Raw genomic sequence first — 72,089 nt, 5'->3', positions numbered from 1 at the left:
AATTGAGAATCTGTGGTATGATTTAAAGATTGCTGTACACCAGCAGAACCCATCCAACTTGAAGGAGCTGGAGCAGTTTACCTTGAAAAATGGGGCAAAAATCCCAGTGGCAAGATGTGCCAAGCTTATAGAGACATGACCCAAGAAACTTGCAGCTGTAATTGCTGCAAAAGGTGGCTCTACAAAGTATTGACTTTGGGGTGGTGAATAGTTATACACGCTCAAGTTTAGTATTTTTTGTCTTATTTCTTGTTTGTTTCACAATAATAATAAAAAAATGCATCTTCAAAGTGGTAGGCATGTTGTGTAAATCAAATGATACAAATTTTAATTCCAAGTTGTAAGGCAACAAAATAGGAAAAATGCCAAGGGAGGTGAATACTTTCGCAAGCCACTGTACATAATATGCCATTTGTAATGTTCTTTTGGTACTTCTGTGAGGGTAATGTTTACTGTTCATTTTTATTGTTTATTTCACTTTTGTAAATGATCCACTTCACTTGCTTTGGCAATGTTAACATATGTTTCCTATGCCAATAAAGCCACTAGAATTGAATTGAAGAGAGAGAGAGAGAGAGAGAGAGAGAGAGAGAGAGAGAGAGAGAGATGGGACTTTGAAAGAGCAGGACAGGGATATGTCTGTGAGAAGGGCAAACGTGTGCCCTGTTTGCACCCGAAACATGATCTACCAGACCAGAGGGACAGTGTGTGTGTGTGTGTGTGTGTGTGTGTGTGTGTGTGTTAGTACACTACCTTTGGTTGTTTCTAATCAGGACAGGATATATAGGTAAATTGACTAAGCGAGCAGAAAGAGCGAGAGCGAGAGAGAGAGAGAGAGAGAGAGAGAAAGCCATAGACTGAGACCACTACAGATATCCCGAGTGACTGAAAAGCAGAAGACGACAGATGTGTTAAACCTTCTGTCCTTACTCTCAGAACACAACAACATAAGGTACATGTGGGGTTGCAATAGCACACACATCACACACAAAGCACACTCCATCCACACATGCACTCCCGTACTCACTCACACATGGGGAGCAAGCATGGGGGGGGACTAAGACTCTGAGCAGCTCTTCTCTTTCTAAATTTATCGGAGGAGAGCAGAGAGGAGAGCACTCTGTGTGTGTGTGTGTGTGTGTGTGTGTGTGTGTGTGTGCTCTGCTTGCCACAGTAGCAGAACAGTTTATGCTCAAAGATAAAGACAGTGAGATCTTACAGGAGTTCGTATGCACTGTTAAGAAAAAGACAGACAGACACATAGAGCAATCCAAACAAACCAGTCCTTTCAGCTGACTGCAGTCAATGTAGGCATCAAATCAAATCAAGCTTTATTTATACAGCACATTTCAGACATGGAATGCGCCAATGTGCTTCACAGGAGAAAGAAAACGAACAAAAACAATGTGTTTTTATGAAATGTTTACTACACAACAAACACAAGAGGATTAAAAACAAAAGAAAAACAATAAAAGCTGAATGACTAAAAAGCACCCAAAGGTACAGCAAAGCTATAAATATGTATTTTAAGATCTCTTTTTAAACTGACCACAGTTCCAGCCCTGCTTGTAATAAAAGCATGGATGAGTCTCTCTGTATCAGACTAAGAGAGAAACGGCCACACCGTGGCAATGTTCCTCAGGTGGTAAAAAGCTATTTTGGTCACATTCCTAATGTGTGATTCGAAATTCAGTTCAGAATCTAAAATAAAACCTATTTTTTTTACCTGGTGTTTTATCTTTATTGCCCGTGAATTACAATGTGCGGCCAGATTCTCTCTCTGTGCTTTGGCACGAACAATAAGCACAATATATACAAAAGTATGTGGACACCCCTTTAAATTAGAGGCCACAACCATTGCTGACAGGTATATAAAATCGAGCACACAGCCATGAAATCTCCATAGACAAACATTGGCAGTAGAATGGCCTTACTGTAGAGCTCAGTGACTTTCAACGTGGCAGTTCGTCAAATTTCTGCCCTGGTAAAGCTGCCCCGGTCAACTGTAAGTAGGGATGCACGATATATCGGTGAACAGATCGGAAACAGTCGATATTAGCTAAAAATGCCAACATCGGCATCGGCCCGAAGTCTAGTTTAACGCCGATGTGCAAAACCGATGTCAAAGCTGACGTGCATACCTATATAACGTAGGTACATGACGTAATGACGCCACTTGCAACACAGCATTCCTAACTTAGCCCACAATGTCTGCTGCTTGGATCGAGCAGTCAACAAGTCAAGCAGTCATTTGAAAGAGTAAGACAATTTCAGCGAGACAACTTAAAGGTGAAATCCATTAAAGCCAAGATAATGGAATTCATTGCCCTTGACAATCAACCGTTGTCTGTCGTAGGTGATGTTGGCTTCCACCGACTGGTCAAGCAGCGGTACACACTACACACTATTTTTCAGATGTTGCCCTCCCGGAGTTACACAGTAATAGCGTCACTGCTATTAGCTTTACGACTGACATTTGGACCAGCGATGTCAGCCCCGTGAGCATGCTGAGTCTGACAGCACAGTGGGTCGACGAGGATTTCGTACTGAGGAAAGCTGTGTTGTCATACTGATGCTGCCATTTCAATGGCATTTGAGAACATGTTTGAAACTTGGAAACATGAACACACTCCTAGCTCCATTGAAACAACTGACTCGAGAAATAAGCTCATCAACTGCGCTTGTAGCAGACGTGATACCCTCGGTCACGGCACTGAAAAGCCTGCTCAACAAAACTGCCGACACAGGCTGTGAACAAGCGATTCGGTAACATTCTCTCTTTACTGTGTCACCACCATGTTTGATGCTAGGTACAAGGACAGCTACTTTGATGCAGACGAGAAACAGTGTTTACATGAAATGTTCCATACACAGCTGGATAAGATGGAAATGGACACAGTGACAGGGCGCACAGAGGAAGAGAGGCCACGGACAAACAGAGCTGAAACTTAACTGCTTGACATGTATGATGAAATCCTGGTTGAGAATGAAACGATTGAAAAAATGAACAATGAAACAGCACAGCAATTAAGTGAAAGAAATAGGTTTAGATTATGTTTTACTGGTAACGGGGACATACGTAAATTCCAACAAAATACCTTTTCGGTCAGTGTGGTGTGGTGTGTGTATTTTAGGTCGACCGATTAATCGGAATGGCCGATTAATTAGGGCCGATTTCAAGTTTTCATAACAATCGGTAATCTGTATATTTTTTTTTACACCTTTATTTAACTAGGCAAGTCAGTTAAGAACACATTCTTTTTTTCAATGACGGCCTAGGAACAGTGGGTTAACTGCCTTGTTCAGGGGCAGAATGACAGATTTTTACCTTGTCAGCTCGGAGATTCGTTTTTGCAACCTTCCGGTTACTAGTCCAACGCTCTAACCACCTGCCTTACATTGCACTCCACGAGGAGCCTGCGTGGCAGGCTGACTACCTGTTACGCGAGGGCAGCAAGAAGCCAAGGTAAGTTGCTAGCTAGCATTAAACTTATCTTTAAAAAAACTATCAATCTTAACATAATCACAGGTTAACTACACATGGTTGATGATACTACTAGTTTATCTAGCGTGTCCTGCGTTGCATATAATCGATGCGGTGCCTGTTAATTTCTCATTGAATCACAGCCTACTTCGACAAACGGGTGATATAACAAGCGCATTTGCGAAAAAAGCACCAATGTACCTAACCATTAACATCAATGCCTTTCTTTAAAATCAATACACAAGTATATATTTAGTTAATATGCTAACATGACTTTCTTATAACTAGGGCAATTGTGTCATTTCTCTTGCGTTCCGAGCAAGCAGTCAGGGTATATGCAGCAGTTTGGGCCGCATGGCTCATTGCGAAATGTGTGAAGTCCATTTATTCCTAACAGAGGCCGAAATTAATTTACCAGAATTGTACATAATTATGACATAACATTGAAGGTTGTACAATGAAACAGCAATATTTAGACATAGGGATGCCATCTGTTAGATAAAATACGGAACGGTTCCGTATTTCACTGAAAGAATAAACGTTTTGTTTTCGAAATGGTAGTTTCCGGATTCGACCATTTTAATGACCAAAGGCTCGTATTTTTGTGTGTTATTATGTTATAATTAAGTCTATGATTAAATAGAGCAGTCTGACTGAGCGATGGTAGGCACCAGCAGGCTCGTAAGCATTCATTCAAACAGCACTTTCATGTGTGTGCCAGCAGCTCTTCGCAATGCTTGAAGCATTGCGCTGTTTATAACTTCAAGCCTATCAACTCCCGAGATTAGGTAGTGTAACCAATGTGAAATGGCTAAATAGTTAGCGGGGTGCGCGCTAATAGCGTTTCAATCGGTGACATCACTTGCTCTGAGACTTGGGAGGAGTTGTTCCCCTTGCCCTTGCATGGGTAACGCTGCTTCGAGGATGGCTGTTGTCCTGGTTCGAGCACAGGTAGGAGCGAGGAGAGGGAAGGAAGCTATACTGTTACACTGGCAATACTAAAGTGCCTATAAGAACATCCAATAGTCAAAGGTATATGAAATACAAAAGGTATAGAGAGAAATAGTCCTATAATTCCTATAATAACTACAACCTAAAACTTCTTACCTGGAATATTGAAGACTCGTGTTAAAAGGAACCACCAGCTTTCATATGTTCTCATGTTCTGAGCAAGGAACATAAACGTTAGCTTTCTTACATGGCACATATTGCACTTTTACTTTCTTCTCCAACACTTTATTTTTGCAATCTTTAATCCAAATTGAACATGTTTGATTATTTATTTGAGGCTAAATTGATTTTATTGATGTATTATATTAAGTTAAACAAAATATTAATTCAGTATTATTGTAATTGTCATTATTACAAATACATTTTTTAAAATTGGCCGATTAATCAGTATCGTTTTTTTTTGGTCCTCCAATAATCGGTATCGGTATCAGCGTTGAAAAATCATAATCGATCCACCTCTAGTGTGTATGTGTGTGTAACCTTTAATTAACTAGGCAAGTCAGTTAAGAACAAATTCTTATTTACAATGACGGCCTACCCCGGGACAAACCCGGCCAATTGTGTGCCGCTCCTATGGGACTCCCAATCACAGCCGGAAGTGATACAGCCTGGATTTGAACCAGGGACTGTAGTGACGCCTCTTCACTGAGATGCAGTGCCTTAGACCGTTGCGTGTGTGTGTGTGTGAACTATTTAACTGTTCTAGAATGCTTGAAAGGCCACAAAAAAAAGTAATATCGGTTATCTGTATCGTTTTTTTGGGCAATGAAAATATTGGATATCGGTATGCAATATCAGTGCATCACTAACTGTAAATGTTGCTATTGTGAAGTGGAAACCGTCTAGGAGCAACAATGGCTCAGCCTACGAAGTGGTAGGCCACACAAGCTCACAGAACAGGACCGCCGAGTGCTGAAGCGAGTAGCACATAAAAATCATCTGTCCTCGGTTGCAACACTCACTACTGAGTTCCAAACTGCCTCTGGAAGCAACGTCAGCAGAAGAACTGTTCGTCGCGAGCTTCATGAAAATGGGTTTCCACAAGCCTAAGATCACTATGGGCAATGCCAAGTGTTGACTTCAGTGGTGTAAAGCTTGCCGCCATTGGGGGAAAGGGGGATACCTAGTCAGTTGTACAACTGAATGTATCCAACTGAAATGTGTCTTCCACATTAAACCCAACCCCCCTGAATCATAGAGGTGCAGGGGGCTGCCTTAATCAACATCCACATCTTCAGCACCCAGGGAACAGTGGGTTAACTGCCTTGCTCTGGGGCAGAATGACAGATTTTTACCATGTCCGCTCAGGGATTTGATCTATCAACGTTTCAGTTAATGCTCTAACCACTAGGCTACCTGCTGACTCTGGAACAGAGGAAACAAATTCTCTGGAGTGATGAATCACGCTTCACCATCTGTCAGTCCGACAGACAAATCTGGGTTTTGGCGGATGCCAGGAGTACACTACCTGCCCAAATGCATAGCGCTAACCGTAAAGTTTGGTAGAGGAGGAATATTGGTCTGGGGTTGTTTTCATGGTTAGGGCTAGGCCCCTTAGTTCCAGTGAAGGGAAATCTTAATGCTACAGCATACAATTACATTATAGATGATTCTGTGCTTCAAACTTCATAGCAACAGTTTAGGGAAGGCCTTCCTGTCACAGAATGACAATGCCCCTGTGGACAAAGCGAGGTCCATAAAGAAATGGTTTGTCGAGATCGGTGTGGAAGAACTTGACTGGCCTGCACAGAGCCCTGACCCTGAACCCCATCGAACACCTTTGAGATGAATTGGATCGCTGACTGTAAGCCAGGCCTAATTGCCCAACATCAGTGCCCCGACCTCACTGATGTTCTTGTGGCTGAATGGAAGCAATGTTCCAACATCTAGTGGAAAGCCTTCCCAGAAGAGTGGAGGCTGTTATAGCAGTAAAGGGGGGACCAACGCTATATTAATGCCCATAATTTTGGAATGAGATGTTCGACAAGCAGGTGTCCACATACTTTTGGTCATGTAGTGTACCTCAGTCTTGTTTTGATTTAGCTGAAGGAAGTTGTGAGCCATCGAAGTATTTAAATCACTAACATAGTCTAATCATTTATTTGTGCAGCTAAAATCCTCTGGTGACACAGAAATGTAAAGTCGTGTATTGTCCGCGGAAACAGTCAAAATAAATGCTGTGCTTTCTGATAACGCTGCCAAGGGGGAGCATATATAAACTGAACAGTACTGAACCCAAAATCAAACCTTGTGGAATGCCACATGTGATATGTATTTTCTATTAGTTATGTTCACCAAGGGTGACAAAAAACTCTTGACCGGTTAAATAGGTCCCAATTTAGAACTGGACTGGAGAAGCCAACCCACCTCTCCAGTCTATCCAGAAGGACGTCATGGTCAACAGTGTTGAATGCGGAACTTAAATCCAAGAGTACAAGGACAGAGAGCTGTTTGGCATCTGTGTTGGCTCTAAGATACCACTTTAACTAAGGCCGTCTCTGTGCTGTGGTGGGCACGAAAACCAGATTGGATTTTTTAATTTTTTTTATATAGTTGGCAGTTAGAAAATCATTTTGCTTTTAGAACACCAATTTCTCCAGAATTTTGCTTAATAATGGAAGGTTAGAGATTGGCTGAAAATGGCTAAAAGCTGAAGAATCTAGATTACTTTTCTTCAGAAGGCATTTCACCACAGCAGTTTTTAGTGCGGTGGGGAAAGTGCCTGTGGACAGGGAGTGATTAACAATAGCTTGCACTTCTTCAGATATGCAATTAAAACCTGTTTTGAAGAAGGTGGTGGGGATAGGCAGGTAGAAGGCCTAAGTTGTGATATTACTTTCCTGAGCATGTCTGTGTCAACCAGGGAAAATAAATCCATAGTGCCTCTGCATGGTAGTCTTGGGCACGTATATCATCAAACCCCTCATTGTTATCATATCTCTCAAATATGCTGCAAACTCATCACATTTGGAGGAAAGTTCACATAGGTTTGCAGTGGTAGGCTTTATCAGGCCATCAATTGTCAAGAAGAGCTCTCAAATTATTATTAGTTTATAAATGTTTCGAGCTAATTCTTTAGAGCACTACTTCACTGCTCTGGTATCACTGAGGGGGGCGAGGAGTGCATGGAGGGACTGAACCATCCCTTGCCGTTCTGTATGGAAAACGACCTTATTGATTGCAGCAGTGTGTTTGTGTGTGTGTGTGTGTGTGTGTGTGCGTGTGTGTGTGTGCTTGAATATGTGTCAGTTAAATCTATGGGTCCTTCGTGTCCTCCCAATCAGAGGTAGATGATGTTAGATGATGGCGAGTAGCGATATCGCTGTTTCTAAACGTCATTCTCAGTGATGGAGGAGAGGTTTCTGTGTCGTGTGCGTTTGACCTTTGACCTCTTGATTTGTGGGTAAAAAGGAGAGCAGTCCAAAGACAGGTCAAAAGCCATCACCAACAACACGCCTAACCAGAGAATCCTGGAAAGACAAGAGTAGTGCAATCTGATGTAGAGGTTGACCGATTATGATTTTTTTTCACCGCTGATACCGATTATTGGAGGACCAAAAAAAGCCGATACCGATTAATCGGCAATTTAAAATAAAATACAAATTAATATAATACATCAATAAAATAAATGTAGCCTCAAATAAATAATCAAACATGTTCAATTTGGTTTAAATAATGCAAAAACAAAGTGTTGGAGAAGAAAGTAAAGTTCAATATGTGCCATGGAAAAAAGCTAACGTTTAAGTTCCTTGCTGAGAACATATGAAAAAGCTGGTGGTTCCTTTTAACATGAGTCTTCAATATTCCCAGGTTTAGGTTCTAGTTATTATAGGACTATTTCTCTCTATACCATTTGTATTTCATTAACCTTTGACTATTGGATGTTCTTATAGGCACTTTATTATTGCCAGTGTAACAGTAGAGCTTCCATCCCTCTCCTCGCTCCTACCTGGGCTCGAAGCAGCGTTACCCATGCAGATCAAGGGGAACAACCACTCCAAGTCTCAGAGCGAGTGATGTTTGAAACGCTATTAGTGCGCACCCCGCTAACTAGCTAGCCATTTCACATTGGTTACACCAGCCTAATCTCGGGAGTTGATAGGTTTGAAGTCATAAACAGCTGCTGGCAAACACACGAAAGTGCTGTTTGAATGAATGTTTATGAGCCCGCTGGTGCCTACCATCGCTCAGTCAGACTGCTCTATCAAATCATAGACTTAGTTATAACATGATAACACACAGAAATATGAGCCTTATGTCATTAATATGGTTAGAATCCAGAAACTATCATCTCGAAAACAAGATGTTTATTCTTTCAGTGAAATACGGAACCGTTCCATATTTTATCTAACGGGTGGCATCCATAAGTCTAAATATTGCTGTTACATTGCACAACCTTCAATGTTATGTCATAATTAAGTAAAATTCTGGCAAATTAGTTGGCCCATACACTCACTCTGTGTGCAATGAACGCAAGAGAAGTGACACAATTTCACCTGGTTAATATTGCCTGCTAACCTGGATTTCTTTCAGCTAAATATGCAGGTTTAAAGATATATAGTTCTGTGTATTGATGTTTATGGTTAGGTATACATTGGAGCAACGATACGCACCGCATCGATTACCGTAATTGCTGGACCATTAAGCGCACCTGAATATAAACCGCACCCACTGAATTATTAAAAATTATGTATTTTGTACGTAAATACGCCGCACATGTCTATAAGCCGCAGGTGCCTACCGATACATTGAAACAAATGAACTTGGTCACTATCTTCCTCCTCCTGTGCACTGAAACCACTGAAGTTATCTCCTTCAGTGTCAGAGATGAATAGCCTCAGAATTGCTTCATCCGATGTTGGATCGTTTTCATTGTCGCTCTCGTCACTTTCATCCGGAGGCAAATACCCCGCTGAGCTCATGCTGCCCCTTCAACACGCAGTCCAGCCTTTCGAAACCCGTTGATGATAGTGGATTTTTTGACAATGCTCCACGCTGTCAGGACCCACTGGCAGACTTGACCATAAGTTGCTCTTCGCATGCAGCCCATTTTAGTGAAGGATTTCTCCCCACTTGTCATCCAAGACTCCCACTGAACAAGGAGCGCCACCTTAAATGCACGATTTACACTGATGTCGAGTGGCTGCAAATACTTTGGGCCATCTGCTTTTCTTCCCTCTGAAAGCCTTTGTTGTCTTTTTGCACTGAGTCAGTTCCTCACGCTGCTGTTTCGAACGTCTTATCATCGACTCATTAAGGCCAAGCTCCCGTGCAGCAGCTCTCTTTCCATTTCCAACAGCCAGATCGATCGCCTTCAACTTGAAAGCTGCATTATATGCATTTCTCCGTGTCTTTGCCATGATGAGGGTGACAAAATTACTACCGTAATCAGAATGATGGGAAGTTTGAGTGCGCTCGATTTTACGTCACATTATGTGACGGTGCTAAATCTTGTGAAAGCGGGAAAAATCCATAAATTAGCCGCGTCATTGTATAAACCGCGAGGTTCAAAGCGTGGGAATAAAGTAGCGGCTTATAGTCCAGCAATTACGGTATATGCAACGCAGGACACGCTAGATAAACTAGTAATATCACCAACCATGTGTAGTTAACTAGTGATTATGATTGATTAATTGATTGTTTTTTATAAGATAAGTTTAATGCTAGCTAGCAACTTACCTTGGCTTACTGCATTCGCGTAACAGGCAGGCTCCTCGTGGAGTGCAATGAGAGGCAGGTGTTTAGCAGGTGTTTAGAGCGTTGGACTAGTTAACTGTAAGATTGAATCAATGAGCTGACAAGGTAAAAATCTGTCGTTCTGCCCCAGAACAAGGCAGTTAACCCACCGTTCCTAGGCCGTCATTGAAAATAAGAATGCGTTCTTAACTGACTTGCCTAGTTAAATAAAGATTAAATAAAGGTGTAAAAAAATCGGTGTCCAAAAATACTGATTTACGATTGTTATGAAAACTTGAAATCGGCCATTCCGATTAATCGGTCGACCTCTAATCTGAACTACAGTAGATGGATAGATAGGAGTAGATCAATGTGAGTACACATATGTTTTAAAAGGCGAGAGGGAGAGAGGGGTGGGGACTGTGAAGAGAGTCTTGTTCCATCCCAAATGGCTCCCTATTCCCTTTATAGTGCACTACTTTTGACCAGGGTCCATGGGGAATAAAGAGCCAATTTGGGACACAGCCAGGGACAGAAGAGTGGGAGTGTGAGGAGAGAGAGAGGAAGAGAAGAGGTAAAAGTCACCCCCATGCCTCTGCTGTTTCCATAGTGATAAGGTCAACATTTTACGGGTATGGGGGGGCCACTTTTGAGGAATGCCTTCGCTCGCACACACTTATTCTATTTATTTTATTTCACCTTTATTTAACCAGGTAGGCTAGTTGAGAACAAGTTCTCATTTGCAACTGCAACCTGGCCAAGATAAAGCATAGCAATTCGACACATACAACAACAGAGTTACACATGGAATAAACAAAACATAGTCAATAATATAGTAGAACAAAAGAAAACAAAAAGTCTATATACAGTGAGTGCAAATGAGGTAAGATAAGGGAGTTAAGGCTTGAACAGATGAAGAAGGATACACACACCATGTACTACACACACACACACACAGAGAAAGAGACACAGACACACAAACAATTTAAAGACAAAGGCAATCCAATTTTTTTAAATAACTGTATCAGGGTTTATTCTGGGTCAAAAAGGAGCTGAGGTGGTGGTCATGGAGGGGTTGTGGTAACTGGTGCGGTCACCCTCCTGTTGGCCGCAGGCCAAAATGTAGCTGTTTTAAAGCTAATTTCTTGCAATTCTACACCTTTTTACATGTGGCGGAGAGAAAATGTTGCAGTTTTAAAGCTAATTTCGTGTTCTACGCATTTTGCCATGGCTTATGCTATCTGAGAGACTCAAATGTTATAACAAAATGAATGGGGGCACCATGCCATGACAAATACTCCTGAATGTGTCATTTTGGGCATTTTAGATTCCCCTGACTGTCTAACTCTTATTTTGATGATATTTAGGTCCATTTATTTAGGTCCATTTATTTAGGTCCATGATCTTTTCTACATACTTTCTATCTGCTTTTAGTCGTTTAAGTTAACACAGAATTTTTTACTGTTTGGAAATAGGCGGACCAAAAAAAACACACGCAGAATAAACCCTGTGGGATATCTGTCACTACCGTTAATGACCTTACGTAGAAGTCAACACACCCTCACTCATGCACGCGCATACCTTAGAAGAGCCAAAATATGTTTTATCTGCTCATCTCCTATTCACAGTAAGTTGACATGCACAGACAAGTCTCAAGTCCTTGTAATCACTAACAACACTACTGTTGAAATGAAACAGACTATCATCAACGTTGAGCGACGGACTGAACAAAGCCAACAAGGTCAACGGAACGCTAGCCTAGCGACTGGTGCCTCTGTCACTGGCTGTATCCCAAATGGAACCCTATTCCTATACGCTCTGGTCAAAAGTAATGCAAGATAGGGAATATGGTGCAATTTGGGCCACTATCTCTACGAATGCTGCCTCTAATCAGCCTTACAGGGGTGATGTGTTTGCCCAGAGCATCCTGTTAAAGCCAGGGTTAAAGAAGGCTAATATCAGAGCCATGTTTTTCTCCCAGTGCAGTCCCAGCCACGCTGGAGTCTTGTGTCGTAAGGGACGGTCAATTATTGGTCTTGCAGGCAGCAGAGCAGTTTGTGTGTAGTGTAGGTGGACTCTGCTAAGCATGCTCCGTAGGGTAGGTAATGATGTGAGGGGCCTTTTCAGCTCAACCTTCAACCCTCCATTCATCTCTCTCTCTTGCTCTCTCTCTCCGATACAAACACATACACACAAACAAGGACACATGCAGGCACGCTTACTAATGCATGCAGTGCCTTCAGAAATTATTCATACCCCTCGACTTACTTTTGTTGTGTTACATCCTGAATTGAAAATAGATCAAATATGAGTTTTTTTCACCCATCTACACACAATACCCCATAATGACAAAGTGAAAACATGTTTTTAGTTTATTGAAAAAGTTTATTGAAAATGACATATATATTTCATTTAAATACAGTTGAATTTGGAAGTTTACATACACCTAAGCTAAATACATTTAAACTCCGTTTTTCACAATTCCTGACATTTAATCCTAGTAAAAATTCCCTGTCTCAGGTCAATTAGAATCAGCACTTTATTTTAATAATGTGAAATGTCAGTTTACATACATACAATTAGTATTTGTTAGCATTGAATTTAAATTGTTCAACTTGGGTCAAACGTTTCAGGTAGCCTTCCACAAGCTTCCCCCAATTATTTGGGTGAATTTTGTCCCATTCCTCATGGCAGAGCTGGTGTAACGGACTCAGCTTTGTAGGCCTCCTTGATCGCACACACTTTTTACGTTTTGCCCACACATGTTCTATAGGATTGAGGTCAGGGCTTTGTGATGGCCACTCCAACACCTTGACCTTGTTGTCCTGAAGCCATTTTGCTACAACTTTGGAAGTATGCTTGGGGTCATTGTCCATTTGGAAGACACATTTGCAACCAAGCTTTAACTTCCTGACTGATGTCTTGAGATGCTGCTTCAATATATCCACATAATTTTCCTACCTCATGTTGCCATCTATTTTGTGAAGTGCACCAGTCCCTCCTGCAGCAAAGCACCCCCTCAACAAGATGCTGCCACCCCCGTGCTTCACGGTTGGGAAGGTGTTGTTCGGCTTGCAAGCCTCCCCCTTTTTCCTCCAAACATAATGATGGTCATTATGGCCAAACAGTTCTATTTTTGTTTCATCAGACCAGAGGACATTTCTCCAAAAAGTACGATCTTTGTCGCCATGTGCAGTTGCAAACCATAGTCTGGCTTTTTTATGGCGGATTTGGAGCAGTGGCTTCTTCCTTGCTGAGCGGCCTTTCAGGTTATGTCGATATAGGACAAGTTTTACTGTGGATATAGATACCTTTGTACCTGTTCCCTCCAGCATCTTCACAAGGTCCTTTGCTGTTATTCTTCATCTCTAGGAGACAGAACGCGTCTCCTTCCTGAGCGGTATGACGGCTGCGTGGTCCCATACAGGCTTCCTTTTTACTCTGTCATGTAGGTTAGTATTGTGGAGTAACTACAATGTTGTTGATCCATCCTCAGTTTCCTCCTATCACAGCCATTAAACTCTGTAATTGTTTTAAAGTCACCATTGGCCTCATGGTGAAATCCCTGAGCACGTTCCTTCCTCGCCGGCAACTGAATTAGGAAGGACGCCTGTATCTTTGTAGTGACTGGGTGTATAGATACACCATCCAAATTGTAATTAATAACCACCATGCTCAAAGGAATATTCAATGTCTGATTTGTATTTTCTTTGTGAGGAATTGGGAAACCTCCCTGGTGTTTCTGGTTGAATCTGCGTTTCAAATTCACTGCTCGACTGAGGGACCTTACAGATAATTGTACAGTGGTTGCTCCACTAAAAGTTTAGTGATTATGCTGCGGTACTTAGAGGTCATTTGTGGTTTAGTACGGTACCCTGCGTCACCACTTCATTGCTCCAGACCAGCGCAAGGGGAAGTTAGAGCCCTGATGATGCTTTTGGGTTCTATAATGTGTCTCTAATTGACAATGAATGGGCGACATAAACCTAAATAGAAACGGATAATTGTGCACAGCTTCAGTATTACTTACTAAAACTGTTGTTACACTAAGGTTTTTATTGGTTTATTTGGATGATTTTGCACTTACTGTAGTAGTGTAGCCCAGTCTTTAATAATGGTTATCCTGACCTGGACACCATGTACAGTATTATAATAGCCCATTATGGGCTGTTAGCAGGACAATATACCTTGACCAAAACCTCTCTGTATTTTGATACTTTGTGGATGGGGCCTCCCCATTGGCGTCGCTGTCTAGGTCACCGCATCGCAATGCAAAATGAGTTGCTACAGATACATGGGTTGGGCGCCACCGGGAGACCCATGAGGTGGCTTTTGGTTTTAATTTAGAATCCTCCAATCCTCTATATCTAATTATTGGCGGAGAGTCACGTCATATTTTTCTATATACTGCAGGCCTACCGTAGGCGACATGAACTAGTGTTGAGTAATGTGCTGTTAAAAGTGGTGTAGGTTTTATTTATTTAAAGGGCATATTGAAGTTAGAAGCAATAGGATTTGAAGCAATAGCCTACAACTATTTTAGCACCATTTTGCTCTGTTCTGAGAAAAGCATGGGGACTGGTCTTGATAAATCAATGATATATTTATTTTCACTGAATCTTCGTTTGGGTATTGGTTAGATGAAAATGACACAATTAGGGTGTAGAAATGTTGTGCTCTTAGTGTATCCTTTATTTAACTATTCAAGTCAGTCAAGAACAAATTTGTATTTACAAGGACAGCCTACTCCTTCCTCCCCATCTGGGAATTGAACCCTGGTCTCCCACATGCCTGCACAACACAGGGATTCTTTAGCTAAATAGCCAAGCACTGTATCCTACTCCCGCCCATCACGTTGTACAGTGCCATATTTTCCTATCCATTCCAACAGAAACACCATAATATTAATCAAATTAATTCAGCAACATTTCTTAAAATCAGTCCCATATATTATGTTCTTACAAAAAAGTTTTAAATTCTCTAGCACAGCCACTATTGAAGGCTATGAAACGCTTCTCAAAGATGCCCTCTGGTGGTCAAACTAGCACTAACTAGCATTAATGGTACCAGTGGTTGGCAATTAAATAACGTGCCATAGAATTCTGCGGCACCACGCAAGCTGTGTTGCAGTACGCTGCAACTTTTAAACGACGAACCACTCTATGTGTGGTGTACAGAGATGAGGTAGTCATTCAAAAATCATGTTAAACACTATTATTGCACACAGGGTGAGTCCACGCAATATATTATGTGACTTGTTAAGCACATTTTTACTCCTGAACTTATTTAGGATTGCCATAACAAAGGGGTTGAATACTTATTGACTCAAAACATTTCAGCTTTTCATTTTTCATTTGTAAACATTTCTAAAAACGTAATTCCACTTTAACATTATGGGATATTGTGTGTAGATTCTAGCATTTTAAATGCAGTGGCAGCCACGATTTAGCAGTATAGGGGAAACACTGACGTAACACCCTGTCTCTAAGCCAGTGTTGGGACATTAAGCAGCTGTTACCCCAGACTGAGGGTTGTCCCCTTTGCCCCAATTACCCAGCTGGGGGGTATGGGCAGACTGCCCTCTAGATCCTGCCCTTAAGAGTCCAACCCACCACTCTGTGTTTACATTATTTATCACATCATTAGTCTGCTCATAATTGACATAATTGTGTACAGACTGCTGACAGCCTGCCTTTGTTAGAGTTCCATGAAGATGTGAGGTGAACTACAGAGAAAAGGCTCTAGTTATAAGGAGACATTGTAGGAACCTGGGTTCTACAGGGGGCTAGACTAGTCGAGTAGAGATATGGTAGAGAGATATGGAAGACCATCCCTCACCATAACCTCCACATGTGCCGGTCTAGCCACATTTATAACGGAACCCAATCAGCAAAGCTAATTGAGACTAATTCTGTTAGCGACGGCTAATTGTGTGTCCTCAGAGCTCTGAGAGGAATGTCTGTTCCCGTCCCTGTTCATCACCCGACCTCTATGCTAAACAGAACGCATTGGAGAACGTACAATATGAGAACCAGGGTTGGGGTTAATTCCACTAATTAAATTCTAATTAAATTCCCTCTGACTGTAAATTCAATTCAATTTCAATTCCTCAGAATGATTATGTCACTATACTAGAAATATAGAAATACAAGTTTAAATTATTATTTTTAAATCCTGCAGTCAATGTTTTATACTAAGTGCATTAACTCCATTACGTAACATATTGAATTCTAATTCAATTCAATTCCAAAGATAAAATGTTTTTACAATTCCAATACAAAATTTTTAATTCCAATTCAATTCCAATCCCATAACCTGAAGATTGTTGAAATTCATTTTTTTTTAAATTCGACCTTAAATAATTCCACTGCACAACCTCACCTCCACCCCCCAAAAAGTATTTTGTGAACTAACACTTGCACTTTACTTTTCTTCCCACTTTACTAGCTCTAACTTTGCTGATAGCTACTTTATTGTGGAAAAAATGTACTTATTATGACTGTGATATGGTTCTCCCAACCTAGCATTCTTAAGATGAATGCACTAACTAAGTCACTCTGGATAAGAGTGTCTGCTAAATGACTCAAATGTCAATGTTAATGTAAACATAAATTCTCCACTTCATGAGTCAATTCAAGAATTTCTAATTGAATTGGAATTGAGCCCAATTCATGAGAACATATGACAGCACTATGAGAACTTGATGTGAACCTCATGATCCGCGAAATTCCACTTTCCAGGGATATATATATATATATATACTGTATTGTATTCACAAGCTACATATGTTTAATAACACCTGAAACAGTCAGTAGCCCAGTTTACTCAGCAAAGTGGGCCAGTAAAAACCTTTCTGACCTCAGCTTGGTAGAAATTAGATTGTTCTAACAGATATATAACGATTAATCAAATGTGTCTTACCGAGGTAGAGGGAGGCATTCTCCTTCTTGACGTTGTCGTCCAGGTAGGTGGGTCCCAGGGTATAGATGGGCGTCGACCCCATACCCACCAGGATCTGTGCACAGATAAATAGCGCCACGTACAGGTTGTGTTCGTTACCCTCCTGGTCTCGGGGGCACGACGCCACGTCCAAGGCATCCCGCCCGCTGCCGTTCCCGCTCTGGCACAGACCCTCGTGGCCCGTGGACGAGTTGAGCTCCTGGATCTGGTAGGGTGGTGAGATGAAGTGTGGCAAGGAGAACAGAGCCGCCCCTATGGCTATGAACACCCCTCCTACCGCCAGCCAACGCGGCCTCTGACCCCTGCCTCCAAAGTAGGAGATGAAGACGACGACGAAGAGAGAGCCGATGTCAAAGCAGCTGACAAGAAGGCCGGACTCGGAGCTGCGGAGGCTGTAACGCTTCTCGATGGTGGTGATGACGCTACTCAGGTAGCCCGATACCATCAGCGACTGGATGAACGTCAGGTAGCACATGCAGAACAGGAAGCAGCGCGAGTCTGCCAGGATGGCTTGCACATACTTCCTGGCGGGGATACGGAGGAAGCGGGTTAAAGAGAAGCCTAGTTTCTTATCCCTGGCTTCAGTGGCCATGGAGCTTCTCAGCCCCATCAGGCTGGAGGCTGAGGGGGACTGGAGCTTGAAGTCTGTCAGAGAGGAGGGAGACTCTGCCTGGCTAGAGTCAGGGTCAGTGGGGGTTTGACGATGGAGCTGGCTGCTGTGGTGGTCGGTGGCTGCTGTGGCCATGGAGGTTTGGGTGGTATGGACCAGACGTGGTTCCCCCAGCAGAGGCTCATCACAGCCTGACAGACAGGGCCCATTCAGGATGGGGAGACTCTTGGACTTGAAGCAGCTCCCTGTGTCATGGGTCATGTACTGATACTGGTTCTGGAACTGTAGGACCTCACGGACCTCCAGGGAATCTGATAGGTCGGAGCCCGTCTCGTCATTGTCTGATGACATCATTGTGTTTGTTGGGCTACTGAAGATAACTACGGCTTGAGTATCACTGTATCTCAGTTTAGCTTATTTGGATCCCCATTAGCTGTTGCTCGGGCAGCAACTACTCTTTCTGGGGGCCAGTGTCTCAGAGTGGATAGCTAGAGCCACATTAGCACACAGTACTAGTGTGACTAGTACTACTTCTGGGCAGACAGCAGTAGAAAGTACACTGCCCTGACAGTAGATATGGAGACCTGTGTTGGTGCTGGTGGGACTCTCTAGCAATGGACATGATTCAGCTGCATTGCTGTTTGCACTTAGCAGAGCAATGCTGCTTTGCTTATATCACAAACATACTATGTATGCTCCTCATTTGGGCTAAAATAAATAAATACAAATATCTCACAAACAACTAAACAGCGCTATCTGGGTTGGATAGAAAAACATAACGTTTTTCAACTGTGTGATTCCAGCGAGCCAGCCCGACCGTTATTTCTATGAAGTAATTCTGTTGACAGGCAACACGCAAGCAAAACACTAAGGGAACTATGTAAGCTATCTGAGATGTTTGGATTTGGAGAAGATAATAGGTCCTTTGTATAGTTTTGTTTTTTTCAGTCCTGTTTTTCGTTTTTCTGGTCAGTGGTGATTTGATAGCTCTTTGTTTAGTTGTCACTGCATTAAGTCCTCGTGGGGAAGCTTGTTTCTCTCTCAAACAGCTGAGCAGAATCCTACAGAGAAATGACAGTGGAGACAATTTACCACAAAAGCATTCACCTGACAGCACTTTGTGACATAAACTGGTGTAAGAAGGGCTTTATAAATACATTTGATTGATTGACAAATAGGCTATTCTCCATGTGTACAAGGTTGTTACATGTGTTACATCTCCATCGTGGTTCGTCTTTCCTATATCCCACTGGCAACATTGTGTTTTACAATTTTAGAAACAAGTCATACGATATAGGTTACATATTCGATGAATAACGGTCAACAAGAAACAGTAATTTCCTACAAAACAAATCAGCATAATTGAGCCGAAATTAAAACCTGCCATAGCAAATATCCCGTTCTGTCAAGCGATGAATTCAGAGAACAATGAAAAACACCACTGGTTACCCTTTCAGAAAATATAGGCTACATGATTCAAGTAACTATTCAGAGATACAGCTGTAACCGTTCTTGAACCTAACTGTTATGTTGACACCAAACTTCCAGACAATGTAAAGAGAAAAGCGACCGTAAGATGCCATCGTTTACCGTATTGAGGCTCGAATCCTCGCGCAGGACCGAGAGACGGAAGTAGGCTGTTGTCTCCGACGCTGCCACTCAGTGAATGAGATTGCGGATGGTGTGGGGGAATAGGCTAATATAAAGGGGCGAATTATTTTTCACGCAAGCGACCGGGATTTGTAGTCCTTCCATCGCCATGCTCTCCCTTAATTCCCCTTACGTTCTCTCCAAACATGAGAAACAAGTGGTGATTGTCTGCTCTAGCCTACTCTGATTGTCGTGAAAACGACATGCGGAGCGTCAGAAAAGATGATGTATGTTTCGCTATAAATGTAATCGATTATGTGGACAGTGAGACACAAAGTTCCAAAATGATTGGTCAGCCGCTCAGCTCATTCAGAACACAGCATTATAATCGACAGCTGGGACCCTCGTTGACCCCACCGGGGATTGACTGCGGGAATGAATTGGCTATTTGCACAATCGCCTCTATTCTTGGGGAAAAAAACCTTACTGCAGCCACTTATCCAGAAGTTGCATGGCATTTGAATTGAAAGCAAGGAATACTTTCAATTCAAATGCTATGCTTTCAATTCAAATGCTATGCAGCTTGTAAACTCAATGTATGTGAATTAATTTTAAAGCATTGCGTTTGTTGTTTGCTGCTGTAGTTTTCTCCATATATATCAAGGATGTTTTCGAGCATAATGTTCTCTATAAGGTAAAACGTATTTAAGTAGCCTATGTTTTATTCAATACCTTATTAGTATTATTACACACTGGAGCTTTGTGAATAAACTGTAAATAAAGCATTAATATATAACTATTAGCCCCCACCTTCAAATAACCTAGAGCAGGGGTACTCTGTTAAAAACCCTGTAAAGTGGCCATGAATTTGACAGTATCTTAAAGGGAGCTCTGTGGCAAGTACAATTCTGTATGTCTTATTACAGTACACCTACTATAATCAGGGGTGTCATGCACCCCAGACATCTGTGGGGGCACAAAGTACATGAGGATGGCTGGGGGGTGGTCCGGAGACGGGCTTGCATATCCAAGCATCTCCGTTATTATCTATGCATAGTCACTTTAATAATTCTACCTACAGTTGAAGTATTATTTAATAAACTATAGTTTTGGCAAGTCAGTTAGGACATTACTTTGTGCATGACACAAGTCATTTTTCCAACAATTGTTTACAGACAGATTATTTCACATAATTCACTATATCACAATTCAGGTGGGTCAGAAGTTTAATACATTAAGTTGGCAAATTCCAGAAAATGATGTCATGCCTTTTAGAAGCTTCTGATAGGCTAATTGACATAATTGACATAATTTGAGTCAATTGGAGGTGTACCTGTGGATGTATTTCAAGGCCTACCTTCCAACTCGGTGCCTCTTTGCTTGACATCATGGGAAAATCAAAAGAAATCAGCCAAGACCTCCCCCAAAAATGTTTAGACCTCCACAAGTCTGGTTCATTCTTGGGAGCAATTTCCAAACGCCAATCTGTACAAACAATAGTACGCAAGTATAAACACCATGGGACCACGCAGCCGTCACACCGCTCAGGAAGGAGACGCGTTCTGTCTCCTAGAGATGAACGTGCTTTGGTGCGAAAAGTGCAAATCAATCCCAGAACAACAGCAAAGGACCTTGTGAAGATGCTGGAGGAAACAGGCACAAAAGTATCTACAGTATGTCCACAGTAAACCGAGTCCTATATTGACATAACCTGAAAGGCCGCTCAGTAAGGAAGAAGCCACTGCTCCAAAACCGCCATAAAAAAAGCCAAACTGGTCACAAATGGGTCTTCCAAATGGACAATGACCCAAAGCATACTTCCTAAGTTGTGGCAAAATGGTTTATGGACAACAAAGTCATGGTATTGTAGTGGCCATCACCTAAGCCCAGACCTCAAGCCTGAAATAGTGTGTGCGAGCAAGGAGGCCTACAAACCCACTCAGTTAAAACTGCTCTGTCAGGAGGAATGGGCCAAAATTCACCCAACTTACTGCAGGAAGCTTGTGGAAGACTACTCAGAACATTTGACCCAAGTTAAACAATTTGAAGGCAATGCTACCAAATACTAATTAAGTGTATGTAAACTTCTGACCTACTAGGAATGTGATGAAATAAATAAAAGCTGAAATTAATCATTCTCTCTACTATTATTCTGACATTTCACATTCTTAAAATTAAGTGGTGATCCTAACTGACTGGGATTTTACTAGGATTAAATGTCAGGAATTGTGAAAAACTGAGTTTAAATTAATTTGGTGTATAAGGTGTATGTAAACTTCCGACTTCAACTGTGCATGTACAGTGCCTTGCGAAAGTATTCGGCCCCATTGAACTTTGCGACCTTTTGCCACATTTCAGGCTTCAAACATAAAGATATAAAACTGTATTTTTTTGTGAAGAATCAACAACAAGTGGGACACAATCATGAAGTGGAACGACATTTATTGGATATTTCAAACTTTTTTAACAAATCAAAAACAGAAAAATTGGGTGTGTAAAATTATTCAGCCCCTTTACTTTCAGTGCAGCAAACTCTCTCCAGAAGTTCAGTGAGGATCTCTGAATGATCCAATGTTGACCTAAATGACTAATGATGATAAATACAATCCACCTGTGTGTAATCAAGTCTCCGTATAAATGCACCTGCACTGTGATAGTCTCAGAGGTCCGTTAAAAGCGCAGAGAGCATCATGAAGAACAAGGAACACACCAGGCAGGTCCGAGATACTGTTGTGAAGAAGTTTAAAGCCGGATTTGGATACAAAAAGATTTACCAAGCTTTAAACATCCCAAGGAGCACTGTGCAAGCGATAATATTGAAATGGAAGGAGTATCAGACCACTGCAAATCTACCAAGACCTGGCCGTCCATCTAAACTTTCAGCTCATACAAGGAGAAGACTGATCAGAGATGCAGCCAAGAGGCCCATGATCACTCTGGATGAACTGCAGAGATCTACAGCTGAGGTGGGAGACTCTGTCCATAGGACAACAATCAGTCGTATATTGCACAAATCTGGCCTTTATGGAAGAGTGGCAAGAAGAAAGCCATTTCTTAAAGATATCCATAAAAAGTGTTGTTTAAAGTTTGCCACAAGCCACCTGGGAGACACACCAAACATGTGGAAGAAGGTGCTCTGGTCAGATGAAACCAAAATTGAACTTTTTGGCAACAATGCAAAACGTTATGTTTGGCGTAAAAGCAACACAGCTCATCACCCTGAACACGCCATCCCCACTGTCAAACATGGTGGTGGCAGTATCATGGTTTGGGCCTGCTTTTCTTCAGCAGGGACAGGGAAGATGGTTAAAATTGATGGGAAGATGGATGGAGCCAAATACAGGACCATTCTGCAAGAAAACCTGATGGAGTCTGCAAAAGACCTGAGACTGGGACAGAGATTTGTCTTCCAACAAGACAATGATCCAAAACATAAAGCAAAATCTACAATGGAATGGTTCAAAAATAAACATATCCAGGTGTTAGAATGGCCAAGTCAAAGTCCAGACCTGAATCCAATCGAGAATCTGTGGAAAGAACTGAAAACTGCTGTTCACAAATGCTCTCTCGATGTGCAAAACTGATAGAGACATACCCCAATCGACTTACAGCTGTAATCGCAGCAAAAGGTGGCGCTAAAAGTATTAACTTAAGGGGGCTGAATAATTTTGCACGCCCAATTTTTCAGTTTTTGATTTGTTAAAAAAGTTTGAAATATCCAATAAATGTCGTTCCACTTCATGATTGTGTCCCACTTGTTGCTGATTCTTCACAAAAAAATACAGTTTTATATCTTTATGTTTGAAGCCTGAAATGTGGCAAAAAGTTGCTAAGTTCAAGGGGGCCGAATACTTTCGCAAGGCACTGTACATATTATCTCAATTACCTCGACACTGGTGCCCCGGCACATTGACTCTGTACCGGTACCCCCTGTATATAGCCCCGCAGTTGTTATTTACTGCTGCTCTTTAATTATTTGTTATTCTTATCGCTTATCGTTATTCTTTTAAACATATTTTCTTACAACTCCATTGTTGGTTAAGGGCTTGTAAGTAAGCATTTCAATGTAAGGTCTATCTGTTGTATTTGGCGCAAGTTACAAATAAAATTTGATTTGATTTTGACCTCTTGAGCGGTCTTTATCCTCCTGACTGGTGGTTCTTTTTTTAAAGAAACGAAATATGCTTCTCTGTATCTCTGCTAAAATCTAGGTAAAAGATTTAAAGGAATGTGAGTCTTATTCAGTACACTCAGTTATTGCTTGCTTGCTTTGCTAAAGTCTACCAACCTTGCCAGCAGGAATGACAGCTAAGATAACCATTAGTCATGGTTGGCTAATAGCTAACCAGCATAGCCGTCTCCTCCTCCCTCCTCCCTCCTCTCCTCCTTCCTGTGGTCCCTCGCTCCCAGTCACGGTTGGCTAATGGTTAACCATCATAGCCGTCTCCTTGTCCTCTCTCATCTTCTGTATTCGGCACATGTTACAAATAGAATTTTATTTTATTTTGACCTCTTGAGCTGTCTTTATCCTCCTGACTGGTGGTTCTTTTTTTAAAGAAACTAAATATGCTTTTCTGCATCTCTGCTAAAATCTAGGTAAAAGATTTAAAGGAATGTGAGTGTCACGCCCTGACCTTAGATATCTCTGTTTTCTATATATTTTGGTTAGGTCAGGGTGTGACTAGAGTGGGTACTCTAGGGATTTTTGTATGTCCAGGGTTTTTGTATGTCTAGGGTTTTTGTATGTCTAGGGGTTTTTGTATATCTATGTTGGCCTGATATGGTTCCTAATCAGAGACAGCTATTTATCGTTGTCTCTGATTGGGGATCATAGTTAGGCAGGCCTTTTTTCACACTTTCTGGTTTGGGATCATGACTATGTGTAGTTGCCTGTCAGCACTATATTGTATAGCTTCACGGTTCATTTGTTATTTTGTTAGTTTGTTCGGTGTTCATTCTTTTAATAAAGAGAATGTACGCATACCACGCTGCGCCTTGGTCCGATCCTTTCAACAAACGTGACAGAAGATCCCACCAAAAATGGACCAAGCAGCGGGTTCAGGAGGAATGGACCTGGGAGGAGATCCTGGATGGAGCAGGACCCTGGACACAGGCTGGGGAGTATCGCCGTCCGAGAGAGGAAATTGAGGCAGCGAAAGCGGAACGGTGACGTTACGAGGAGTATTACCAATGAGGCAAGAACGAGAGGCAGCCCCAAAATATTTTTTGGGGTGGCACATGGGGAGATTGGCGAAGGGAGGGTTTAGACCTGAGCCAACTCCTCGTGCTTACTGTGGGGAGCGTGTGACTGGTCAGGCACCTTGTTATGCAGTGATGCACACGGTGTCTCCAGTGAGCATTCATAGCCAGGTGCGCTCTATTCCAGCTCCCCACATTTGCTGCGCTAGAGTGGGCATCCAGCCAGGACTGGTTGTGCCGGCTCAGCGCTCCTGGTCTCCAGTACACCTCTTCGGAACAGATTATCCTGCGCCGGCTCTACGTACTGTATCGCCAGTACGCCTTCATAGCCCAGTGCATCCTGTGTCAGCTCCCCACATGTATCGAGCTAAAGTGAGCATCCAGCCAGGACGCATTGTGCCAGCTCTACGTCCCAGGTCTCCAGTGCGCCTCCACAGTCCAGTACGTCCTGTGCCTCCTCTCCTCACTCACCCTGAGGTGCGTGTCATCAGCCCGGTGCCACCTGTACCGGTCCCACGCATCAGGTCTCTAGTGCGCATCCACAGTCCAGTGCGTCCTGTGCCTCTTCCCCGCACTCGCCCTGAGGTGCGTGTCATCAGCCCGGTTCCACCTGTACCAGTCCCACGCATCAGACCTCCAGTGCGCATCCACAGTCCAAGACGTCCTGTGCCTCTTCCCCGCACTCGCCCTGAGGTGCGTGTCATCAGCCCGGTGCCACCTGTACTGGCCCCACGCATCAGACCTCCAGTGCGCCTCCACAGTCCATAGCTTCCGATGACAGTTCCCAGTCCAGAGCTTCCGGCGACAGTTCCCAGTCCGGAACCTCCAGCGACGGTACCCAGTCCGGGGTCTCCGGCGACGGTCCCCAGTCCGGGGCCTCCGGCGATGATCCACGGTCCGGTTCGACAGAAGCAGATGGATCAGCGTAAGGAGAGGGGCGGCATCCAGAACCGGAGCCGCCACAGAGGGTAGATGCCCATCCGGACCCTCCCCTATAGGTTCAGGTTTGCGGCCGGGAGTCCGCACCTTTGGGGGGGGGGGGGGGGGGGGTACTGTCACGCCCTGACCTTAGATATCTCTGTTTTCTATATATTTTGGTTAGGTCAGGGTGTGACTAGGGTGGGTACTCTAGGGTTTTTGTATGTCTAGGGGTTTTTGTATATTTATGTTGGCCTGATCTGGTTCCCAATCAGAGACAGCTGTTTATTGTTGTCTCTGATTGAGGATCATATTTAGGCAGGCCTTTTTTCCCACTTTCTGGTGTGGGATCTTGACTATGTGTAGTTGCCTGTCAGCACTATATTGTATAATTCACGGTTCGTTTGTTATTTTGTTAGTTTATTCGGTGTTTATTCTTTTAATAAAGAGAATGTACGAATACCACGCGGCGCCTTGGTCCGATCCTTTCAACGAACGTGACAGTAAGTCTTATTCAGTACACTTAGATTTTGCTTGCTTTTCTAATGTCTACCAACCTCGCCAGCAGGATTGACAGCTAAGATACAGGTAACTACCAAAATAATGGAAACACAAGTAAATGAGGGATACAAAGTATATTGAAAGCAGGTGCTTCCAAACATGGTTCCTGAGATAATTAAGCAATTAACATCCAATCATGCTTACGGTCATGTATAAAAATGCTGGGCAGGCCATTAATTTTGGCTACCATGGCTATGCCTGAATTTCTAAGGTCTTCGAAAGCCAAGTTAAAAAACAGATCACCGACCAGTTCGAATCCCACCGTGCCTTGTCCGCTATGCAATCTGGTTTCCAAGCTGGTCATGGGTGCAACTCAGCCACGCTCAAGGTCCTAAACGATATCCTAACCGCCATGGACAAGAGACAATACTGTGCAGCTGTATTCATCGACCTGGCCAAGGCTTTCGACTCTGTCAATCACCACATTCTTATCCGGAGATGCAACAGCCTTGGTTTCTCAAATGACTGCCTCGCCTGGTTCACCAACTACTTCTCAGACAGTTCAGTGTGTCAAATCTGAGGGCCTGTTGTCTAGACCTCTGGTAGTCTCTATGGGGGTGCTACAGGGTTCAAACCTCGGGCTGACTCTTTTCTCTGTATACATCAATGATGTAGCTCTTGCTGCTGGTGATTCTCTGATCCATCTCTATGCAGACGAAACCATTCTGTATACTTCTGGCACTTCTTTGGACACCGTGTTAACTAACCTCCAGACGAGATTCAATGCCATACAACTCTCCTTCCGTGGCCTCCAACTGCTCTGAAATGCAAGTAAAACTAAATACATGCCCTTCAACCGATCGCTGCCCACACCTGTGCGCCCGTCCAGCATCACTACTCTGGACGGTTCTGACCTAGAATATGTGGACAGTTACAAATACCTAGGAGTCTGGTTAGACTGGAAACTCTCCTTCCAGACTCACATTAAGCATCTCCAATCAAAAATGAAATGTAGAATTGGCTTCCTATTTCACAACAAAGCATCCTTCACTCATGCTGCCAAACATACCCTTGTAACACTGACTATCCTACCGATCCTTGACTTCGGCAATGCCACTTTCAAAATAGCCTCCAACACTTTACTCAGTAAATTGGATGTCTATCACAATGCCATCCGTTTTGTCACCAAAGCCCCATATACTACCCACCACTGTGACCTGTATGCTCTAGTCAGCTGGCCCTCGCTTCATATTCGTCGCCAAACCCACTGGCTCCAGGTCATGTATAAGTCTTTGCTAGGTAAAGCCCCGCCTTATCTCAGCTTACTGGTCACCATAGCAGCACCCACCCATAGCACGTGCTCCAGCAGGTATAGTTCACTGGTCACCCCCAAAGCCAATTCCTTCTTCGGCCTCCTTTCCTTCCAGTTCTCTGCTGCCAGTGACTGGAATGAACTGCAAAAATCACTGAAGTTGGAGACTCATATCTCCCTCACTAACTTTAAGCACCAGCTGTCAGAGCAGCTCACAGATCACTGCACCTGTGTATAGCCCATCTGTAAATAGCCCATCTGTAAATAGCCCATCCAACTACCGTGTCCCCATACTGTTATTTATTTGATTTATTTTGCATCTTTGCACCCCAGTATCTCTACTTGCACACTCATCATCTGCACATCTATCACTCCAGTGTTTAATTGCTATATTGTAATTATTTCACCACTATGGCCTATTTATTGCCTTACCTCCCTTATCCTACCTTATTTGCACACACTGTATATAGACTTTTTTTCTATTGTATTATTGACTGTATGTTTGTTTATTCCATGTGTAACTCTGTGTTGTTGTTTGTGTCGCACTGCTTTGCTTTATCTTGGCTAGGTCGCAGTTGTAAATGAGAACTAAAAAAATAAAAAAATGACAATGCCCCCGTCCACAGGGCACGAGAGGTCACTGAATGGTGAAAACAATGTAAGTCATATTCCATGGCTTCTTGGTAGTTAGTTATGAGATTGGACGATTGGGAATCTATCTGGGCTAGCTAAATGGGGGGAACAAAGGGTTAAATACACAACAAGTAATAAGGGAATGTAAACCAGGTGTGTGGGAAAACAAGACAAAACAAATAGAAAATGAAAGGTGGATCGGCGATGGCTAGAAGAGAGGTGACGTCGACCGCCGAAAGTCGCCCGAACAAGGAGAGGAACCGACTTCGGCAGAAGTCGTGACACCACCTAGCAATTTTATTAAGTATTGCCTCTCCTTGTTCGGGCAGCGTTCGGCGGTCGACGTCACCGGTCTTCTAGCCATCGCCGATCCGCCTTTCATTTCCTTGTTTTCCCACACACCTGGTATTTAACCCTCTGTTCCCCCCCCCCATGTCTGTGTGTGAAATTGTTTGTTGTAAAGTGTTTATGCACTCTGACTGGTTCGTGAAGGGTTATTTTATACCCATATTTTGTTGTTCTGGGTGCCGTTGGATTTGCATATTAAACTGCTCCGGTTATTACCCAGTTTCTGCTCTCCTGCGCCTGAATTCCCTGCAGCCAGTCACGCATCTCTTACAGGTGGCTAGTAGTATTACAGAGAAACAACAACAACAACAATTGTTTTAATTTTTTAAACAGGAGAAATCTGAAGGGGCACGTGCCCCTGTGGCATGAACATCTATTAACCTGAAGGTTGCGTGTTCGAATCACATCACTGACATCTTTAGCATTTTAGCTAATTAGGAAGTTTGCATCTACTTACTACTACTTTTTTTAGCTACTTTGCAACTACTTAGTATGTTAGCTTACCTTTCCCCTAACCTTAAACCCTAACTCCTAACACCTAACCCTAATCCCTAGGGTAGCTAACGTTAGCCGCCTAGCCATCTAGGTAATGTTAGCCACAACAAATTGGAATTTGTAACATATCGTAAATATTGCAAATTCGTTAAACATATTGTACGAATTGCATTTCTTAACATATCATACTAAATGAATGATGGACTTCCACAGGAGAGGAGGATTTACATTTGCTATGTTACTTCTACCCCTGAGTCCAGGTTGCAGAGCAAGGGAGCTTACTTCTCTCCTCAAACAGGCTTATATTAGATTTAAAAAGTTGTTGAACATTAGTGACCTAGACTACTCAATCAAGAGCTGTAAGAGGAATAGAGAGAGAGGAAAGAGAGACAGGAGGAAAGAGAGCGAGGAGGGAATAGAGAGTGGGGAAGGGAGAGAGGCCAGTGGAGATGCCCGTGGAGTTTAGTGAATTGTGCAATAAGGAAACCGTGAAGAAAGAGATGTTTAAATTAGAAACTAATACATAGGTCTATATTAATACAGTTGTATGCTAGCCTGTATATAAGGCTATATATTATGCTCCTATACAGTGAATCTCGCTGACCACGTGCTATGCTACAGGCAGAGACAAAGAAAGATATCTGCTGGAGATTACCCTTATCAATAAGTGGCTACACAGATTTAGTCACTCATTCCGATCTGATTTTGTTCCATGCTGCTCTGAACTTGCCAGTCATGGCTGTATCGGAGGGATGGATGACTTTCCACAATGTTATTCATTTATTTCCTGGGACAACGTGGTGTAGGTGACGTTTCCTCCTCTTTCCTTCCCCTTTCTTCCCTCTCCTCCCTACTTCCTGTGGTCTCTCGCTCCCAGCCATTGTTGACTAATGGTTAACCAGCAGAGCCACCCTCTCCTCCTTTCTTCTCCCTCCTCCTCCTCTCCTCCATCCTCCTCCCTCCCTCCCAGTTGGCTAATGATTAACCAGTCCAGCCGGTTGGGGGATGGATGATGATATCTGAAATTAGACTATTAATGACTATTAATGACAACATTGCAGAAAGAGATCCTTTTTGTATCTATGCATTAGACAGTAGGCAAGCCCACATTATTGTAGCCATGCAGGTCCCGTTTTGGACGTGCGGAAAAACCCCTCCATAATTGTAAGTAAGTTTGACAAATCCAAATAAAACAAATTGTTTTGTTTAGAATTTGATTCAAATTATTCGTTCAATTTTCAGGCCTTGTCAATCCTTAATTTAATCTCGCTTTTTGACTATGTTTGTGGCATGTCCATGCTCAGCCATAATGCAATTTACAGTAGGCCTAACCCCTATATCAGTGTGAATGCCATTGAAGTCATGCAATTACTTAGAACAATGTAGACTGCAAATGGGTTCAAGCTAACGTATTTAGCAAAGTTAAGTCTAGATTTTGTTATTTTGTTTCTGTAAACCATTTAACTAACTATAACGGACTAACATTGGAATTGGAGTTGTTTCCAAAGCAATATATAAAAGACCATACATACACAACTTGAAGCAACCACATTTTCCGCAATGTATCATGTTCAAAACCCAGCCCTTTAGCGCCAACGCCCGCAGGAAAAAAAGTGTGATAGACCCTGTACCTATAGCGCTACCGCCTGCGCTTGGATTTACCATTGCGTTAGGTTTGTTAAAATAGAGCCCCAGGTCGGTCTGTTAAGAACAGAATGATACCATAATAAACCTACAGTACAACAAAGGACTGAACAGAGCTCAAGAGACAGCCATTAGCTGATTAGCTAATGAATTCAAACCAGACATGCTTGTTTTGCCTCTGTCACATATTTTTTTTACCCAAGGACATGGAACATTCTCTGCTTGTTTTTGCTGCTCTGTTTCAATAACAGGCTTGTTGCTCTCTCTATCATTGCATGATGTTTAGACTCAGTCAATTCCACAGAAACACATATAAGCTGCTCTGTCGCTTCAAGAGTATATTAATTTGGGTGGGATTGAACCACAGGATTGGTATGGTATTGGTTTCGGTAGAAGATAAAAAGGCTACTCTGCTCAAGGGCTAAAGTGTGTGGGACAGTCATCTATATTAATTTGTCTGCTCTAAATTTATTTAAACAGCAGGTGCCACTAGTATACACTGAGTTGATCAAAGCCTTGAGTAATAAACCTATTTTCTACACAACTGGCTGGAAAGCATCAATGCTTAATAAGGAAGCCAGGATGCCAGGAATAGAAGCTTTCTGATGATAATTAAACATGTAAAAATACTACACAATTAAAAGCCATTCTCTGCTGTGAGCACATTTGGGACTCAGACCTTCCTGGGATTTGAACTCCCAACCTCATGCTTGGCAGCAAAATGTCCTTCCTGCCACACCATCAGGTAAATGGATTAACTCCCATTAAGTTGACAGTGTATTTAAAGCACACGCTTCTCTCTCTCTCTCTCTCTCTCTCTCTCTCTCTCTCTCTCTCTCTCTCACGCTCCTTCTGTGAACAGGGAAGACGACATACTCAGTATGGCTACGTCTTCCTTTGCCCTGTCAGACCAACTTCTGCCCCATCTGTACTGAGCTCTATACTGACCCTGTGTCTCTCAGCCGCCAGCACATCTTCTGCAAGAGATGCCTTCAAGAGAACCCCGGACACTGGACTCCTCTAATACTCTCCTGAGTGTAGAGCTCCGGTCACAGACAGAAGCTTCCGGATCAACAGACTGGCTACTGTGCCTGACTAGGAACATGGCGGACCAGTTGAAACTGGAGAAGAGCAGAAAGGAGAATGCCAAAGCACAAAAGACTGCAGACGAGAGAAACGCATTCAAACCTGTGAGAGGCACAGGACGACCCGAAGACAGAAGTGAGTAAGATGAGAAGTGTCTAGATATCTTATATGCACCCAGGGTCAGAATACCAATACAATGACTATAAAGAGCCCAACAGCATGTTAGGTTGTATTAACTGGGAAGGCATCGAGAAAAGCATTGCATATAAACTCTATGAATTACAAACGTCTACGGAAACATTTGAGGAAGAATTTATGGAAGAACTTGTACTCCCTCATTGTGAAATTTCACTGTGGTCGTGGGCCGCACTGGGGCACGGATGTAAAAAAAAAAAATCCTAATCTGCTGTTGGCGCCCATTCAAATTAGCCCATGGTCGCCTTGTTAAATCCCTTTAATTCTCTTAAAGGTCATTCTTAACAGTCATTCTGATTCCCTTGCAAAATATCCCTTTGAGTGACTAAAATGTCACCCATAATATTTGTTTTAGAATGAAATGCTCAACATTTTAGAAAAGGTACATTTTCTCTCATGGCTAACTACCAGGAAGTTTGAAAAGATAGGCTGAGTGGGCGGGGAGCTTATATTCATAATCTTGCCTTGACTGACAGCTCTTTGAAATGCCCGTCAGGAAACCTAGATGCATTAAGCCGTGTTGCAGTGAAATCATCTCAAGTGAATTTGGTCAAACCCAAACCAACTTAAACATTGACATTGCATCAATGATGTCAATTTATTTTGAAATATATGTACATCTCCCGTTTGACATATCTGTTGTGATGTTGGTCACCGCAGCACTGAGGGATTTGTTGACTTGACAACTGCGTCAGAGTTTTGAATGACCCTTCCCCTGTTTTGTTCCATGCTGGCTGAACACCTAGCTTCGCAGTAACTAGCTAACACCAGACACAGATGTAAGGGGAAATATATAAGTCAACTTTTAATTATATTTGCTGACACCCTACAGTCAAATTTTGCCACCAGTAGAGTAGCTATAGAAATCACACCTCTCTGTAAACACGCCTTCTGGTTACAAGGCGGTACTTATTTAAATTAGTTAAGAGAATATCATGTTACCATTGGTATATTAAAATGAGAGGTAGGGTGATGACACCCTGTCCACTTAATAAAGAATCCAAGTGTTTGATATTTTTATTAAAAAATATATATTTGACCTTTATTTAACTAGGCATGTCAATTAGGAACACATTTTTATTTACAATGACGGCCTACCAAAAGGTAAAAAGGCCTCCTTTAAAACATTTTATATATATATATATATAGGACAAAACACACATCACCACAAGAGAGACACCACAACACTATATAAAAAGAGACCTAAGACAACATAATATGGCAGCAACACATGAAAACACAGCATGGTAGCAACACAACATGACAACAACATGGTAGCAACACAACATGGCAGCAGCACGACATGGTAGCAGCACAAAACATGGTACAAACATTATTGGGCACAGACAACAGCACAAAGGCCAAGAAGATAGACACAACAATGCATCACATGAAGCAGCCACAACTGTCAGTAAGCGTGTCCGTGATTGAGTCTTTGAAAGAAGAGATTGAGATAAAACGGTCCAGTTTGATTGTTTTTTGCAGCTCGTTCCAGTCGCTGAAAAAAGAGGAGCGACCCAGGGATGTGGGGGAGGGGACCAGTAACTTTATGATCAAACTTTATCACTGTAGAAGCAACAGTCATTTTTCATACTTTAGTCATCATACTTTGATCTGGTTTCATCTAAATATCATCCAATTTCATGAAAAACATGATTTTGACTGTTCATGACCCTTTAAGAGGGGACAACAGGGGACAATTTTGACCCCAAGCGGTAAAAAATGTAATCTTTTTTTTGTATCCTTCTGAAATTTTAGGACTTTGTCAAGCAACTAGCTACACACAAAATATAAAACAATCTATTATGATTTCTGTGTTAATAAAGAGGAATTAAAAATAATCAATCTTGTAAATACACAGGCAGTTAGAAAAGCCAAGGCTAGCTTTTTCAAGCAGAAATTTGCTTCCTGCAACACTAACTCAAAAAAGTTCTGGGACACTGTAAAGTCCATGGAGAATAAGAACACCTCCTCCCAGCTGCCCACTGCACTGAAGATAGGAAACACTGTCACCACTGATAAATCCACCATAATTGAGAATTTCAATAAGCATTTTTCTACGGCTGGCCATGCTTTCCACCTGGCTACTCCTACCCCGGACAACAGCACTGCACCCCCAACAGCAACTCGCCCAAGCCTTCCCCATTTCTCCTTCTCCCAAATCCATTCAGCTGATGTTCTGAAAGAGCTGCAAAATCTGGACCCCTACAAATCAGCCGGGCTAGACAATCTGGACCCTTTCTTTCTAAAATTATCTGCCGAAATTGTTGCCACCCCTATTACTAGCCTGTTCAACCTCTCTTTCGTGTCATCTGAGATTCCCAAAGATTGGAAAGCAGCTGCAGTCATCCCCCTCTTCAAAGGGGGGGACACTCTTGACCCAAACTGCTACAGACCTATATCTATCCTACCGTGCCTTTCTAAGGTCTTCGAAAGCCAAGTCAACAAACAGATTACCGACCATTTCGAATCTCACCATACCTTCTCTGCTATGCAATCTGGTTTCAGAGCTGGTCATGGGTGCACCTCAGCCACGCTCAAGGTCCTAAATGATATCTTAACCGCCATCGATAAGAAACATTACTGTGCAGCCGTATTCATTGATCTGGCCAAGGCTTTCGACTCTGTCAATCACCATATCCTCATCGGCAGACTAGACACTCTTGGTTTCTCAAATGATTGCCTCGCCTGGTTCACCAACTACTTCTCTGATAGAGTTCAGTGTGTCAAATCGGAGGGTCTGCTGTCCGGACCTCTGGCAGTCTCTATGGGGGTGCCACAGGGTTCAATTCTTGGACCGACTCTCTTCTCTGTATACATCAATGAGGTCGCTCTTGCTGCTGGTGAGTCCCTGATCCACCTCTACGCAGACGACACCATTCTGTATACTTCCGGCCCTTCTTTGGACACTGTGTTAACAACCCTCCAGGCAAGCTTCAATGCCATACAACTCTCCTTCCGTGGCCTCCAATTGCTCTTAAATACAAGTAAAACTAAATGCATGCTCTTCAACCGATCGCTACCTGCACCTACCCGCCTGTCCAACATCACTACTCTGGACGGCTCTGACTTAGAATACGTGGACAACTACAAATACTTAGGTGTCTGGTTAGACTGTAAACTCTCCTTCCAGACCCATATCAAACATCTCCAATCCAAAGTTAAATCTAGAATTGGCTTCCTATTTCGCAACAAAGCATCCTTCACTCATGCTGCCAAACATACCCTTGTAAAACTGACCATCCTACCAATCCTCGACTTTGGCGATGTCATTTACAAAATAGCCTCCAATACCCTACTCAACAAATTGGATGCAGTCTATCACAGTGCAATCCGTTTTATCACCAAAGCCCCATATACTACCCACCATTGCGACCTCTACGCTCTCGTTGGCTGGCCCTCGCTTCATACTCGTCGCCAAACCCACTGGCTCCATGTCATCTACAAGACCCTGCTAGGTAAAGTCCCCCCTTATCTCAGCTCGCTGGTCACCATAGCATCTCCCACCTGTAGCACACGCTCCAGCAGGTATATCTCTCTAGTCACCCCCAAAACCAATTCTTTCTTTGGCCGCCTCTCCTTCCAGTTCTCTGCTGCCAATGACTGGAACGAACTACAAAAATCTCTGAAACTGGAAACACTTATCTCCCTCACTAGCTTTAAGCACCAACTGTCAGAGCAGCTCACAGATTACTGCACCTGTACATAGCCCACCTATAATTTAGCCCAAACAACTACCTCTTTCCCAACTGTATTTAATTTTAATTTATTTATTTATTTTGCTCCTTTGCACCCCATTATTTTTATTTCTACTTTGCACATTCTTCCATTGCAAAACTACCATTCCAGTATTTTACTTGCTATATTGTATTTACTTTGCCATCATGGCCTTTTTTGCCTTTACCTCCCTTCTCACCTCATTTGCTCACATTGTATATAGACTTGTTTATACTGCATTATTGACTGTATGTTTGTTTTTACTCCATGTGTAACTCTGTGTCGTTTTATCTGTCGAACTGCTTTGCTTTATCTTGGCCAGGTCGCAATTGTAAATGAGAACTTGTTCTCAACTTGCCTACCTGGTTAAATAAAGGTGAAATAAATAAATAAATAAATAAAAATACTAGTGGTGTTCCTAGCTCCAGCAGTGCAGTAATATCTAACAATTCACAACAATAAACACAGATCTAAGGAGCTGACTAGTGACTGTGACCTTAATATATATCATTTAAGACATTTTGACGGGAGCTATAATCTGGTTATAATGCAAACAAAATGTTTTAATTTGTGTGTCTTTAATGCTTGAATTCATGCTTCTTTGAACTGCTTTCAATGGGGAAAGATTGGTGCGTTCCTGTGATGTTCGTCAAACTCTGCTTCCGGTATGGACCTATGTAGCATGAGCCATCTTCAATTGACCCTTCGCTAAACCACAGCCCAGAATTTAGGGCAATTTATCGCAGCGCCACGTTGGATAGCAACTGTCATCGCTATTTGCTAAAGTTACTTTTACAGACGTTTTGAATGGTCTTCAATAGTCAAAAATGTAGTGCAATGGTCTTCGGAAAAAACAAGATAAAAATCATCTGGCAGAAGTAAATTCATCCACAAGCACGAATATACGTAACTGTATATATATATATCTCTTGAATTACTGCGTTTTAAGAGATTTGATTATATTCTCGTCAAGCCAATTCAAAAGATTAGGAGACAGTATCCGGAAATATGATGTAAGACAACGTCAATTGCATAGCATATAGCAATCGGATAAGCCCTAGTTCGAAGGTCAGTCAATGCGGACCATTTCATGAACTTTGAAAGGTTCTTCTTCAAAACCATCCAGCGCTATGATGAAACGGAAGAGCCAGATTTACCTCTGCTGCAAAGGATAAGTTCATTAGAGTTAACTGCACCTCAGATTTCAAATAAATGCTTCACAGAGTTCAAGTAACAGACACATCTCAACATCAACTGTTCAGAGGAGACTACGTGAATCAGGCCTTCATTGTCGAATTGCTGCAAAGAAACGACTACTAAAGGACACCAATAAGAAGAAGAGACTTGCTTGGGCCAAGAAACACGAGCAATGGACATTAGACTGGTGGAAATCTGTCCTTTGGTCTGATGAGTCCAATTTTGAGATTTTCGGTTCCAACCGTCGTGTCTTTGTGAACACGGTGTGGGTGAACGGATGATCTCCGCATGTGTATTTCCCACTGTAAAGCATGGAGGACTATAATTGTTTAGTGGGACCATAATTTTTTTCCAGCAGGACAATGACCCAAAACACACCGCCAGGCTGTGTAAGGGCTATTTGACCAAAGAGAATGATGGAGTGCTGCGTCAGATGACCTGGCGTCCACAATCACCCGACCTCAATCCAATTGAGATGGTTTGGGATGAGTTGGACCGCAGAGTGAAGCAAAAGCAGCCAACAAGTGCTCCACATATGTGGGAAGTCCTTCAAGACTGTTGGGAAAGCATTCCAGATGAAGCTGGTTGAGAGAATGCCAAGAACGTGCAAAGCTGTCATCAAGGCAAAGGGTGGCTACTTTGAAAAATCTCTCAAATATAAATTATATTTTGATTTGTTTATAACCAAAGCCTGACTCCTCTACTGTTAGTGTTAACAGGGCTCTGCTGGCCCCTAAAGATGGCCACCAGGGGCTTTGGTTATAATCACTAGACATTGCCAATCACAGCCCAGGAATTTGGCATCTTTGTGATCTCTGGCATTGCCATTGGTTAAGCACGCTGTATAGCAGCTGCTGTCCCACGCCAGCAGAGACCAAAGTTGTGGCTGACCTACACAAACACATGCACACACACACACAGGCATGCACACACACACGCAAACAAACAGGCACACACGCACACACACACACACAAACAAACACACACACATGTCATATACGTACACACGCAGGGTTTACAACACAAATATGGTCAGAAGTCAAACCAAACACTGGTATAAAACATGAACAGTTGCAGTTTTATTAGACTGTGGCGTTATTGATTAAACAACATTCCCCACAGATTCTGTCTAGTCCAGTGGAGGCTGCCGATGGGAGAATGGCTCACAATAATCGCTGGAACGGTGCAAATGGAATGGCATCAAATCATGTGTTTGATGAATTTGATACCATTCCACAGATTCCGCTCCAGCCATTACCACGAGCCCGTCCTCCCCAATTAAGGTGCGACCAACCTCCTGTGGTCTAGTCCTGCTGATTCACCAAAAATTTATATAATCTACATGATCTATAATGCGTCCCAAATGGCACCTTATGGCCCCTGGTCAAAGTACTGAATTCATAGAGAATAGGGTGCTATTTGGAATGCACACTATATTATGATGTGCTAATGAGAGAACATGAAGGTGTCTCTGCTACCCACAGACACTGATCTAGGATCAGTTTAGCCTCCCCAAATCTTTACCTAAACAATGAGGGGAGAAAATACCAAAATGACCTAGGGGCATGTTCACCCTACTCCTTGGCTCTCCCAATTCATCCTTCCTCAATTTCTTTCATCCTCTCTCCTCGCCTTCTTCTCAAAACGTATTGGAAGGTCAGAGGGTAGGGACTTTGGACCTTCTCCTCCAATATGGTTGAGAAGGAGGGGAGGAGCTAGGACATGAGGAATCAAAGAAATACAATTGAGATTTACTCTAGGGGTAAATTCCCCCTCCTCCTTATGGGTTGCTTAATTGATGAATGTGGTGGTTTTCAGTATAAAGGAGGATACCACCCCCTAGTGGTATGAACTAAAAGGCACATCTAATACTTTTAAATTGCACTTCTCTTGAATACCAGTCAGTACATGGCACTGTAACCTATTGATTAGTACAGGCCAGGTAGGCAAAAAGTAGTCTACCTGAGGATGAGGCTTGTATTTGTGTGCAGTTCTTTTTCTTACCCAGAGGATGGACCCAAGCCAAGACCCCACACTGTCGCTTATTTAAGAGAGGTTGTGTTTTCAGTTGCAGTTCTAGTAGGCTATTAGGACATGCCTAAGGTATTATTGTCGTTATGTGGTTTATATGTGTGGAATGTAGATGATAAAACTTCTGTAATTGCAGACTGCTTTGAGTGGCCTGTTTGAGTAGGAGTGTAACCCACTTAGACTTTAGTAGACTGTGTTTGAGTGTCAACCGAAGACGGTAAGGTAAGATACAGGAAAGAGATTAGAGATGCCGTACAACACAGTTTCAAAGTCAAATCCGTTTCATTGGATACAATGAAAACCTCTGCCAAGCACATACGGACAGTAAAATATAGACTTTGCTTCAGTATATATGAGACTTTGTTTTAGTCTATTGGTTGAGTAGACTGTGTTTGAGTGTGTCAGAAGCAGATGGCAAGATAAGATTAAGGAAAGAGTTTTTGTATGTGTGTATGTTGCAGAATCTCCCTGTTTTTCCCTCACTCCTCCTGGGCAATACAGCAGCTAAATGTGACCAACACCTTCAAAAGGCAAATAAACGCGGCAAGGGGATAAGCGTGTCCACTTAGAGGAGAAGAGAGAGAAAGAGAGAGAGAGGGGGGGGGGAGAAAGTAAGAGATGGGGATTGTGCTGGAGGATCTGGAGGATCTGGAGGATCTCTTTCTGTTACCTTCACCCCAACGCTCACTCAGTTACTGTACGGAAAGTTGCACTGCATGGGCACATGCTGACACGCCGCCATACAAACATGTTTTCCCATGCTCTTCTGGGGAGCAACAGGAGAATATGATAAAAGAATCCAATACATCGTAGAGACGATCGTTCAGACAGGAAACGCCACACATTCGTTTAACAATGTATTAGAAAAAGATGACAGTAAAGCAGTACATTAGTCCTGACATCGAGCTCTGCTCCTTCGGGGTAGCTCACTGCCAGAGATGCATCATGTTAAGATAATCATAATTACAGGCAGTGAGAAAGGTACGCTGTACAAATCCCTCTGTCTGAAACAAAAGCAGAGGCATAACAGGTGGAGGCTGGGGCGGGGTGGGTCGTGGGAAAGCAGAAAACAGACATGCATGACGAGTAACACGTTACAGCAATATCAGTCCAGTGTTTAATTGCTCAATTGCATTTACTTCACCACTACGGCCTATTTATTGCCTTACCTCCCTAATCTTACCTCATTTGCACACACTGTATATCGATTTTTTATATTGCGTTATTGACTGTATGTTTGTTTATGTGTAACTCTGTGTTGTTGTTTGTGTCGCACTGCTTTGCTTTATCTTGGCCAGGTCGCAGTTGTAAATGAGAACTTGTTCTCAACTGTCCTACCTGGTTAAATAAAGGTGAAATAAAATCTAAAAGAATTGCAGTTTGTTTTGGTTGGGTTTCGGATTATAGTTAGTCAATGCTGTAGTTTGGTGACTCCAACTGCACACTGTATCCCATTTTCATGCACAGGTTTTCTAGTTAACATTAAAGTAATGTTACATTAGTGAAATGCTTACTTCCAAGCCCTCAATCAACAATGCAGTTTTAAGACAAATAAGTGTTCAGTAAAAAATAGATAAGTACATTTTTTAAATATAATAATAATTAAAGAGCAGCAGTAAAATAACAGTAACGAGGCCATATGCAGGGGGGTACTGGTACAATGAGTCAATGTGTGGGGGGCAAAGGTTAGTCGAGGTAATTGAGGTAATATGTACATGTTGGTAGAGCTAAAGTGACTACGCATAGATAATAAACAGAGTAGCAGCAGCGTAAAAGGGGGGGGGGGGGGCAATGCAAATAATCTAGGTAGCCATTTGATTAGCTATTCAGGAGTATTATGGCTTGGGGGTAGAAGATATTTAGAAGCCTTTTGGACCTAGACTTGGCACTCCGGTACCGCTTGCCATGCGGTAGCAGAGAGAACATTCTATGACTATGGTGACTAGAGTCTTTGACAATTCATAGGGCTTTCCTCTGACACCGCCTGGTATAGAGGTCCTGGATGGCAGAAAGCTTGGCCCCAGTGATGTACTGGGCTGTACGCACTACCCTCTGTAGTGCCTTGCAGTCGGAGGCCGAGCAGTTGCCATGCCAGGCAGTGATGCAACCGATCAGGATGCTTTTGTTGGTGTAGATGTAGAACTTTTTGAGGATCTGAGGACCCATCCAAATCTTTTCAGTCTCCTGAGGGGGAATAGGCGTTGTCGTGCCCTCTTCACGACTGTCTTGGTGTGTTTGGGCCATGATAGTTTGACGTTGATGTGGACACCAAGGAACTTGAAGCTCTCAACCTGCTCCATTACAGCCTCATCGATGAGAATGGGGGAGTGCTCGGTCCTCCTTTTCCTATTGTCCATTCTCCCGAGGCGGGGTATGCAGCACAACCCCAATGGTGGGCCCAGGGGTTAAAGGTCAGCTGTTCCTCCTGAGTGACGCTTCTGCCTCAATATGACGGGACTCATCATAACATAATATTTTAGGTGTGTTCAGGATCACAAAAAAATTCTTCAACACCAGTTTCAACATTGTTCAGCATCTTTTGACTGCAGTTCACATCTACATAGCCATCACGGTGGAATGAATCTGCAACAATACAGTTAGTTCAGTACTTGCATGTATACATGTTCAAGCAACTGTTGGATGACCATGAACATAACCCTGTTTGCTGACCTCATGTAATTCAAGATGAGAAAGAAAAGGGAACAATCAGATGCTGTTTTGGAAACACTGTGACGTCGTAATAAATGTGTGACGTCGTAATAAATGTGTAATGAATTAAATGAAATGTCCTTTTGAATACAGAAACGTGCAATGAGCTAATTTATCCTTTCATGCTTTCGAAATGCTTTTGAAACACAAGAACAGTAATACTCTCCAGCCTAGAGAACAGTATCTCCCTTAAATGTTGTCCGGAATCTCAACTATACAGTGTGGAGTATTGGTTGGGGATTATGCATAAGGGGATCTAACACTGGTTCATTATGAAAGATGAAATGCAACCGAGAGGTTGAGGCTGCATGTTACATATGTCACAATACAGCCAGCTAATGGCAGCAGGTGCACTCTCCTTTTTAAAGGAGACAACGTTTATCATTCCCTCCAATCGTTCAAAGAAAGTCTCTTAGAGTAGGTTTTGTTACCCACACAATCTGTACGGATGTTAGGTTTCAAGAAATGAGGACAGAATATTAATTTGCAGTTCTGTATAATATATTTATTCAGACAAGTGAAGATTGGAAACACGTCTGTTCTCGGAGTAAAATGATCTTATTGAGAAATGTGTATTTATACATGCAGAACTAGTTACAGTATGTACAATGCATAAAGTCATTGGATCAACTGCAACAAACTTTGTCAAGATCAACTCCAACTGGTTGCCGACTCCTGCCAGATTTCCCTTGTCGGCCAACGGATTCGAACCGGCAAAACACTTACTGGCCGGCTTCTCTAACCTTGAGCTTCCTTCTGCCCCTCAGTTGGTGATTAACATGAATATTTTTCAATCTTGCAAGTGACCCCACTTTACACAGTAGTCTAATAAATCTCTTTGATGTAAAAGCCTCTCCGTTTCACAAACAAATAACTTCCCAACTAATTTATCACTTATAGTTCAGTAAACATAAAGTAGTTGCTGTTCTTAAATCAGATCTGTAATACTCTTTGCTTTAAAAGTCTGTATCAACTACTATCACCGGTGGTTGATTTTCCTGAATGCAAGGGATGAGTGTGTGCCCCAATCCCCTGTTTACTGATTGCCACGTTTCTTAGCCATAGCCTTGGCTAGTTCTGACATGAAGTCCCCGCCCCCGGGCGCTGCTAGCGGTGGTGTAGTCCTCTTGGGTGGAGGGGGGCCTGTTCTCCTCACCGACGGGATCGATTGTAACCCTGCCGAGGCAGATGGGGGCGGAGGTGGAGGCGGGGGTGCTCCAGCCCCTATATTGGACTGGCGAGGCGGAGGTGCTGGTAAGGAATCCCTGTTGGTCACAGGGCAGAAGGCAGGATCAGGTGGTGGAGGTGGTAGGGGGAAACCTGGGTCCGGTGGTGGTGGTAGGAAGCTGACTGGAGGTGGAGGGGGTAACGACCCGGCACCTGGACCGAATCCAAGAGTTGGAGGTGGGGGAGGAAGGAAGTCTGGAGGTGACTCAGAGCTGTCGTCTTGGGAGAGAGATGGAGGTGGTGGAGGGAGGTTGGCCATGGATGTCGGTGATGGAGGGAAGCTGGTGGGCAGACTGGGCAGTTGTCGTGGGACAGAGGTTGCTGGTGGGCTTTTCTTGGTAGCCAGGGGCGGTGGTAGTGGGGGCAGCACTGGGTCAGGGGGTGGCGGGGGTAGGATCTGTGTAGGTAACAGGGGTGGTGGTGGAGGCGGTGCATTGCCAACCTTGGCCACAGGTTCTGCAGGGGGCTGGGGAGCATGTCCGTTGGCCTGACCAGAAGCTTTGGCTGGGAGAAGAGCAGAGAGAAACAGACAAGCGATAAATAACATCTTTCATCTTATCAATACAGTCATTAATTCAAGTTTGATTTGAAGGGTTCTTGACTTTGTACACCCAGTATAGTAAAACAACGATGATCTATCCATTGATAACCTTTTTGCTCACAGCTAATCTCTACCAGCAGAAAGGGTGTTTACTAACCTTTCGTGGTGGGGGAAGGTGTTGACGGAATGGACGTTGTACCAGCAGTGCGGTTGGTCCATGCAGTGGTGATTGCAGCCTTCTTCATCGAAGTTTTGTAGTTTTCGTACAGAGACTTCCCATACTGAGAGGGACAAACACCAACCGTTACAATACACGCAAGACCACCAAACATTGTCTGTCTAACACGTCACCGTTTATGTTAATGCCTTAGATATACGGGCTGTTGAGCTGTCTGCGTTCACCTTTGCGATGCGTATCCCCGTCACCCAGAGATTCATGGTCCAGGCGTCATCACAGCACAGATACTTAATATACTGAGACTCTTTCTGGATCTGGGGGTGCTGAAGTTAGGGATGGGGATGGAGAGAAAGGACACATCTTTAGGGTAGCGAATCAGTGGGACAAAACGATTGCGTCACCTCCAACGCAGATTTTTTGTATCACTACCCTGTATGAGCTTCCAATGTTTTTTTGTTTTGTTTTTGGGGGGGGGGGTGATTCCAGCCATATGATCTCTAAAGTCCTCTAATGTAGATTGCATAAAAATATCAGATATCCACATTAGCAGAATTAAGGGTTACAGACTGATGACAGTGGTGAGATTTAAGATAGTGAACTCCATATTGAATGCGTCACTGAAAAGCTGTTGAAGCTCCCCTTGCCGTTGTTCAAACACAGCAGTTAGTATGAGATCATTGTCTATCTGAGAGAAAAGGTCTTGACTTTGCTTTGGGCCATTACCACACACTGATTGGTATGATTCAGTGTTTTCCACTGTGAAGCGGAATGTGCCTGGTAGTGCCACTAGGGGTCACAGTCTGTTTAAAATTGTGGGCCAGTGCATTTTGTTTTGGTCTTTGCTTTGGTCTCTCAGTGTTGTAAAGCTCACCACTGGGCAGATGTAACCACTACTGTCTGGGTAATATACTGTGATTGAAACTTTGGAGTGTTGAACCCAGTAAACATTGGTTGTGTCACACTATAGTAAGATAATAGAACTGTCCAGCTTGTAGTCCCAAAAAACGAAAACGAGTTAGCATGTTCTACCTCTGGTTCCTGTGTTTACCACAGTCCTTATTTTTAGCGTTTATCGAAAAACCCTTCAAAAAACGCATTCATTTCCCCATCAGCTTTGGCCAACTAGCCATGGTGGAGTTATTCTCCACTAGTGCCTACAGAAAGATGCCATTACTATTGCTCTCTGTAACATCTGAATCCAAATGCCTAGCTCCGTTTCACTCCTTCAGGATTGCATTGATGAGCATTGATAACCCAATGCAGAGCTAGATATTAGAGACCTTTGCTAAACTTGCCCAGGGTTCCAACCTGTCTGCTGCATTGACTGAGATCATCTTCCTTCAGTCTCACTTCTTCAACCCTCTGGCCTTGGGGGGATATATCTCAGTGAAATGTAATTCTGTCTCCTTCCCTCTCTAAGCTCTTTGGCTTTGATTCCCAACACCTCCTAGACCTAGAGAATAATGGTTGTTGCTGATTCAAGTGTTTCCAAGAGGAGGGATGAAAAGAAAGAACAGTTTCAGATCCTTAAAAGACTATAACCACAAACCCATCCAATTCTCGTTTTTTCAAATCAGTCAGGAACTTGTGTTCTGAGAAGAAGTGCGGATCTTATTGAAAGATACAATGTGAAACCGAGCCAACTGAAGTGAGCCCACTATATTGCCTCCAAGTAAAGGGTTTTCACCAAGACAAACACTCTGTTATGACTAACGTGTTACAAACCAAATAACAATTTTTTTGGCGACATTTACAGTGTTCCTCATGCCATTCATTTGATCTAACTCACTTGTAAATGCAATGGCCTGTAAAAAGGGGGGACTTTTCACTTCCTGAAAGTAATGAACTGTCACTACATATTGAAGTTCTCAATTCCAGCGAGGCAGCTGTTGGGTTGACCACAGTACCCGTCTGTAGAGTGACATAAAAATATACCCGAGTTATTTACAATTATAATAAACGAAACCCTCACTGTGTGCTTATTTAATATGTACATACATAGTACTTACACTTGCAGCATATGAGATACTGTACCTTTCCAAATAAAGCCATTCAATATTTAGACTATTACAGTAGCTCATAGTGGAAGAGTTAAGCTCGGTTTAATGGAGCAATCTGCAGTTCAAACAATAACAAAGAGGACACCCAGCTCCTGTTAATAGTAAAACGCCTGTGGGATGGGGCTGGGGAAAATGTAACCACTCTCAAATTCATAGACAGAGCTCTGGATGCAAGGACTGACCATTGATCCCAAAATTATAGTCTTAACCATTTTTTTGAGACGATACAGTGTTTTGTTTAGAATTACAATGTTTACAAACAAAGGAGTGAAAACAAGCTCATATTCTGCGTTCCGATGGGGTACGACAGTTGAACGAAGCTAATGAGGCATCGATCAAGAATCAATGGGCATACATGATTCATTTAAAAGTCAATACATGTACGTAGCAATTGAAGATAATATTGGGGAAGAGAAGCACTCGTGTAGTTTCTCTCTTTATCTACCTTGCACTAACTGTGACTCTTAAGCTGTGAGACTAAAATGGGGGTGTCCTTCCAAAAAAAAAGTGCTTTCAACTGTTCACTCACCTTCAGAACAAAACAGAAATCTGTTGGGGCCTTGTATTTGTTTTTGAACTCTTTGCCATAGTACACATTTACATTGTCGAACTGGACGAAACACACCAGGTCACGAGATGTCTGTGGGGGGGGGGAAAAGGTAGTCAAACTTGAATCTTGAATGACAGTATTGTGTTCGAACAGTAAAGCCCAACTTCAAAATAACGTGATCACTTAATCAATGCCTTGCAACAAGAGCCAGTAGCCACTGTAGCCTTACAGTAGCACCTAAAATGTAAGGATGTCATGTACGAATGGCATGTGTATGAATAACTGTTGCCACAAGATGAAAGATGTAAGTGAATATCGGTAGCCAGTGAGGTGCAAATACTCCAGTTGTATATTTAGAGCGGCTTGAAGAGAATAAGATGTTGATACAGCAAAAACTATTACGCACTATAACTTTGTAGTCCAAGAGTAAAGAACCTCCCAGCCGTTTCATTAAGGTCTCAGTTGACATTGAGATTTTCAGACTTCTTTTTTTCTCTTACCTTTTTTGTTGTTGCGGGTTCAAAGGGTTACTTCTGATCACATAGCAACTGTGTATGTATGTTGGGTTAGCTGGGAGTGTACAGTGTTCTGTTCCCACTAAACTGAGGCTGACTAGGCCATATATTCAGTGGATGTGTTTTCTTTATCTGGGTTGTAGCCCAAGATGTCCCTTTTTGACCTCTGAACTTTGATCTGCTGACCTTGCTCTTCCCTTTGGGTACATAATAAATTCCAGAGGCCCGCAGCAGGAAGAGGCGCTGTTTCCACGACTTCTTGCCATCCTCCCTGAGATAGAGCACCCCCTCTAAGTCAGGCACGATGATGGAGGTCCCACAGAAGTTCTCCTGTGTGGGGAGGAGGCAGGAAGGGAGCAAGAAGTCACAGAAGGGTCACATCATTGGAAACTGCCACTCAACATGAAGTCTCACATCTTTTCAATGGTCTAGTCTATGTGGTGGTGTTTGTGTTATTTACCTCCACGAGTAACTCCTTGTCTCTGTCTTTCATGTCTTTGATAGTTTTCTTGTCCTTCTTCCACAGATAAAAGTTCTGTCGTGAGAAAAATATTAGCGTTACCATGCCTGTTAAAATATACATTTTACAACAACAACAAAATCACGCATGGTACTTCAACCTTTATCTTAACTAATGTGAAGAGTTTAGATAGCAATTGTAGCCATGCTATTCAAGAGGGATTTAAGTGAAATTATATTTTCTTATATTCACAAGGATTTACACAGTAATCATGTTTCCACGGAAGAATAAAAGCACTTAATAATTGTAAGAATACACAATGTAGTATTTTGGAAATGAGACAGTCCCTCACACATTTTTCCATACACTTCAGGCCTGCATATGATACGACAGCCTCTCACTGCCAACAGCCAAAACGCATTAATGCATTACAAAGGGCTCTGTTGGAACAATAAACATTGTTTCAACATTATTAAATTGCCATGTCATTCACTGGCGGACATTTTGTTTGATGCATCAATGTGAAGATGACATAAAGGGGTCTGTCTGTTTTGAAAGGATATCTCATGATTGAGCAAACACTTGAAAGTAACCAGGGTTGAAGTAATGGAGAGATTGATTTGCAAAAACAGAGAGGCCAAGAAAAATGGTCTGGTAAGTATTGAGCTGCCGGGATATCATGACCAGACCACCTCACTCTATTTGAAATCGGGGCAGTCGGCAAAACCTTTTTCAATTCTTCTTACGGAACAGGCATTTCTGATGATAAATATGCAGGATGTGTATTTGTTCTATGTTTACTCAGCACAAATTATACCCTTAGAAAGGGATTGCAGTTTGAAAAAGCAAGGTGAAAAACTCACCTGAGGGTTTTTGAAGACTTCGTATTTGTCTGGTCTCTCTTGGAAGAGAACTTTGTTTTCACTGTCCCTTGTCCATGCAGACAGTGGGTCTACTAGGTTTTCATGATCTTCAAAACCCCTTTCTGTCAATACAAAGGCACACAGCTCACACAATAACCTGTTATTCATCTATTATAATGTGTTATTATGTTAGTCCTTAGAAAATAATATATCAGGGGTCAGTCAAATAATGATAAGATGGAGCCTTTGGCCTACCAACATGTCCTCCTTTTTACATTTACTTATGTTGTCTGAGATTATTGATAGTTTGATCAATATCATTATTACAACACCTTTTTTTTCACAGAAAAATATGCTGTAGAATATAATGGTGACCCTAACCCTGATAAAACGTCACACACAGCTATGAAAATGTACATTCTTCACTGCACACATTCATTTAGTTTTGTAAGGTACTGTTATTTTTCTAAACAATTCTAGCATATCACCAAATATAGTTTACAAGACGAATGTATCCAGCACATGGACACACATGGTTTGAAGTAGATTTCACGAACATTCAATTCTCCATTTTACAGTTCTACGCAGAATGGTATTGCGCTTAAAATGGGCCCAATAAAAGACAAGTCAGTCATTTGCTTACAGATTTAAAGTGGCATTACAACACATTAAGAGAACTATTAAGAGAACGTTCTGCTTCTTCCCACCACGTTGCCCACCCACACTCTGGTGTTTCATCATCATGTCTGGGAGTTTCACTGTGGTTTCACCATGTTTCTCAATGACAGGCTACTAGTACTAATTAAAACAGAGACAGGCTTTAAGCATTAGCCAATCGCTTTCAGGGCTGTAGTCTGTGGCCAGGCCTATTACTGCCATTAAATTGCTGGTGAGGGTGTGAGACTTTGCTCCTAAAGGAGTCCCATAGGGGGTGGTTACTAGTTAAAATCCCATTGAACGACATTACTGTATCATCGTGGTATGTTGCAGTGCAGGATGCTGTGTATGGTGAACACATGGAAGTCTCACGGAAATAAAAAATATTATTTATTTAACCAGGTAGGCCAGTTGAGAACACCTTTATTTAACCAGGTAGGCCAGTTGAGAACAAGCTCTCATTTACAACTGCGACCTGGCCAAGATAAAGCAAAGCAGTGCGACACAAACAACAACACAGAGTTACACATGGAATAAACAAACATACAGTCAATAATACAATAGAGAAAGTCTATGCACGGTGTGTGCAAATGAGGTAGGATGAGGAGGGTGAGGGATTAAATAGGCCATAGTGGCGAAATGATTACAGTATGGCAAATTAAACACTGGGGTGATAAGTGTGTAGAAGATGAGTGTGCAAGTAGTGGTACTGGGGTGCAAATTAGCAAAATAAATAACAATATGGTGATGAGGTAGTTGGATGGGCTATTTACAGATTGGCTATGTACAGGTGCAGTGATCTGTGAACTGCTCTGACAGCGTTTGGTTAAAGTTGGTGAGGGAGACATGAGTCTCCAGCTTCAGTGATTTTTGCAGTTCGTTCCAGTCATTGGCAGCAGAGAACTGGAAGGAAAGGCGGTCGAAGGATGAATTGGCTTTGTGGGTGACCAGTGAAATATACATACGGGTGGGTGCTGCTATGGTGACCAGTGAGCTGAGATAAGGCGGGGCTTTACCAAGCAACAACTTATAGATGACCTGGAGCCAGTGGGTTTAGCGATAGATATGAAGCGAGGGCCAGACAATGAGAGCATACAGGTCGCAGTGGTGGGTAGTATATGGGGCTTTGGTGACAAAACGGATGGCACTGTGATAGACTGCATCCAATTTGCTGAGTAGAGTGTTGGAGGCTATTTTGTAAATGACATCGCCGAAGTCAAGGATCGGTAGGATAGTCAGTTTTACTAGGGTATGTTTGGCAGCATGAGTGAAGGATGCTTTGTTTTGCGAAATAGGAAGCCGATTCTACATTTAATTTTGGATTGGAGATGCTTAATGTGAGTCTGGAAGGAGAGTTTACAGTCTAACCAGACACCTAGGTATTTGTAATTTTCCACATATTCTAAATCAGAACCGTCCAGAGTAGTGATGCTGGACGGGTGGGTAGGTGTTGAAGAGCATGCATTTAGTTTTGCTTGCATTTAAGAGCAGTTGGAGGCCACGGAGAGTTGTATGGCATTGAAGCTCGTCTGGAGGTTAGTTAACACAGTGTCCAAAGAAGGGCCAGAGGTATACAGAATGGCGTTGTCTGCGTAGAGGTGGATCAGAGAATCACCAGCAGCAAGAGCGACATCATTGATGTATACAGAGAAAAGAGTCGGCCCAAGGTTGAACCCTGTGGCACCCCCATAGAGACTGCCAGAAGTCTGGACAACAGGCCCTCTGATTTGACACACTGAACTCTTTCAGAGAAGTAGTTGGTGAACCAGGCAAGGCAGTCATTTGAGAAACCAAGGCTGTTGAGTCTGCCGATAAGAATGTGGTGATTGACAAAGTCGAAAGCCTTGGCCAGGTTGATGAATACAGCTGCACAGTATTGTCTCTTATTGATGGCGGCTATGATATCGTTTAGGACCTTGAGCGTGGCTGAGGTGCACCTGTGACCAGCTCGGAAACCAGATTGCATAGCGGAGAAGATAAGGTGGGATTTGAAATGGTCGTTGATCTATTTGTTAACTTGGCTTTCGAAGACCTTAGAAAGGCAGGGTAGGATAGATATAGGTCTGTAGCAGTTTGGGTCTAGAGTGTCTCCCCCTTTGAAGAGGGGGATGACCGCGGCAGCTTTCCAATCTTTGGGGATCTCAGACGATACGAAAGAGATGTTGAACAAGCTAGTAATAGGGATTGCAACCATTTCGGCGATAATTTTAGGAAGAGAGGGTCCAGATTGTCTTGCCCTGCTGATTTGTACAGGTCCAGATTTTGCAGCTCTTTCAGAACATCAGCTATCTGATTAAGTAAATGGCACTTTAAGAGGGTAGACTTCAGCTTTAATTTTACAATGCCAACAGAGGTAAGCTATGAGTGTACATTTGACAATTTTCCAGAACATTTGCACCATGTAACATGTACAGTAAAACATTATGTTCACAAGGACATTTTAGGACGCAGATCAAAATCTATTTAATTTCCAATCGATCAGATATGTTTTGAGGTTTTTTAGAAGCAGACGTACTGTATGCCTTGAAACAAAAATAAGTTTTGTTGCGAGTGAAGCGTATCTGTGTCATAGACAGGAATGTAGCATTGAGCATAGAGTCATATCAGCAGTACTTCTGGTTTGTTCAAGAGTAACAGATAAACACCCTGTCATGGAATATAGTCTTAAGAGCTACCAGTCCAAAATGTCATGTGGGTGAGGTGGCCGACATTGGTCTTCAAATAGCCCTCATGACAAAAAATAAACCAAGTGTTGACCAATGGGAAGTTCCTTTTTCCACTCATTTCCATTGGGGTTTAGAATACATGCAAATGCACCACTGTACTCAAATTGCACTAACAGGAATTCAAAGATTATCATGAAGTCAAGTTGTGATCCGCCGTTATAGAATATGGGCAATGATTTGAAGGTTTGTCTTGACTCTCCATAAACTGACTGCAATTAGAGGAATGAGCTTAGTGTTATAGGAAACCAGAAAGGATTACAGATGATCAGAAATGTATTACATCAGGTAAATCATGATTTGCATGTTTTTCTCCAGAGCAAACCAAAGATGGTAATGAGCTGACTGAACAAACATGTTGCCTATAAAGTCCAACAGTTGCTGAGGGAGAGAGATGGAGGATTGAGGTCATGAGGACTATATTTCCGCAAAACAGGGAGGATGACTGACCATGCCCAATGCAGGAAATGAAACTCACCTGCCGTGTGTGTGTGTGTGTGTGTGTGTGTGTGTGTGTGTGTGTGTGTGTGTGTGTGTGTGTGTGTGTGTGTGTGTGTGTGTGTGTGTGTGTGTGTGTGTGTGTGTGTGTGTGTGTGTGTGTGGTGGGTTACATCAACGCCTCATTGTGTGCTCACCACAGCAAGGCTGTCATCGTGCCAATGAAAACAAAGTCCATCATCTGGACCTGAATAAAATCCCACCTGGTATATCACCCTCTGTATGTGTGGTATAGAGTGAGCGCATTGAATCCACAGAACAGTATATATTGTGTGTGCGTGCCTGCGTGGGTCTGTGTGTGTTTGGCGAGAGGATCAGGCTCACCAAGCTGCAGCTCGGGGTTGGTCTCTGACAGGCTCCAGTCCACGTTGCAGTCACAGTGGGTCTTCTCAAACAGGTTGTCCAGAACATCCCTCACTGTCTGTCTCTCATCCACCATCAGTGTCTTGGAGCTACCGTCATGCATCACCACTTTCACCACCAGCTGCATAGAGATACGAGACATTTACAGAGATGAGCATTTAAATGTTGGCGGCATTGGAAAGTATGTATTGTGTACTAAATCCGAGTAATACTTGTAATGACAGTAGGACACTGTTCAGGTTGTCGTTTCATGGTTTATTTATGTGTTACAGAACGAGATGTGAGCTTTTCATGAATCATGACTCACGACACCTGGTGTGTCCTATTCATGACAGCTCATAACAAATGACTTCTCACTTGCATGATAAAGCTGTAGAGTACATTGGTAATGTATGGATAAAACAGTTGATAGCTTCATATTCCTCTCCATATAGCTTCATAATTCTTTCATGAATGCAGAGCTCATTCCATGAGTCATTTCATAGGCTTTAATGTATATGACAGCTTTATAGCCCAGAGTGTGTTTCCAGTATGATGTTGATGAGAAAACAGTACAGGTGTGTGTGTGTGGGGGGGGGGGGTCCTCAAAGAGCTAGCCGCTACAGCTAGCATTGGCGCTTGCTGAGCAGTTTCAGGGGAGCATTGAATGATCATTATCCTCTATGGAGCTATGGTGGTCGTGGTCTTGCTATCGCCCCATAAATAAAGCCCAAAATAGACTGGAATTAAGCTCACACATCCTGGCTCATGTGGCCTTGAACTTCCTGTCGTCTGGCAACAGATCCCGACTTAGGAAGCAGAGAAGCTTCGCAGACCATCCAGAGGTCAGCCAAGTTGTGTCATAAAAATGTGTCTTTCGAAGACGATAGCGTCGTAGAGGATTTGTCGTTTTAGATCAGGTTTTTCCCCCCCATCTCCTACGAAGAATAATGGATGGATGTGCACCATATGGTTAAGTAGTGTGTGTAATGGATCACTTATAGAACTAGGTGTCTTCAAACAAGTGGATTCTCAAATGAAATGTGCTCATTCTGGAACCTTGGCTTTCACCTTTAGAACACGTAAAGGAAAAGGCCTCATTGGCGTTTGACCACAGAGAACGACACTGCAGACCACTGAGAAATGAAACGCCTCTCTGCTCAGGACAGGTGTTTCTATGAAACCGGCCAGAGACCGCAGAAAGTCTGTTTCCTGAACCTTCATTCGTGTCATTTTATATTACCATTAGGCACATAGGCCGACATGACTGCAATGTTACCTAATCTAGTTACCTTACACACTGCTTCAGGCATTTACAAAAAAAATGCATTGAACCTTTATTTTGACATGGAGTCAGGATGAGACCAAGGTCTCTTTTACAGATGAGCCCTGTAATTACAAGCATATACACATCAATACAATATGAAAACAAAACAGAGATGCAATACACAGTCATGGAAAACAAGCACATTCTTCATTAAAAAGGTCCTCAATCAGCTGTCTGAAATGCCCTAGATGCACCAATTCACCCAATTTTAGAAAGTTTTGGAGATTATTCCACAAGTAAGCTGATTTACCTAACTCTGTAGACACCGAAGGAATTTCCAGAGTTAGCCATCCCTGAGACCGGCATGGTAATTCGTATGTCTAAAGCGGACGTTTTTGTAAAATAGCTTTATAAACAAAAAGAGAGAAATGCATCAACCTACGAGACTTCAAAGAGGGCCAACCTACTTTCCGATACAGAATGCAGTGATGTGCACTGAGCCTATTGGCCGTAATAAAGCGCAATGCGCTATGATAAACTACAGTACATACATCCAATGGTTTCAATGTATTGGTAGCTGCATTCATTTTTAGATGGTGTCCTCATAGTCTGGGACCGGCAGGAATGTTGACTGAGTGATCTGCTTTCTGTTATTTAGTGAGAGGCATGACCTATATCTAAATACAAGCTCATTTTTATTCTCTGCTTCTTAACTAACTTATATATGCCATTTCGTCAGTCCAGATGCACAGATATTTATAGTCTTCGGAAAGTATTCACACCCAATATTTTGTTGTGTTATAAAGTTTTTGTCAACAATCGACACACAATACTAATATACTGTATCTTGTTTACGTAAGTATTCAACCCTCTGTTAATCAATACATGTTAGAATCATCTTCTGCAGCGATTACAGCTGTGAATCTTTCTGGGTAAGTCTCTAAGAGCTTTCCACAACTGGATTGTGCAACATTTGCCCACTTTTCCTTTCAGAATTCTTCAAGCTCTGTCATATTGGTTGTTGATAACCATTTCCAGGTCTTGCCATAGATTTTCAAGCAGATTTAAGTCAAAACTGTAACTCGGCCACTCAGGAACAGTCTTCTTGGTAAGCTACTCCAGAGTAGAGTTAACCTTTTTTTGTTATTATCTTTCTGAAAGGTGATTTAATCTCCCAGTGTCTAATGGAAAGCTTACTGAACCAGGTTTTCCTCTTGGATTTTGACTGTGATTAACTCTATTCTGTTTATTTTGTATCCTGAAAACATTCCGTAACAATTACAAGCATACCCATAACATGATGCAGCCACCACTATGCTTGGAATATGTAGAGAGGTACTCAGTAATGTGATTTGCCCCAAAAATAACACTTTGTATTCGGGGCAAAAAGTTAATCGGTTTGCCACATATTTTGCAGTATTACTTTAGTGCCTTGTTGCAAACAGGATGCAAGTTTTGGAATATTTTATTTCTCTATAGGCTTCCTTCTTTACACTTTGTCACTTAGTTTAGTATTATGGTGTAACTACAATGTTGTTGATCCATCCTCAGTTTTCTGCTATGACAGCTATTAAACTAAATTCACCATTGGACTGAAATCCCTGAGCGGATTCCTTCCTCTCCGGCAACTGAGTTAGGAAGAAGGCTTGTGTCTTTGTAATGACTAGGGGTATTGATACACCATCCAAAGTGTAATTAATAACTTCACTATGCTCAAAGGTATATTCAATGTCTGTTTTTTTAGCATCTACCAATAAATGTCCTTCTTTGCGAGACATTGGTAAACGTCCCTGTTCTTTGTGGTTGAATCTGTGTTTGAAATTCACTGCTTGAGTGAGGGACCTTACAGATAATTGTATGTGAAGTTTACAGAGATGAGGTAGTCATAAAAAAATATTTTTGCACACACATATATGCACATATTATTGCACACAGAGTGAGTCCATGCAACGTATACTTGTTAAGCAATTTTTTTTACTACTGAACATATTTATGCCATAACAAAAGGGTTGAATACGTCTTGACTCAAGACCTTTCAGCTTTTCATTTTTTATTCATTTGTAAAAATTCTGAAAAACATAATTCCATTGTGACATTATGGGGTATTGTGTTTAGGCCAGTGACCAAAAATCTCAATTTAATCACATTTTAATTCAGGTTGTAATACAACAAAATGTGTAAAAAGTCAAGGGGTGTGAATACTTTCTGAAGACACTGTATGAGCAAGGACACAATCAATGTTGGCACCATCCAATATTCTTATGCATAAATCATCATATACCATTTTAAGTGTTTTGGAAAATAACAAATACTTGGTTTTACCTGCATTAAGTACCAATTTCAGTTCAACAAAGCCTTTCTGCAATGGAATAAAGGCAGATTGTAGCTCTGAAAGAGTCTGGTCAACTGTGGGGCAATAGCATACACAACTGTGTCATCTGCATACAGGTGTATGTTCAAATTTCTTGCAGATAGACCAATATTGTTTTTATAGACAGTAAAAAGTACAGGACCTAAAATCCACCCCTGTGGGACACCTTTCGTATTATCAAGGAAACTTGACTTAACACCATCAGAGAATACACATTGTGTCCTTTCTGTCAGGTAGTTTTTAAACCAATTAAATTATGCCTGATCCAGGCCAACTTCAGACAGTCTTTGAATTAGTAGAAAGTGGTCAACGGTATCAAACACTTTTGACAGATCAATGAAGAGGGCAGCACAGAGTTTCCAGAGTTTCCTACAATTTACCACATCATTTAAAACCAGTGATTCAGCAGAGATGGTGCTATGATTTGACCTTAAACCAGATTGATAAGCACTTAGAATGAATTTCTTAGCTAGGGAAGACATAAACGGAAAGTTGATAGGCAAGACAGTTTAGAGATCGGGCAATAAATATGTAGGTCGGAGGGGTCACCAGCTTTGTGGAGAGGAAGCACATGGGCAACCTTCCAAACCCTGGAGTTAGCACCAGAGATAATCGTCAGGTTAAAAGTATGTGTCAATGATTCCGCAATCAGGGGAACATAAAGCTGCAACAAGAAAGGATCAAGCAGATCAGCCCAGTGCATTTTTTTTTATAGTATCAAGCAAGGCGTCTAGTTGAAATGAAAACAAAGATTGACTAGAAGTTGACAGATCTTTCATTGAGTAAACTAGAGGCTGGGAGATGGAAGAGCAGTTTAACTGTTTTCCAAAATTAAGAGAGATCACCAGCAGTCTAAGATAGAACTTAAGAGTGTAGCTTGATTTTATCTTTCTTAATTGAAGAAGTGCATCTATTTTGCAATTGCCTGAAAAGCTGTCAATCCGCTACTGAGTGACAATGTTTGACCTGTTCCAATGTCATGTTATGATGCTGTATGACAGCTCATTACATCTATTATATAATATTAATGATGGTTTATTTTCAAAAGCATTATTGCGGTGAATCTGAGTAAAATTGTAGATTTCACAAACCAAGCTATTTTCTCTCTTGCTAGCAGTAGTGCCTGAAAGGCCACATGTGTCAGTAATTTAGCAGACGGCTGCTTTGAAGATGTGGAAGTGTCCACAAATCACACAGAGAAGGAAACCATTTTGTCCTATGTAAGGCAGACATCAATTATCAGGATGAATGGAAACAGAAAAGAGAATGATCATTTAGCTTGGCTGCTGTTCAGGGTTTTCTTTCCTTCTCCCCGAAATGCCTCTTTTGGTTGGTGGACAATGTATTGGATTTTGTATAGTGTTTCGTCCTCTGTCATGTTACTTACCTTTTTGACTTTGGCCTCTTTCAGCTTCTCCAATGCCAGTTTGATTTTGTCTGCTTTCATTTGTGCCTCTATTTCTTCCTGAAGGAAAATTAATGATTGTTTTTTAAGTAAGTGACATAGAGCACAGTAGGTTTATAATTAAGCAATAAGGCCCGAGGGGATGTGATATATGGCTAATATACCAGGGCTAAGGGCTGTTCTTAGGCACAACGCATTGCGGAGTGGTATATTGGCCTTTTATCACAAACCCCCGATGTGTCTTATTGCTATTATAAACTGGTTACCAATGAAATTAGAGTCGTAAAAATAAATGTTTTGTCATACACGTGGTATACGGTCTGACATACCACGGCTGTCAGCCAATCAGCATTCAGGGCTCAAACAAACCAGATTATAACAACAAATCCTTGCTACTGTATATAATGTACATTAGTCATATGTTACGTAGCATAGGTTATGAAAAACAGATGATGCTGGATGGCTATTGAATGAGGTCAGATAATGATGGACCCAGAGCCTTATACTGGATACATACATCTCCATGCAGTATATGTCTCTGAATGGACCAATAGCAAAGCAGGAGCTGAGTGATGATGGACAGTATTATGGGTAGTGTTATGTGTGACTGTGATGGATACCTGGTGTTTTTCACCTCCGTCGGCGGCAGTCAGGAGGACTGTTAAATGAATCAAATCTCTCACACTAACCCCTCTATCGATCCTGTTACTCTTTCCTCCCTATCTATGTGTGTGTTTGGTCCATTACAGACAGAATCCCTGCTCTTCCCTCTGAGGTATTGTAATAGATGCCCCAGTGGCCTGGGCCAGGAAACAATCTCACTATGACTTCACTGTGAGAAGGTGGTAAATACAACACCATCCTTCCCTGACTTCAAGTACATGTATAGCTTCATTATACAGGCCCTCTATCTTGCAAGTATCTGTTTCAAGCACCTAATGTAAACAATGAGTTTGTGTTGATCTAAATTCCAATTTCCAATTCCTTTGTTGTAGTCACACTAGAAAAGAGTGTCTGCTAGAGTAAAGTGAAAAAAATGTGGATATAATCAAATGAGTCTGTGCTGTCTCTGTCAGGATGAGATGTGGCTGACAGGCTTTGAAACGATGGTAGAGTGTAGCTTGTTCACTTCCTCTGTGCTCAACTAAAGGCCTTTAGTGCTGGCCTAGGTGTCGAACCTTAGCTGACTCACCGTGGAGAGCTTAGCATGCTGTGGAAGTGTAGGTGGCGAGAAAATGGGTGCGGGGGAGTCAGCTAGTGGGGCGCTAAAGGTGTTGGGGCCTCTCTCGGGTGAGGTGGGGGTGGAGAGTGAGGACTCTGGGTAGAAGCTGAGCCCATGTGAAGCGGGAGGTAGGTCCGGGTGCGGCGCTTCAGCCTCTTTCTGCCCTCCTAGCTCCGCCGCCAGCTTCTCCTCTGTATCATTGAGGTCGGCCATCAAATCAGCCATTAGTGCGTCCAAGTCATTTTCCTCCAATTCATTCAGGGATTCGACTGTGTAGAAAAGAGGAAAAACAAAATGAAGCTCAAGCTACAGTATAATAACAAAGGACATTTTGACCTTGCTATGACACAAGCTCCAGACAAATACTGCTTGTTTTGCACTGAGTGAAAGCCGGAGGCCTACAGCTATAATTGGTGTGTCGGCTGGATCTTAATCTCTGTCTGAAATTAGAGCCTGAACAGTAGCCAGACATATTCCAGAGGTATGATTAGTAACTCTATTTCTACCTCTCTGCGTCATTGGTTCAATCTTAATTTCTGGTAATTTTCTAGGTAATTGATGTCATTCTTCCCCAAGAAAAGTGACCCACTGGAGAAATAATAGGCGTCATACTTTACCAAAGTTAGAAAAGGCCGACGTTGGCCTCTGGGATTTTTAAACTGATATCTGAGACATTTGAACACTATATTTTTAACACTGGCAGTGTTTGGTAGGGACATAATTAGGCTTGTGATTTACCGTTCATATCAGCAAAGCCCATGGAGAAGTTCATTTCTTTGCTTGAGCTAGAAGGTGGCTCTGGGGGCAGCGTTTCAACCCCAAGACTCTGCAGGGAAAAACGAAGAGCAAAGGAGTTTAACAATAAACCAAAGACAACAACTCCAGTCCCCATGTAGCCATCTGGATTTCTAAATCCATTGTCTTGCATAGAGAACAGTTGAAGGACTAATGTCAAATTCATGAAATCAAATGAGAAATGACGTTCAATATTAGGTATCTCAGGCAACATGGAGTTTTAATAGAAAACACAAAGTGAGTGTCTTCATACAGTTATGCTAATGACCACCCTGCTTATGAGTTTAACATTTTACCCCCTTTCTTAAAGGGGAGTGTGGCTGTTTTGTTTTTAAAAACGGTGGTTCTCTCGCTGTTTCGCGTCTGCCTGGCAGTCTGAAGTGTCTTGTTGATCGTTGATCGTGTGCTTTAGTGTTACTGTCCTGTTTCTCATAAGCAGTGCTTTATTTACCTGTGGTTTCGGTCCAAATAGACAGGGAACATCGCTACTGTGTTGCCCATAGAATATCATTATTATTATGTTACTAGCAACTCTTCAACGGAATGAGGAGTAACACATGCATCCTTACAGGAAGATGGGGTCCATAATACTGACCATATTGTATTGCAGATCTGTGTGTATGAATAATGTATACATGTTTTTCTTGCGGGTTTGCATAATAGTCAGCAACAGCTGGCATTTGGGGGGGGGGGGATCACCTTGAAGAAATGAAGAGAGATGAATGCTATCTTCCCTGGTGAGCGAAAGCACAACAGTCATGACTACTGTCAGTTTGAAACTTAGGGACATGTATTGTGTACGGTATATTAGATTGTGTGAGATCCTTTTATCAACAGTTGTTGGGGATTTTATCTGGACATGTCTATCCTGTGTGACTGCTGGCATCCGTTGTGAAGATGTTTTAAACATGCAGCATGACAAACGTTACAATTCACGGGCATTTCTAACATTTATAAGAATGTAGAAACATTTGTAAGTATTTATAAAGGCTTATTCAGGGTAGTTGTTAATACAGTGTTTACAAAGGGTGAGTTACAAATGCCCAAGGCATTGCTGTTGTGTGTGTGGACTGAACTCACCTGTGTGAGGAGATCCATCTCCCCCAACAAGTCACTAAACATAGCGTCTATGTCGTCCATCTGTTGAAGACAAGTCAAGGGATGAGCGAGGAAGGACCTAGAACCTATCACATTGGCAATAGGTAACGTTGTAGATTGAGACTGATACATTACATCTCAGCACAAGAAAGCTATTTCCGACCGGAGAATGTTAGGAATGAGTTTGAGATTATATTTAAGATTGTCATGCGCAAACATACTGTGTCACCTTTGAAGGAGTGCACACTAACTTCGACACACACACATCGCATTTCTCCATTTCTGTGTTGAACCGCCAACTGTAGGAGATCAATACAAGATATAGAATGTTTTCATTCGTAATATGTAGCCAAGGGCCAAATGTTCTTGCTCAACCTCCCCAACATAGACTCCAGGAAGTAAAGCATGGTATGTATAACTCCAGGCATTCCTTCCTTGTCAAGACATGCAGTGCCTTTCAAAACTCCTTTTTGGGGAACTGCACGAGTACAACAAATTATGAAAGATAGTTCATTACTTGTTTCTTACGTTGTTTGGTTGATAATCCAATAATGTGGAATTTATAGAAAGTCAATCAATCAGATACTGGAATTCACTTCCTGGTTAGGCCAAACCAAAAAACAAACAAACGTTCAAACAGACCTTCCCCTTGCCCAGAAATGTTACACCTACTGTATATCACTGATATAGTATGTACAGTACGTTGATATCTTAGATTAGGGCTGTTGCTTTTATGCATTTGTAATGCAGACAGTGATATCTTCCCCTTCAATACTTTTAAAATGATCTCATCATTTGTCATTGCCTTGATTACATTCAAGACCACCTTTTAGTTTCTTAAACTCAGGAAAATAATGTGGATGATATGGTAAATTAAGTTAAAATAGTATAATTTTGCTATGCCCGGTAAATCATTATATTAACTGAGGGTAAAGGTTGAATGAGTAAGTTATACCACAAAATATTACTCAATCACTTTATTTAACTAGGCAAGTCAGTTAAGAAAAAAATCTTATTTTCAATGACAGCCTAGGAACAGTGGGTTAACTGCCTGTTCAGGGTTTGTACCTTGTCAGCTTGGGGATTTGAACTTACAACCTTTCGGTTACTAGTCCAACACTCTAACCACTAGGCTACCCTGCCACCCCTGAATTAGTTGCTTATCAAATTACTCATCAAGAAGGAAAATCCAGACCCACTTTTAACAGACATGATCAGATCCTCAGTTGTCATACTACGACTCCCATGATACTATTGTTGGCATGAGTGTGTAGGCTTAATTTATCATGGGGCCACCTACTTTCAACATCACGAGAAGCAATCCATTTTTATTGACTTAAGTCAATGTAATTTTTTGGGATTGGGAGCCATATCGAGAGCTACCGTAGTCATGATGTACATTATGCTGTCTCTTTCTCACACACAATATGTTAAGCCCCATTATCTGTAGTAGAACAAATGTTACGGTGTGCCGGACTGTGCAGTCAAAACACAAGTTGTGTTTTTCTATCGTAGAATATGGCTAATTTAGTAGTGATGTAGGATTGGTGAGTTGTATAGGATATGTAATTAAATATATTCATGCGTAATTCACATACAATTCATGTCAAATCCATAATTCATATCAAAACAAACCATTGAAAATAAAATGTTTTGTCAAGATGTAATCTATGACCAACTAGACTGGCATTCGACGAACGGTAACTTCTCAAGGAAAAATGTGATTCACTGCTTCATGCAAGCATCATTATATATAGGAACGTTAGTGATATCAAGTTTCTCTAAAACTATTTTAACCCATGACAGATTGAGCACTTGTTTGTACAGATAACACCTGTGTGTGTGGGTACGTGTGTTGCTCCCCCACCCTTGCTAGAATGTCCGGTGTGTCCCAAAACAGAGGGAAGTGGTTACAGGGCAACTTCCTCTTGCTTCTCGTGATGTTGAAAGTATTTGTGAAGGTTGCAGGAGATGGTAACATGCAATGTCTTTTGCAAGCACTGCAACTTTATACGCCTGATGTATTTGGTCCTCTCTAAATACCCCATGAGGTTAACATGATCATATATTTTCAATTTAACACTCAGAACACATTACTCTTATTTCACTCAAAATCTGATTATGGGCGAACAGTTGAAAATCCTATATTCAGTATTAAATGTGAGCAAATTCACGACATTACAGCCAAATGTAAACAAAGTTCCTTCTGCCCCTCAGATGTAGCCAGCCTGGTCTCATAGACGTAATATAGTAAACATAAATCCGGGACACTAAAACTAGTAAGACATGTTACGTTTGGTATGGTTACGTAAGGTTGATGTTGGCTAACACTTCCCCTATCCCTAACCTTAACCTTTTTAGCTAACCCTTCACCTAACCTTAACACCTTTAATGATTCCCTTCCCCTAACCCTAACCTTAACCCTTTAACCCAACTCCTCAACTTAACCCTAACTCCTAACCCCTAGCCTAGCTAACGTTAGCCAGCTAGCTAACGTTAGCCACCTGTTCGTAACATATTATACACTTTTCAAATGCAAAAAATATAGTAAATATTGCAAATTCATAACATGTTGTATATTTAGAAATGCGTAACACATAATACACTTTTAGCTATCCCCTTCCACTAAACCTAACCTTAACCCTTTAACCAAACTCCTAAACTTAACCCTAACCCCTAACCCTAACCCCTAGCCTAGCTAATGTTAGCCAACTAGCTAACATTAGCCACCTAGCTAGAACTCATAACATATCATACATTTGCAAAATCATAACATATAGTACTTTAGGCAAAATCGTAACATATTGTATATTTTGAAATTCACAACACACAATATGGTTTGTAATTTGTAATATATCATAGGAAATGGGTGATGGACATCCACTAATTATTACATACCATACATATATTACGAATTACAAACCGTATTATGTGTTACTAAATGGGGTCCCTCAGATTTACATACAGAATAATACGAAATGCTCTGAGACCAGGTTGCAGCCCAGTAGCAGGGGTGTGTGTGGTTACAACTGTTTAAGACAGCAGATGAAACAAGGAGAAAATTAGACAGAGCATCCTTTCTTACTAGGTTTCCCCCACTTCTATGCTCTGTAGTTGTTTTCCACTCTGCATTGGGTTTCTGTTTTGCTATGTGTTATGTCCACCCCAGAATATCATACAATAGCCATCTCTTGGTGATTTCTGGAAATGTCGGCAATCTACAAAACATACAAACACATTGTGTAGCTGATGTCAGTTTCCATTTGTGCTTGGACGTCACAGGAGGAAAGGATTAGTGTATTGGTCATTTAGATCCAGCCAGCTGTGTTTAAAAGCATCAATTTGAAGAGGATACTAAAGTGCACAGTGCCAAATCTCAACATTGTCTTTCTGAAGTGACTGAAAAATCACTAAGGGGTTGACTTTTCAGCAAACGGTCAGAACAGGGAAAGGGAAAAGGATACCTAGTCAGTTGCACAACTGAATGCATTCAACTGAAATGTCTTCTGCATTTAACCTGAACCCCTCTAAATCATAGTGGTAACTAACACCCTTAGCTTGAATGAGAGGCCAGTGTCAGCAGCTAGAGAATGGGTGAAACGTGACCTAACAACACCTACAACTATCTTTACGGCATATCATGTCATATCTTATGTATTATTTTGTTTCAACCCTAGGAAGGTCTGATGGGGATCCTTCATAAATACAAATTCCACCTCGCCAGAGAGGACGGATTGAGAGAAGCCAGGTACAATACTCAATCCGTCGGCTCTGGTTAGTGGTTATATTCCACCCTGAGCAAACATGGTAGAAGATATTCAACAGAAATCCGTTGGCAGCAGTGACCTAGTTTATGTTCAAGACTCTATTATCTGATTGGTGCAATAACCTATTTCTGTCAAGATAATCTGTGACCCCACCCCTCTACATAGAAGCCCAGAAAGCCATGTTACTGGAAGATGCGTGTCAAACCTCATAGCTTCATTTTGCTCATGATCTCCACCCATGTCAAGACATGGGCTTGAACACAGGATGTAGACAAACAAACAACTATTAAAAACAAACAGTTGAGTTGTAAGCTGCAAAGTGATGTCAGCAAAACCACTAACATCTATCTTAGTTGTGAGTTAACACCCATCATCCTGCTACATGAAATGTTGAGCAAGACAGACAGAGCATTTGTTACAATGACAGTTTGTGTAAACACAAAACTACTAGGTCATTCAACCATCGCATCAACTTGAACTGAGCTGCAATTCAAACTGTGTGTATGAGGAAGCCATTTTTCTTGAAATGTAGTGTGATCTTATCAACATGGAGGTTTGTAGACTCAGATGAAGAGTGCGCATGCGTTCTCAGGGGCGTCGTCCATCCCAAAAATCTGAAGGTGCACAAAGTACGTGAAGATGGCTCGGGGTGGTTTGTCAGTCCGGAAGTTGGAGAATTTTGCATTTTTCAAACACTTGAACGGCTTTTTCCTGCAATTCTATGTTGAAAAAAAATCTTTTTTTTTAATGCATATCTAAGCAATGTCTCTTCAGCTGTCTGGTGTTTTTTTTTTTTTTTAAGAAACAAAATATGCTTCTCTGTATCTCTGCTACAATCTAGATCAAAGGAATGTGAGTGTTATTCAGTACATTTCATTTTTGATAGCTTTTCTAAAGGTTGGGAGATTGAGAACCAATCAGGGCTAGCGAAAGCCAACATATAATTGCTAGGTGGTTCGTAGTATTACAGATAAACTGTAATACTGTCTTTTTATTTTAAACAGGACAAATCTGAAGGAGCACGTGCCCCAGTGCCCACAGGCATGACATCTCTGTCATTTCACTTCTTCTGTTCAGCGATCATCAACAAAAAAAGTACAGGAAAGAAACATCTTGTGTTTTAGGCCAAATATACAGAAGGTCTGCAGTGAGAATAGAAGTGCTTCGTGTTTGGCATTGAGGCGACCAGCATGACCAAAGCTGTGTATGTTTTCACAGTGTCAAGGCAGTGGGATAATGTGTTCCCGAACCTTGACCTGTTTTCCATGTCAATTGGACATGGTTGCCAGAGGCAGACCAACTCAAGCCATTGCAGGACCTCTGGGTAGGTATAGTGAATTATGATGAATTTCACATTTTATCGACAGCACAAAAGTAGAGATTTTGTTCTCAATTCCTTTTGGTATAATTTTCTATAACTTGTTTGTGTAGCTTTTTTCCTTATCAAAATACTGAGCAGACTTGAAGCTTGTTGTAACGGCCGTTGGTGGAAGAAGGTGAGGACCAAAGCGCAGCACGTGTTCGCCCTTTTATTAATGGAACTGAACACTGATTAACAAAACAACAAAAGAGAACAACCGACACAGCTCCGTCAGGTGCAAAACACACTAAACAGAAAATAACTACCCACAAACGCCAGGTGGGAACAGGCTACCGAAGTATGGTTCTCAATCAGAGACAACGATAGGCAGCTGCCTCTGATTGGGAACCATACCAGGCCAAACACAGAAATACAAAACATAGAACAAAACATAGAATGCCCACCCCAACTCACGCCCTGACCAAACTAAAATAGAGACATAAAAAAGGAACTAAGGTCAGGACGTAACAACTTGTACAGTTCCTTCACAATGTATTCACACCCATTGCCTTTTTTTTTCTCCACATTTTGTTTCCACATTTTGTTTGAGCTGTGAATTTCAAACAAAGAGCAGGAAGGTTTTCCAATGCCTCGCAAAGAAGGGCATCTATTGGTGGATGGGTAAACATTTTAAAAGCAGATATTGAATATCCCTTTGAACATTGAGAAGTTACTAATTACACTTTGGAGGCCAATGGTGACTTTCAAACAGTTCCAGAGTTTAATGGCTGTGATAGGAGAAAACTGAGGATGGATCAACATTGCAGTTACTCCACAATACTAACCTAAATGACAATGAAAAGAAGGAAGCCTGTACAGAATACTTGTACACAGGGTTCAACCAAAATTTGACCCTTCACTTTATCCTATCCCTTCCAAAAGACACACATACATATGCTGAGTTGAATGCAACAAACACATTTCTATCACTAGCAAACACATTCATGGGTGGTAATTCCAACATTCACTGACAGGCACTCTGGGATCTATGCAGATATTTACCTACATTAGCATATATCGCAGTGTGCCTTTAGAGTGAAAGTTGGAAATACCACCCATGACTGTGTTTGTTAGTGATAGAGATGAATTCATTGCATTCACTTGCATGGTTAGTCTTTATCTTAAAAAAAATTCCCACCTCTTTACATTGTTGTGTTACAAAGAGGGATTAACATGTCTTGATTTTAATTTTTGGTAATGAGCTCCACCAAATAGTCTGTAATGTCGAAGTGGAACAAAAATTCAAACGTTAGTAAAAAATATATATGAAACTAAAAACACTAATATATCTTGATTATGTAAGTATTCAACCCCCTGAGTCAATACATGTTAGAATCACCTTTGACAGCGATAACAGCTGTGAGTCTTTCTAGGTAAATTATTTGCACATCTGGATTGTACAATTGTACAATCCGTTATAATTGTACAATTCTTCAAGCTCTGTCGAGTTGGTTGTTGATCATTGCTACAAAGACATTTTCAAGTCTTGCCATAGATTTTCAAGACGATTTAAGTCAAAACTGTAACTAGGCCACTCAAGAACATTCAATGTTGTCTTGGTGAGCAACTCCAGTGTACAGTCGTGGCCAAAAGTTTTGAGAATGTCACAAATATTCATTTCCACAAAGTTTGCTGCTTCAGTGTCTTTAGATATGTTTTGTCAGATGTTACTATGGAATACTGAAGTATAATTACAAGCATTTCATAAGTGTCAAAGGCTATTATTGACAATTACATGAAGTTGATGCAAAAAGTCAATATTTGCAGTGTTGAACCTTCTTTTTCAAGACCTCTGCAATCTGCCCTGGTATGCTGTCAATTAACTTCTGGGCCACATCCTGACTGATGGCAGCCCATTCTTGCATAATCAATGCTTGGAGTTTGTCAGAATTTGTTTGTTTTTGCTTGTCCACCCGCCTCTTGAGGATTGACCACAAATTCTTAATGGGATTAAGGTCTGGGGAGTTTCCTGGCCATGGACCCAAAATATCGATGTTTTGTTTCCCGAGCCACTTAGTTTCACTTTTGCCTTATGACAAGGTGCTCCATCATGCTGGAGGCATTGTTCGTCACCAAACTGTTCCTGGATGGTTGGGAGAAGTTGCTCTCGGAGGATGTGTTAGTACCATTCTTTATTCATGGCTGTGTTCTTAGGCAAAATTGTGAGTGAGCCCACTCCCTTGGCTGAGAAGCAACCCCACACATGAATGGTCTCAGGATGCTTTACTATTGGCATGACACAGGACTGATGGTAGCGCTCACATTGTCTTCTCCGGAGCAAGCTTTTTTCCAGATGCCCCAAACATTCAGAAAGGTGACTCATCAGAGAAAATGACTTTACCCCAGTCCTCAGCAGTCCAATCCCTGTACCTTTTGCAGAATATCAGTCTGTCCCTGATGTTTTCCTGGAGAGAAGTGGCTTCTTTGCTGCCCTTCTTGACACCAGGCCATCCTGGTAGTTCCTTATTGCAAACTACCATCCTGGTAGTTCCTTAGTTCCTTATTGAAAACTGGATGCATGTTTTGGAATATCTTTATTCTGTACTGGCTTCCTTCTTTTCACTCTGTCAATTAGGTTAGTGTTGAAAAATAACTACAATGTTGTTGATCCATCCTCAGTTTTCTCCTAGCACAGCCATTAAACTCTGTAATTGTTTTGAAGTGACCATTGGCCTCATGGTGAAATCCCTGAGTGGTTTCCTTCCTTTTCAGCAACTTAGTTAGGCAGGAAGCCTGTATCTTTGTAGTGATTGTGTGTATTGATAGACCATCCAAAGTGTAATTAATGAAGTTACCATGCTCAAAGGGATATTCAATGTGTGCTTTTTTTATTTACAGATAATTGTATGTGTTGGGTACAGAGATGAGGTAGTCATTCAAAACTCATGTTAAACACTATTATTGCACACAGAGTGAGCCCATGCAATTTATGTGACTTGTTAAGCATATTTTTAATCCTGAACTTAACAAGGGGGTTGAATATTGACTCAAAACATTTAGCTTTCATTTTTTATTAATTTGTAAAAAAAACACAAAAAAACATTAAATGTCAAACATTATTCCACGTTGACGTTATGGGGTATTGTGAGTAGACCAGTGACACAAAATCTAAATTTAATCCACTTTAAATTCAGGCTGTAACACAACAAAATGTGCAAAAAGTCAAGGGGTGTGAATGGTTTCTGAAGGCCCTCTGACACCATTTAAAATGTATTTCTCCAAGGCTAAAAGTAAGCAATACAAAAGTGTCTGCTATATGGCATTTGTTGTGGAATTATAAATCAATACATAATAATTTAATAAACAATACTTAGTGGAATTAGAATTATGCATCCATATAAAAGGCATCCTTAAGGGATTGTTCACTCAAATTACAAAATTACAATGTCGTAGTTCATAGACTTCTTAAAGACGCGCTATGCAGAAATGGCTCTGCTCTCTCCTGGTTTCAAAAATTCTAATAGTTTGCCTAATTTCAGTTTATGAGACAAAACAAGCAAGTATTGTGTAGAGAATCATTGTACCATCTAAACTGCTTTTAAATATATTTTCCATAACCAAAATAATATTGTATTGTCAGTGAAAGATTTAAAAAGGAAACTTAAGAACATGAAGCATAGAAATAGCACACATAGAACATATCTTTATTTTACCCCAATTTCATGGTATCCAATTGGTAGTTACAGTCTTGTCTCATCACTGCAAATCCCATACAGACTTGAGAGGCATGGGTCCTCTGAAACACAACCCAACCAAGCTGCACTGCTTCTTGACACAATGCTCACTTAACCTGGAAGCCAGCTGCACCAATTTGTCAGAGGAAACACCATACACCTAGCGACCATGTCAGCATGCACTGTGCCCAGCCCACCACAGGAGTTGCTAGTGCACAATGGGACATCCCTGCCGGGCAAACCCTCCCCTAACCCAGACGATGCTGGGTCAATTGTGCGTCACCACATGGGTCTCCCAGTCACGGCCAGCTGTGACAGAGCCTGGACTCAAACCCAGAATCTCTAGTGGCACAGCTGACTCTGCGATGCCTTAGACCACTGCGCCACTCGGGAGGCCCCCACATAGAACATATCTACCGTTTCTTAGACTTGCTTTCAATGATAATGACAGATCAATAACACACATTTCCATGTGAGTTTGGTCAGGTCTACCAAAAAGTTACATATTGCAGCTTTACGGGTAAGGTCATTTTGGTGAACTATCACTTTAATTGGAACAAAATAACCTAAATGGAAAACAATTGCATTTTAACTTCTCTAGACAAGATACAAAAAATGCTGCATAAAAGTAATGTATATAATTATAATTATTTGATTTAAAACTAAGTTTGCATTAAATTTCAATTCTAAATGCATTAACTCAGTAACTGGAATTTGCACAATTATAATACAATTCAAGGATGGAATTCCATTCCAAGGGTGTTTCTTTTCTAATTCAAAATACATTCTAACGCAGACAGTCTAAATTCCAATTCAATTCAAATTCAATTCCAAGAAAGGATTTCTTCTTCAATTCCAATTAAATTAATATTCAGACTGTCTAAATTCCGATTCAATCCCAAAGGTGGTTCATGATCAATTCCAATTCAGACAGTCTACATTCCAATTCAAATCCAATTCCATTTCAGGGATAATTTTATTTTACAATTCCTATTTAATTCTAATTATGTTTTTTGAAGATTGCTGCAATTCCAATTCAACTGTCCAATTCTCCACCTCCTGCTTGAATTCCAGAATGGAATTTGGAATTTGAAATTAAATTGGAATTGACCCCAACCCTGATATCTACATTGTAAAGACTATGTAGACAACTAAAATATGGACCCACATATTCCATCTTGAAAAACTGTCACTTCAAAATAGTGTAATAATATGACAGTAACTTGCATGAAAACAACTCAAGATGTCAAACAGACCGGACGAATTTCAATTTGAGAGAAATGCAATCTATGTCAAAGTCTTCCAACATTCAGTCAAGACAAATTCTGCCTACTTCCTTCCGCATACATATGAAAGTTCAAATACGCCTGACCTTCTGAAATTGGTTTTCCCTCTGCTCACTCCTTCTCTTTCTCAATATCTCTCTCAAAGTATTGAGAGAGATATTTCACAAGTGATTTGCTTCTCTCTGTAATAGTGTCTGCATTCATTGGTTGTCATCTCAGCAGGAATTTCAGCTGCCAGGAGCCAACTTTCTGAACACCAATAGGGAGAAAATAACTACTCTACTGGTCTTCCTGGTGGAATTAGAGGCTAACCAAGTTCTTCTAGCCTGGCTCCTGAGTCATACATCAGCCTATATTTAGTTAATGGTCAACCCTAGTTGCAGAGATAAAACACACAAGAACTGTCACGATCCAGAATGGCTCATAGGAGAAGATCTCCTGTTTCTGTAGCATGAGGCAGCTTGATGTACAAGTACACCCCCTGGACAAGACGCTAGTCTATCGCAGGGCCTTAACCCCAATCTCTCTCCTTAATGCTGAGTGCCAACCAGAGATGCATCGGGTCCCATTTTATGACTCTGGTATGACTCGGCTGGAGATTGAACTCCCATCCTTCCAATCTCAGAGCAGACACTCTTAACACACTCTACCGTGGAAACGGTGTATTAGTGTGGGGAATGTTTTCCTGGCACACGTTAGGTCCCTTGATACAAATTGAGCAACGTTTGAACGCCACACCTTGTAGAATCCATGCCTTGAAGAATTCAGGCTGTTGTGTAGGAAAAGGGGGGTCCGATCCAATACTAGATGGGTGTACCTAATAAACTGGCCACTCTCTGCAACTCTGCCCTCTTTTAATCTGATATCAATACTATGTATCACTCAGGAAAACTTGACAACACAGACATATGTAATCTGACATGTCTATGGAAAGTACATGATGGGTGTACCTAAAAAACTGGCCACTCTGCAATTCTGCCCTCTTTTAATCTGATATCAATGCTATGTATCACTCAGGAAAACTTGACAACACAGACATACGTAATCTGCATGTCTATAGAAAGTACATGATTTTCACATTGATGGTATCTGACGTTTAGATGAAGACAAAAAAATAATTTGCTTAAGCCTGATGTAGAGAAAATAACGACCATGATTGACATTGACAAATGAGGAGATGATCCTATTGTTAGTAGAGGTACTCTTTCAGTACTTACTGTGAACGCAAGCAGCATTGGAAGACAATGGTTAGTTATATAGTTTCTTCAGTGGATCGAGTGGATCCCAACAATAACAGAAATGGAACTCACCTTTGATACCTGTGTAATCCTTTTTCACGTATCGATAGAATAATAACAGGTTATTGGACGTCAATTATGTCTAGTTTTCTCTCTAATAATACTGAACAAACACCACAACTCATGAAGGGTTGGGTGTGTGGAGTTGGACTATATCTGACTCAACAACTGTTACTTTAGTTTCCTGGTCTATGCGGAAGTTCAGGTCTAGACCTGTCAGTGCATTCCATCCAGAGCAGAGCTGAACACTTTTACAACACTGAGCTCTGGGCAGTGCCAAAGTTCGCATATCCACTTGCTTAACTGTAAAATAATGGTGAGTATGTACATTACTGATAGGCGTGATTTAGCATTAAAAGTTAGAGCATAGTCTCTTTTATTTTTCATGTAGTGCAGATCTAAAGTTGAAAACAATGCGTGTCAATGAGACACTTGAGGTTCATTAATGTTGATACTGGGAAAGGAGTGTCTGGAGAGAGAAATAGAAAGAGAGAAGGTAGAAGCATTGCAGCGATTGTTGAGGTGTTTAGGTTCAGAAATAATTTTCTCCTTTGAAAGTGATTAACAGATGAGTGGGTGTATGCTATGACATGTAAACCTTAGGGTTTATAATGGG

General features: G+C 41.8%; 2 protein-coding genes across 2 annotated transcripts; both read right to left on the bottom strand.

The window, feature by feature from the left end:
- Window positions 1-16,160: 16,160 nt before the first annotated feature.
- On the bottom strand, window positions 16,161-19,525 carry LOC116376109 (solute carrier organic anion transporter family member 5A1-like). Its single transcript, XM_031835013.1, has 3 exons — window positions 19,332-19,525; window positions 17,093-18,802; window positions 16,161-16,165 (listed from the first exon to the last, which is right to left on the bottom strand). The coding sequence occupies exons 2-3, from the start codon at window positions 18,093-18,095 to the stop codon at window positions 16,161-16,163; spliced, it is 1,008 nt and encodes a 335-aa protein (XP_031690873.1). The 5' UTR covers window positions 18,096-18,802; window positions 19,332-19,525.
- A 22,270-nt stretch (window positions 19,526-41,795) lies between these two features.
- Window positions 41,796-71,661, bottom strand: apbb1ip (amyloid beta (A4) precursor protein-binding, family B, member 1 interacting protein). Its single transcript, XM_020494620.2, has 13 exons — window positions 71,486-71,661; window positions 60,071-60,130; window positions 58,934-59,021; window positions 58,166-58,464; window positions 56,956-57,033; window positions 51,913-52,072; window positions 47,711-47,832; window positions 46,848-46,922; window positions 46,574-46,717; window positions 45,852-45,962; window positions 43,487-43,585; window positions 43,242-43,365; window positions 41,796-43,047 (listed from the first exon to the last, which is right to left on the bottom strand). The coding sequence occupies exons 2-13, from the start codon at window positions 60,128-60,130 to the stop codon at window positions 42,353-42,355; spliced, it is 2,055 nt and encodes a 684-aa protein (XP_020350209.1). The 5' UTR covers window positions 71,486-71,661; the 3' UTR covers window positions 41,796-42,352.
- Between the last annotated feature and the right edge of the window lie 428 nt (window positions 71,662-72,089).

Source organism: Oncorhynchus kisutch, linkage group LG11 (genome assembly GCF_002021735.2).
Source record: "Oncorhynchus kisutch isolate 150728-3 linkage group LG11, Okis_V2, whole genome shotgun sequence".
Classification (NCBI taxonomy): domain Eukaryota; kingdom Metazoa; phylum Chordata; class Actinopteri; order Salmoniformes; family Salmonidae; genus Oncorhynchus; species Oncorhynchus kisutch.
Note: the sequence above shows the minus strand (reverse complement) of the source record. Positions and strands in the feature narration are given on the sequence as shown.

Excerpts from the sequence above, each read along its gene's own strand:
- LOC116376109 (XM_031835013.1), bottom strand. The coding sequence starts at position 18,095 with ATGATGTCATCAGACAATGACGAGACGGGCTCCGACCTATCAGATTCC.
- apbb1ip (XM_020494620.2), bottom strand. The coding sequence starts at position 60,130 with ATGGACGACATAGACGCTATGTTTAGTGACTTGTTGGGGGAGATGGAT. Across the intron at positions 58,465-58,933 it reads GGGCTTTGCTGATATGAACG|TCGAATCCCTGAATGAATTG; the intron begins GTAAATCACAAG and ends TTTTCTACACAG. Across the intron at positions 43,586-45,851 it reads ATTTCTGTTTTGTTCTGAAG|CACCCCCAGATCCAGAAAGA; the intron begins GTGAGTGAACAG and ends CCCTAACTTCAG.